General features: G+C 43.2%; 1 protein-coding gene and 1 long non-coding RNA gene across 2 annotated transcripts in view; both read left to right on the plus strand.

Annotated features, from left to right (window-relative positions):
* LOC116969289 overlaps positions 1–15,088 on the plus strand; it is a 25,996-nt gene extending 10,908 nt beyond the window's left edge. The window contains exons 4-9 of the mRNA XM_033016158.1: positions 750–1,010; positions 1,381–1,497; positions 4,071–4,175; positions 11,298–11,420; positions 11,511–11,594; positions 14,919–15,088. Of these exons, the coding sequence (XP_032872049.1) occupies positions 750–1,010; positions 1,381–1,497; positions 4,071–4,175; positions 11,298–11,420; positions 11,511–11,594; positions 14,919–15,088 (860 nt within the window). The remainder of the gene's footprint in view (positions 1–749; positions 1,011–1,380; positions 1,498–4,070; positions 4,176–11,297; positions 11,421–11,510; positions 11,595–14,918) is intronic.
* Positions 15,089–30,634: 15,546 nt separating this feature from the next.
* On the plus strand, positions 30,635–32,507 carry LOC116969292. The gene is made up of 3 exons (XR_004410716.1): positions 30,635–31,092; positions 32,035–32,038; positions 32,476–32,507. It is a non-coding gene; the product is annotated as an uncharacterized LOC116969292 (long non-coding RNA).
* Positions 32,508–63,347: the final 30,840 nt, after the last annotated feature.

Here is a 63,347-nt window from a genome sequence, read left to right on the forward strand (position 1 = left end):
CACTGGGGATCATTTACAATCTTTACCACAATGTGGTAGTATTGGTCTCACTTTCTATTTAAACCAGCATCTGCAGTTCCTTCATACACACTCCTACTAATCTAGTAGCTCATTCATCATAAGGTCATGTCATAAGGAATATGAGTTGAATTTGGCCATTCGGCCCATCAAGTCTACTCCGCCATTCAATCGCGGCTGACTTATCTCTCCCTCCTAACCCCATTCTCCTGCCTTCTCCCCATAACCCCCGACACCCATACTAATCAAAAATCGATCCATCTCTGCCTTAAAAATATCCACTGACTTGGCCTTCACAGCCTTCTGTGGCAAAGAATTCCACAGATTCACCACCTTCTGACTAAAGAAATTCCTCCTCATCTCCTTCCTAAAAGAATGTCCTTTAATTCTGAGGCTATGACCTCTGGTCCTAGACTCTCCCACTAGTGGAAACATCCTCTCCACATCCTCTCCATCCAAGCCTTTCACCATTCTGTACATTTCAACGAGGTCCCCCTCTCATTCTTCTAAACTCCAGTGAGTACAGGCCCAGTGCCGACAAACTGCTCATCATTGGTTAACCCACTCATTCCTGGGATCATTCTTGTAAACCTCCTCTGGACCCTCATCCTTCCTCAGATATGTTGCCCAAAACTGCTGACAATATTCCAAATGCGGCTTTACCAGCGCCTTATAGAGCCTCAGCATTACATCCCTGTTTTTGTATAAATGCCCATCTTTTCCCCCATCAGACAGGCTGAGCGAGGTGTCAATGTGGAGTAACTCCAGCTCTCTGGGTTCTGCCGTCCAGCTCAGCTGCGCTGTGGTTGGGAATCCTCACGAGTACCAGTGGCGGAAAGATGGAGGGGACATATCCCGACATCATCAACTCATGAACGGGAACATGAACCTCATCATCCCGAGGGCTTCCAGCATCGACTGTGGGACTTACACCTGCATCGCGAGCAACCCCGTCAGCTCCGCCCAGAAAAACCTCACCCTGACGATCTACGGTGAGTTTGATATCGTTTTCAGTTTGGAGATCCAGCGCGGAAACAGGCCCTTTCCGCCCACGTTTCGGATCGAGGCCCTTCATCAGACGGTCTGGACCCTGAAACATCGGCCATTCCTTCTCTCTAGAGATGCTGCCGGACCCGCTGAGTTACTCCGGCTTTTTGTGTCTATCTATGGTTTCAACCAACATCTGCAGTTCCTTCCTACACAGGTTTGTCGGCTAATTGGTTTGGTCAAAATTGTAAGTTGCCCCTAGTGTGTGTAGGGTAGTATTAGAATGCGGGGATCGCTGGTCGGTGCGGACTCAGTGGGCCGTGGGGCATGTTTCCACGCTGTGTCTCTAAACTAAACTAAACTTTTAAATTCCAGGTGTTCCCGCAGAGCAGATTGTGGTCATGATGGTTTGGGCATCGGGACTGTTGTATTCTGGTTTGTCTCTTATTGGCTCGACATTTCTGTGTGCCTATAAGTGTGCGCCGATAACAGGTAGGTGTTATGTTTAAATTACACTTAAAATGTAAGCACACAGGTTCCCCTTCAAACTTCATCTCATGTTCATACATTCGAGGAGCAGAATTGGACGATTCAGCCCATCAGGTCAACTCTGCCATTCAATCATGGCCGATCTATCTCTCCCTCCTAACCCCATTCTCCTGCCTTCTCCCCATAATCCCTGACACCCGCACTAATCAAGAATCTGCCAATCTCCGCTTGTTGAATATACACTGACTTGGCCTCCACAGCCGTCTGTGGCAATGAATTCTGCAGATTCGCCACCCTCTGGCTAATGAAATCCCTCCTCATCTCCATTCTCAAAGGTACGGCCTTTTTTCCCCAAAAACTAAAACTGATTTAGTGCAAAATTGCAAATTGTTAAGGAGGATTCGTGAATGGTATGGATGTCAATGGTTATGGGGAGAAGGCAGGAGAATGGGGTTGCAAGGGAAAGATAGATCAGCAATGATTGAACGAAGTTAGAGAAATCAATCTTCATTCTGCTGGGTTATTTTGCTTGGGCAGCTTACATCCCAGGGGTATGAATATTGATTTCTCTAACTTCAAGTAACCCCTGCATTCCTTCTCTCTCCATCCCTCCCCCACCCAAGTAGCACCAGCTTTTTGTTATCACCTAGCAAGCAGCTATCAATGGCCTGTTTCCTTTATCATTGTAACTTTTTTGCATATCTTTCATTCATTTGTTCTGTACATCTCCACGTCATTGTCTCTGCCTCTCCTTTCCCTTTGCTGCGACTTTCAGACTAAAGAAGGGTCTCGATCCGAAACATCACCCATTCCAACTCTCCAGAGATGCTGCTTGTCCCGTTGAGTTACTCCAGCTTTTTGTGTCTATCTTCGGTGTCAAGTAGCGTCTGCAGGTCCTTCCTACACATCAAAACATTACCTATTCATAGTCAGTCATACAGTGTGGAAACAGGCCCTTCAGCCCTACATGCCCGCACCGGCCAATATGTCCCAGCTACACTAGTCTGACCTGCCTGCGTTTGGTCCATATCCCTCCAAATCCTGTCCTATCCATGCACCTGTCTAACTGTTTCTTAAACGTTAATTAGTTCCAGCCTCAACTACTTCCTCTGGCAGTTCGTTCCATACACCCACCACCCTTTGTGTGAAAAAGTTACCCCTCAGATTCCTATTAAATCTTTTCCCCTTCACCTTGAACCTATGTCCTCTGATCCTCGATTCCATGATTACTGGGCGGGATATTCTGTGCATCTTTCTGATTTATTCCTCTCATGATCTTCTACACATTTTTTATATATATATATTCCTTCTCTCCAGAGATGCTGCCTGTCCCGCTGAGTTACTCCAGCATATTGTGTCTATACATTGTATCCGGTCAACTGTACCTCGCCTGTAACCTGTGCTGCTGTTAAGGTTCATTTTCATAAAACAGACAACTTACAATAAGTTGGGTAAAACCAATACAAGCTTTAATGATCATTTAGCTAGAGAGCTAGGAGATACAAAGTCAAGCATATAGCAGGTGCTTAACTCCTCCCGGGCCATCACTCTAATGAATGAAGACATACAGCATATTTTTATGTGTTCAAAAGGGAACTGCAGATGCTGGAATATCGAAGGTACACAAAATTGCTGGAGGAACTCAGCGGGTGCAGCAGCATCTATGGAGCGAAGGAAATAGGCGACGTTTCGGCCCGAAACGTCGGTCTGAAGAAGGTTTCGGCCCGAAACGTCAAAAGGGAACTGCAGATGCTGGAATATCGAAGGTACACAAAATTGCTGGAGGAACTCAGCGGGTGCAGCAGCATCTATGGAGCGAAGGAAATAGGCGACGTTTCGGGCCGAAACGTCGGTCTGAAGAAGGGTTTCGGCCCGAAACGTCGCCTATTTCCTTCGCTCCATAGATGCTGCTGCACCCGCTGAGTTCCTCCAGCAATTTTGTGTACCCCAGCATATTTTTATACTGTTTTGGAAACATAGTCACATGTTCATACAGAATGGCAGCAATGACGTCTAACATATCAATCACAGCTCTACCCATTCAAAGCATGCTTGTCATTAATACAATATAATCATGCTATGGTTATATCGATCTTAGTTTAGTTACGAAACCCCAAATAACAGGAAGTTAGTCAAAGGTCTATCATCTGCAGTACCTTCTTAAACAATGTAAGGATCCTTATCAGTTGCCCACAGAAGTTTCTGCTAGTCGAGGATACAAAATTCTCAGGAAGTTCCCAAGCTCCCAAGGCTTGTGTTTACAGAAGCAAGCCAGAACCTTCTCATCATTGTCAATATCTTTTGCTTGGACACAACAGGAAGCAGCTTGGATGGTTTGAATGCTGGCCTCCAATTTCCTGATTACCCAGCCCTTCTACAGAATCCAATTTCAAAGCTTTCATTTACTCAGAACCCAAAACCCAAATTAATCTTTAATAAAATACATAAGGTATTCCATTATTAACTAGGATATTATCACTGCTGTGGATCCACTGCCCCATCTCTTGTACATCAGTTATCCACAGGGTAAGGTGGATTCTCAGACAGTTTTAACTCTCTTGTTCATTTCTCTGTAGAATCTCGGAAGATATTATTTCACCTCCTGACATGGCTTTCCAGTTGGAATACACCATCTCTTGTCATCATCCACATTGCCCTCCTTCCCTGGATCGTTATTAAAGGTGGGCGCTCAAATACTCTTTTATTTACGACAAACTGATCGCCTCAGATGTGCAGCTTTTTGTCGACTAATTGCCGTCGGCAACATTGCAAATTAGTTTTGTTTAATTTAGAGAACAGGCCCTTCGATCCTCGATACCTGCACTCTGGGCAAGAGACTCTGTGTGCGTCTACCCAATCTATTCCTCTCATGATTTTATACTGGCATCAGCCGATCTTCCCTGTCCCGCCTGCAACTAGTCCAAAACGCCGCAGTGTGCGAGACTCCTGACGGGCACCCGAAAAAGGGACTACATCACCCCGATCCTGGCCTCTCTCCACTGGCTCCCTGAGCGGTTCCGTATAAACATCAAGACCCTCCTCCATGTCTACAAAGCCTTCAATGGGCTTGCCCCCACCTACATAAAAAGTCTTCTCACCCACCACTCCACCTCCAGGCCCCTCAGATCGGCCGACTTGGGGTTGCTGAATATCCCACGGTCTAGGCATAGGCTCAGGGGCGACCGTGCCTTTGCGGTTGCAGCCCCTAGACTGTGGAACAGCATCCCCCTTCCCATCAGAACTGCCTCCTCCATCGACTCTTTTAAGTCAAGACTAAAGACTTATCTATACTCCCAACCCTTTCCTGACGTCCACTGAGTGAGGGCTACATGTATATATGTATGTAGTTTGTTTTGTTGTGCTATTCTTATAACAAATGTAAAGCACTTTGGCCAACGAGAGTTGTTTTTTAAATGTGCTATATAAATAAATATGACTTGACTTGACTTGACTTATACACCTCTATAAGATCACCCCTCATCCTGATTCGCTCCCAAGTCCCAGCCTATGCAACCTCTCCCTTTAGCTCACGCCCTCGAGTCCTGGCCACATCTGAATTTATACATTCCATCATTTCACAACTTAGAGCAGGGGTGTCAAACCATCCGGCCCACCAAGTGGTCTGTTGCGGCTCGCGGGATGATTTCCCCGATGCCAGAGCGGGCTGCAGCTGTCCCCCGGTGCAGGATTAGACTGCATTTGTGCATGCACGGTGTGATCTGGCCACATGAAGTCGCATTTTGCCCCTGACCTTAAATGAGTTTGATTTGGAGAGTGGTAAACCTTTTATAAAGCCATAAGTTCACAAGTTATAGGAGCAGAATGAGGCTATTTGGCCCATCAGGTCTACTCTGCCACTCAATCGTGGCTGATTTATCTTTCCCTCTCAACCCCATTCTCCTGCCTTCTCCCCACAACCCCTGACACCAGCGATCCCCGCACATTAAAACTATCCGACACCCACAATGCATGTATTTTATTGGGATTTTATGTGATAGACCAACACAAAGTGGTGCATAATTGTGAAGTGGAAGGAAAATGATTCATGGTTTTCAAATTTTTTTACAAATTAAAAACTGAAAAGTGTGGCGTGCAAAAGTATTCAGCCCCCCTGAGTCAATACTTTGTAGAACCACCTTTCGCTGCAATTACAGCTGCGTCTTTTGGGGTATGTCTCTACCAGCTTTGCACATCTAGAGACTGAAATTTTTGCCCATTCTTCTTTGCAAAATAGCTCAAGCTCAGTCAGATTGGATGGAGAGCGTCTGTGAACAGCAATTTTCAAGTCTTGCCAGAGATTCTCAATTGGATTTAGGTCTGGACTTTGACTGGGCCATTCTAACACATGAATATGCTTTGATCTAAACCATTCCATTGTAGCTCTGGCTGTATGTTTAGGGTCGTTCTCCTGCTGGAAGGTGAACCTCCGCCCCAGTCTCAAGTCTTTTGCAGACTCTAACAGGTTTTCTTCCAAGATTGCCCTGTATTTGGCTCCATCCATCTTCCCATCAACTCTGACCAGCTTCCCTGTCCTTGCTGAAGAAAAGCATCCCCACAGCATGATGCTGCCACCACCATGTTTCACAGTGGGGATGGTGTGTTCAGGGTGATGTGCAGTGTTAGTTTTCCGCCACACATAGCGTTTTGCATTTAGGCCAAAAACTTCAATTTTGGTCTCATCTGACCAGAGCACCTTCCTCCACATGTTTGCTGTGTCCCCCACATGGCTTGTGGCAAACTGCAAACGGGACTTCTTATGGCTTTTTTTCAACAATGGCTTTCTTCTTGCCATCCCAGAGTATTATAAAGGACATTTCCCACCCCGGACACTCCCTGTTTGAACTGTTACCGTCAGGCAGACGGTACAGATCTACAAGGACAAGGACAAACAGACTTAAAAACAGTTTTTACCCCACTGCTATAAAGGCACTAAATGTAGCCGCCAAGGAACGCAGGGGCGATACATACATACATGAAATCGACAGGATGTAGGGCTGGGTGTTTATGCGTGCTATTTTTATGATATTTATTTTAGTTGTTTATCTTTTTAAATATTTTACTTTGTATGTATCGTTAGCTTTAGAAATGTTTGAATGGTGCACTGACTGGCTGACATTTTACAATTTCGTTGTACATGGTTCATGTTACAATGACAATAAAGAAACTATTCTATTCTATTCTCTTCCATAAAGGCCCAATTTGTGGAGTGCACGACTAATAGTTGTCCTGTGGACAGATTCTCCCACCTGAGCTGTGGATCTCTGCAGCTCCTCCAGAGTTACCAGCTTGGCTGCTTCTCTGATCAATGCTCTCCTTGCCCGGCCTGTCAGTTTAGGTGGACGGCCATGTCTTGGTAGGTTTGCAGTTGTGCCATACTCTTTCCATTTTCGGATGATGGATTATACAGTGCTCCGTGAGATGTTCAAAGCTTGGGATATTTTTTTATAACCTAACCCTGCTTTAAACTTCTCCACAACTTTATCCCTGACCTGTCCGGTGTGTTCCTTGGGCTTCATGATGCTGTTTGTTCACTAATGTTCTCTAACAAACCTCTGAGGCCTTCTTCTTCTTCTTCTTTGGAGTTTTACGGCAGCCGGCATCCACAATGTTGCATTGCTGCCACCTTCTGGCTTCACTCCACAGTCCTCATGTCTTTACATTATATCCTTTTTATAAGGCCAGAGGCCCTCAAGAAATTAAACAACACCTTTACTCCTTTTCCTTCCCCTCCATACTCTAGAATGTTCTTTTCTGATATGTCTGTCATTCCAATTTTCTTCATTTCATTGATCAAAACTCTTCTTTCTGTTTCATATCTTCTACATGCAACTAGAGCATGCTGAACTGTTTCCGGCTGATGGCATTCCTCACACAGCCCAGTAGGGTGTTTTCCCAACATTTTTAATGTGCTGTTCAGGTGAGTGTGTCCTATCCTCAATCTTGCTAATACTACCTGTTCTCTCCTGTTCCCCCCTCTTCTTGCTGTAATGCCCACTCTATTTTGTAGCGAATAGAGGTGTCTCCCCTTTGTCTCCTGATCCCAGTATTGTTGCCATTCCTGATTTATTTTCTTCCACACAATGTGTTTTCCTTCAGATTTGGATAATTGTAAGTTTACCTCTATGTTCTCTTTTTTAACGGCCTCTTTTGCTAATTTATCCACTTTTTCATTTCCTAGCACACCAATGTGTGCTGGGACCCACAACAAAGTCACGTCACTGCCCTTCCTTGTTACTTGGCTTAATAGTAGTAGAATTTCATACACTAGGTCAGGACCTCTGAGGCCTTCACAGAACAGCTGTATTTATACTGAGATTAGATTACACACAAGTGGACTCTATTTACTAATTAGGTGACTTCTGACGGCAATTGGTTGCACTGGATTTTATTTAGGGGTATCAGAGTAAAGGGGGCTGAATACTTTTGCACGCCACACTTTTCAGTTTTTTATTTGTAAAAAAATTTGAAAACCATGTATCATTTTCCTTCCACTTCACAATTATGCGCCACTTTGTGTTGGTCTATCACATAAAATCCCAATAAAATATATTTACGTTTGTGGTTGTAACGTGACAAAATGTGGAAAAGTTCAAGAGGTATGAATACTTGTGCAAGCCACTGTATATATAGTTGATACAGTGGGAGGTAACTTACAGTGGGCAGTCATTCTAGACCAATCACTACAGTATCACATGGTTATATAGGTGGGGACAATCTTTCCACCCAATTACAATCATACTCAGCATAATACATCTTAGCCAATCACAATGGCATCGAACATCACATGTTTTACAAAAATGATGATGTCACAGCAATAAAACTGAAACTTATCTTCAATCAGCCTCTGATCTTCAAAAACAGAATCCTAGAGCATCCCCAGTTCTGCATATTCTCATCTTTAGAATGTGGGAGGAAACCGAAGATCTCGGAGAAAACCCACGCAGGTCACGGGGAGAACGTACAAACTCCGTACAGACAGCACCCGTAGTCGGAATCAAACCCAGGTCTCTGGCGCTGCATTCCCTGTAAGGCAACAACTCTACCGCCGCGCCACCGTGACTGCCCTTGAGAGGGTGAGATAGATCAGCAATGATTGAATTGCGGACTAGACTTTATAGAAACATAGAAAGTAGGTGCAGGAGTAGGCCTTCGAGCCTGCACCGCCATTCAATATGATCATGGCTGATCATCCAACTCAGTATCCCATACCTGCCTTCTCTCCATACCCCCTGATCCCTTTAGCCACAAGGGACACATCTAACTCCCTCTTAAATATAGCCAATGAACTGGCCTCAACTACCTTCTGTGGCAGAGAATTCCACAGATTTACCACTCTGTGTAAAAAATGATCTTCTCATCTATGTCCTAAAAGACTTCCCTCTTATCCTTAAACTGTGACCCCTTGTTCTGGACTTCCCCAACATCGGGAATAATCTTCCTGCATCTAGCCTGTCCAACCCCTTAAGAATGTTGTAAGTTTCTATAAGATCCCCCCTCAATCTTCTAAATTCTAGCGTCTACAAGCCTAAGCGTGATAGCAATTCTAGCGTGGTGGGCCAAATGGCCTCATTCTGCTCCTATAACTTGTCAACTTGTGGCTCTATAAAGGATGTACCACTCTGTAAGCTGCGGAATGTATACATTCAGAAACTGCCTCATGGAACAAAGGCGTCATAGTTTCAAATGGGGTTATAATGTTTACAGAATGGAATAAACTAATGAGGCCTGTACCACTTACGTGATTTTTTCCGCTACTTGCCGGCACCCGTCATAGTCGCAGCATATCGCCGAAAAATTTCAATTGATTAGTCGCCCAAAGAGTCGTACCTTTTACTTGTTGCCGCTGGATTTTCAACATGTTGAAAGTTTTCGGTGACTTGCTGTGACTATGAGGGGTGCCGGCAATTTGCCAAAAAATCGCGTAAGTGGGACAGGCCCTTAACTATTTCATGGGAGAAAGGCAGTACATTTTATTCAGAATAATTTGCAACAAGCGTTGTCAAGCTGGAAAGGTTACAGAGAAGATTTACGAGGATGTTGCCAGGACTAGAGGGTGTGAGCTATAGGGAGAGGTTGAGTAGGCTGGGACTTTATTCCTTGGAGCGCAGGAGGATGAAGGGGTGATCTTATTGAGGTTTTAAAATCATGAGAGGAATAGATGCACAGAGTCTATTGCCCTGAGTAGGGGAATCTAGGACCAGAGGACATAGGTTTAAGGTGAAGGGGGAAAGATTTAATGGGAATCTGAGGGGTAACTTTTTCACACAAAGGGTGGTGGGTGTATGGAACGAGGTGCCAGAGGAGGTAGTTGAGGCTGGGACCATCCCAATGTTTAAGAAGCAGTTAGACAGATACATGGATAGGACAGGTTTGGAGGGATGTGGACCAAGCGCAGGTAAGTGGGACTAGTGTTGCTGGGACATGTTGGCTGGTGTGGGCAAGTTGGGCCAAAGGGCTGTTTCCATACTGTATCACTCTGTTGTTCTGCTGCAAGTAAGAATTTCATTGTCCTGTCTGGGTCATATGACAATAAAGCACTCATGACTCTTGACTCTATAACAGTGGGATATTTGCAGATCACTGCTGCCCTCTGCAGGCGGACGTGGAGACAGGGTGTCCTGTCGGAAATATACTTGTGCAATTCTTGCAGTAGGCAGCGTCTATGGAGAAAAAGGATTGGTGTCTTGCAGAGTCAGAGACCCGGCTTCAATCCTGACCTCAGGTGCTGTCTGTGTGGAGTTTGAATGTTCTCCCTGTGACCACGTGGGTTTTCTACGGTTTCCTCCCACATCTCAAAGACGTGCGGGTTTGTAGATTAAACGGCCCTCTATAAATTGCCTCGTGTGTAGGGAGTGGATGAGAAAGTGAGATAATGTAGAACTGGTGTGTGAACGGTTGATCGATGGTCGGTGTGGACTCAGTGGGCCGAAGGGCCTGTTTCCGTGCTGTATCTCTAAACTGATCTAAACATGGATAGGGTTGGGATCCTTCTTCAGACTGAGGGAAAAATATTCAGATTAAATAATCAGCTCAGGTTCAATATTCCCTTGTCTATCCATTCCCTCCTCAGATGTTGCCTGACCCACTGAGTTTAGTTTAGTTTAGAGATACAGCACGGAAACAGGCCGTTCGGCCCACCAAGTCCCCACCAACTAGCGATCCCTGCACACTGACACTATCCTACCCAAACTAGGGGCAATTTTACATTTACACCAAGCCAGTTCATAAGATCATAAGTGATACGAGCAGAATTAGGCCATTCGGCCCATCAAGCCTACTCTATCATGGTTGATCTATCTCTCCCTCCTAACCCCATCCTCCTGCCTTCTCCCCATAACCCCTGACACCCGTACTAATCAAGAATCTATCAATCTCTGCCTTAAATAGATCCACTGACTTTGCCTCCACAGCCGTCTGTGGCAAAGAATTCCACAGATTCCCACACCCCAATAAACCTCCCAACCCATAAAGAAATCAAGGGATATGGGGAAAAAGCAGGAACGGGGTACTGATTTTGGATGATCAGCCATGATCATATTTAATTGCGGTGCTTGCGCGAAGGGCCGAATGGCCTACCCCCGCACCTATTTTCTATGTTTCTACGTACGTCTTTGGAGTGTGGAAGGAAACCGGAGATCTCGGAGAAAACCCACGAGGGTCGCGGTGAGAAGGTACAAACTCCGTACAGATAAGCACCCGTGGTCGGGATCGAACCCGGGTCTCTGGCGCTGCGAGCGCTGTAAGGCAGCAGCTCTACCGCTGCGCCACCTGTACTTTTCACAGCTTTTGTCTCTTTGCTCCAGGTACATTCACTGTAATAACAGGATCTTTGTACATTGTATCTGCCCTGTTCTTGACCATGATCGCACTGATGACCATTCCGAAGTTGCAGCATCCCAGTGTTTTAAACGTTGTCGAGTTGACAGGTAAGGAACGGCTTATTTTAGTACATCAAATATTTGCGGTGAATAATGAAACAATATTCTCCAAATCATGCCTCCATTTCTATCTCGCAGGTTTCAAGATTTTACTGGAATTTAGTCAAACCATTGTGATCCCAACTTCAATCATTGAGTTGAAGGAAACATTTGGACAGATGAGTGAGTTAACTTTCTTTGTAATTCCTAACAGCATTATCCTCTGAGTTTTGAGCATATTTTAGTTTAGTTCAGAGATACAGCGCGGAAACAGGCCCTTCGACCCTCCGAGTCTGCACCAGATTGGCTTGGTGTATGTGTACCAGCACCAGAGACCCAGGTTCGATCCCGACTATGGGTGCTGTCTGTACGGAGTTTGTACGTTCTCTCCGTGACCCGCGTGGGTTTTCTCCAAGAACTCGGTTTCCTCCCACATTCCAAAGACGTGCAGGTTTGGAGGTTAATTGGCTGTGTACAAGTGTAAATTATCCCTAGTGTGTGTGTGTGTGTATAATAGTGTTAATGTGCGGGGATCACTGGTCGGTGCAGACCAGGTGGGCCGAAGGGCCTGTTTTCACGCTGTATCTCTAAACTAAACTAAACTAAAGTTCCTCACCACAAGATGGCGCCACAAGCTGCAGAGTTGCCGTGCCACTGTGTGTGTCCCAATATATATGTTGTATACGAAACTATCAAACAATAATAGTCCCTGTGTGGCTGTGCGGTGCAAGGATTCGCCATCGCCAATATCGCGAGCTGGGAGGAGTTTGTCCGGGCGACCGAGAAGACAATAGACAACAGGTGCAGGAGTAGGCCATTCGGCCCTTCAAGCCAGCACCGCCATTCAATGTGATCATGGTTGATCATCCCCAGTCAGTACCCCGTTCCTGCCTTCTCCCCATATCCATTGACTCCGCTATCTTTAAGAGCCCTATCTAGCTCTCTCTTGAAAGTATCCAGAGAACCAGCCTCCACCGCCCTCTGAGGTGGAGAATTCCACACTCACAATTCTCTTTGAGAAAAGTGTTTCCTCGTCTCTGTTCTAAATGGTTTACCCCTTATTCTTAAACTGTGGCCCCTGGTTCTAGACTCCCCCCAACATCGGGAACATTTCCTGCCTCTTGCGTGTCCAAACCCTTAAGAATCTTATATGTTGCAATAAGATCCACTCTCATCCTTCTAAACTCCAGAGTGTACAAGCCCAGCTGCTCCATTCTCTCAGCATATGACAGTCCCGCCATCCCAGGAATTAACCATGTAAACCTACGCTGCACTCCCTCAATAGCAAGAATGTCCTTCCTTAAATTAGGGGACCAAAACTGCACACAATACTCCAGGTGTGGTCTCACTAGGGCCCTGTACAACTGCCTAACTGTGAGGTGTTGTAGTTTGGGAAGTCTAACAAGGGCGGGACCTACACAGTGAATGGTAGGGCTCTGGGTAGTGGTTGTAGAGCAGAGGGATCTAGGAGTGCAGGTGCGTGGTTCCTTGAAGGTGGAGGCGCAGGTAGATAAGGTGGTCAAAAAGGCGTTTGGCACATTGGCCTTCATCAGTCAGAGTATTGAGTATAGAAGTTGGGAGGTCATGTTGCTGTTGTATAAGACTGCATATAGAGTATTGTGTTCAGTTCTGGGCACCGTGTTATAGGAAAGATGTTATCAAGCTGGAATGGGTACAGAGAAGATTTACAAGGATGTTGCCAGGTCTAGCGTGTCTGAGCTACAGGGAGAGGTTGAGCAGGGTGGGACTCCATTCCCTGGAGCACAGAAGGATGAGGGGTGATCTTACAGAGGTGTACCAAATCAGGAGAGGAATAGATCGGGTAGATGCACAGTGTCTCTTGCCCTGAGTCGTGAATTGAGGACCAGAGGACATAGGTTTAAGATGAAGGGGACAAGATTTAATAGGAATCTGAGGGGTAACTTTTTCACACAAAGGATGGTGGGTGTATGGAACAAGCTGCCAGAGGAGGTAGTTGAGGCTGGGATTATCCCAACGTTGAAGAAACAATTAGACGGGTACATGGATAGGACAGGTTTGGAGGGGTGTGGACCAAGCGCAGGCAGGTGGGACTAGTGTAGCTGGGACATGTTGGCCGGTGTGGGCAAGTTGGGCCTGTTTCCCCACTGTATCACTCTATGACTCTGTGATGATGGCCATGAAGATACGGGTTGTAATCAAGTACTGGTCTTCCGTTCATGAAAGTAACCGATATGGGGCCCAAAACTGCTCACAATACTCCTCCTGCGGTCTGACCAGTGCCTTATAACCAGTACCTCACGCTGCCTCGGCAAGGCCAGCAGCATAATCGAGGAACCAGTCTCACCCCAGCCACTCCCTCTTCTCCCCTCTCCCATTGGGCACGAGGTACAGAAGTGTGAAAATGCACCCTCCCAGATTCAGGGACAGTTTCTTCCCAGCTGTTATCAGGCAACTGAACCATCCTACCACAACCAGAGAGCAGTCCTGAACTACTATCTACCTCATTGGTGACCCTCGGACTATCCTTGATCAGACTTTGCTGGCTTTACCTTGCACTAAACGTTATTCCCTTTATCATGTATCTGTACATTGTGGACGGCTCGATTGTAATCATGTATTGTCTTTCCGCTGACTGGATAGCACGCAACAAAAGCTTTTCACTGTACCTCGGTACACGTGACAATAAACTAAACTGAACTAAATAGCTGATCTATCTCTCCCTCCTAACCCCATTCTCCTGCATTCTCCCCATAACCCCTGACACATGTACTAATCAAGAATCTATCTAAACTAAACTAAACTTATAAATCCACAACATTACATCCCTGGTTCTGTAGTGTCACCCTCTCGAAATAAATGCCAGCATTGCATTTGCCTTCCTTACTACCGACTCCACATGCAAAATAACTTTTGGGGAATAAAGGTGAAGTTAAACTCGAGGAGATAGAGGGCCGTAAAATGAGGGCAGAAGCAAAAGGCAGAAGGGAGAAAAGAAAAACAAAAAGCTGAAAGCTTTGTGCATTAATGCGAGGAGCATTTGTAATAAGGTGGATGAATTGAATGCACATTTAGTTGCTAACGGATATGATATACAGTAGGTGGGATTATGGAGACATGGCTCCAGGGTGACCAAGGTAGGGAGCTCAATATGTTGGGGGTGTCCAGAACCTGAGGTCATAGTTTAAGAATAAGGAGTGGGCCATTTAGGACTGAGATGAGGAAAAACCTTTTCACCCTGAGAGTTATGAATCTATGGAATTCTCTGCCATAGAAGGCAGTGGAGGCCAATTCACTGTATGTATTCAAGAGAGAGTTAGATTTAGCTCATCGGGCTAACGGAATCCAGGGATATGGGGAGAAAGCAGGAACGGGATACTGATTCTGGATGATCATATTGAATGGTGGTGCTGACTCGAAGGGCCGAATGGCCTACTCTTGCACCTATTTTCTGTTTCTAAAATGTTAATGGGAGTGGAAAAACTCGGTGTGAATACACTAGTGTGAGTTCACTCTTATACGTTTCAGATCAAGGTTGCCACAGCCGCTATCTAAGCTGGGGTACATTCCTGGCAGTAACCGCTGTAGGAGCGATGGTCTTCTCACTCTACATTGTGGCACGACATCGTAAGTATCCATCCCATCAAAGCATTCAGTGGTTCAAGAGGCAAGAACGTTTTATTGCCATATATCCCTAGCGGAACAATGACATTCTTACTTGCAACAGCACAGCACATGTGTAAACATAGAACACATGTGTAAACATAGAACACGTGTGTAAACATAGAACATGTGTGTAAACATAGAACACGTGTAAACATAGAACACTTGTGTAAACATAGAACATGTGTAAACATAGAACACTTGTGTAAACACACAACATGTGTAAACATAGAACATGTGTAAACATAGACGACGTGTAGACATAGAACATGTGTAGACATAGAACATGTGTAAACATAGAACACATGTATAAACATAGACACATGTTAACATAGAACACATGTGTAAACATAGAACATGTGTAAACATGGAACACATGTATAAACATAGAACACGTGTTAACATAGAACACATGTGTAAACTTAGAACACATGTGTAACCATAGAACACATGTGTAAACATAGAACACATGTGTAAACATAGAACACATGTGTTAACACGGAACACACGTGTAAACACAGAACATGTGTAAACATAGAACACACGTGTAAACATAGAACACACGTGTTAACATGGAGCACACATGTAAACATATAACATGTGTAAATGTAGAACACATGTGTAAACATAGAACACACGTGTAAATATAGAACACGCATGTAAACATAGAACACACGTGTAAACATAGAACACATCTGTAAACATACAACACGTGTGTAAACATAGAACACACGTGTAAACATAGACTACAGGTACTGTCTGTATGGACTTTGTATGTTCTTCCCGTTACCGCGTGGATTTTCTCCGAGATATTTGGTTTCCTCCCACACTCCAAAGACGTACAGGTTTGTGGGTGAATTGGCTTGGTGTATGTTTAAATTGTCCCTAATGTGTGTGTGGGATAGTGTTAGTGTGCAGGGATTGCTGGTCGGCGCGGACTCAGAGGGCCAACGGGCATGTTTCCGGAGTTTATCTAACCTAAAGTAAACTTTACAAAAAGCTGGAAAAAACTCAGGGGACAGGCAGCATCTCTGGAGGAAAGGAATCAGTGACATTTCAGGTCGAGACCCATCTTAAACGTCACCCATTCCTTCTCTCCAGGGATGCTGCCTGACCCGCTGAATTACTCCAGCACCTTGTGTCTATCTTTGGCGTAAACCAGCATCTGCAGTTCCTTGTAACACATGCAAACATAGTACTCTGTAAACACCATAATAATGTGGGAACAGGCCCTTCTGCCCACCGTGTCCGTGCCGACCAACGATTACCCGTACACTAGTCCTATCCCACACACTAGGGACAATTTACAGAAGCCAATTTAACTACAAACTTCCTTGGAATGCGGGAGAGAACCGGAGCACCCGGATAAAACCATGGGTACATGGAGAACATGCAAACTCCGTACAGACAGGATCCATGGTCAGAATCGAACCCGGGTACCTGGCGCTGTATGGCAGTAACTCTACTGCAGCGCCACCGTGTTTCACTACCTCCTCTGGCAGCTCGTTCCGCATACCCACCACCCTCTGAGTGGACAAGGTTGGCTCTCAGGACCTTCTTGCATCTTTCCCCTCTCACCTTAACCGATGTCGTCTGGTTCTTTATTCCCCACCCCTGGGTAAAGGACTCTGTGGATTCACACTTCAATTCCCATCATGATTTTATACACTGCTATAAGATCACCCCTCAGCCTCCTGCGCTCCAAAGAATAAAGTCCTAGCCTATCCAGCCTCTCCCTATAGCTCAGGCCCTCGAGTCCTGGCAACATCCTTGTGAATCTTCTCTGCACTATTTCCTTTCGATAACAGGATGTCCCAAATTGAATACAATACTCAAATTGCAGCCTCCACATCGACTTGTACAAATTTAACATAACGTCCCAACTTCAATACCTAGCAAACAGCTAACAATGACCTGTTTCCTTTATCTTCGACAAAACAAAGGAGATGATTGTCAACTTCAGGAGGTCGCAGCCAAAACACACACCCCTCAACATCAGTGGCACCACGGTGGAGAGAGTGGAGAGCATAAAGTTCCTCAGAATGCAAATTACAGACAGTCTCACCTGGTCCAGGAACAACACTGGGATTGTCAAACGGGCCCATCAGCGATTGCACTACCTGAGGAAACTCAAACAGGCCTCACTCCCCACCAACATCCTCAGGATTTTCTACTGGGGCACGGTGGAGTCTGTACTCACGTACTGCATGAACACGTGGTACTCCAACTGCAACTGCTCGGACAGGAAGGCTCTGCAGAGGGTAGTGAGGGGAGCAGATAGGATCATTGGCATCTCCCTACCCTCGGTACAAGAACTGTTCCAGAGCCGCTGTCTGAAAAAAACCTCTGAGAATTGCTAAGGACAGACTGCACCCCCTCCACACACATCTGGATCTCCTGCCATCAGGCAAGAGATACCGTAGCATCAAAGCCTTAACTAGCTTCTTGCCACAGACTGTGAGGCTACTAAACAGTCACTCCACCTGATTCTGCTGCTTTGCACTGACAATTTTTATTTTTTTTAAATAATATTTTTATTAGAAGTAGACATATTATAAAGTATAGTTACATATTATAGTAAAAAATCTTTTCATATACATCAGTCATACATTATTAAAATTTTCAATTGTCGATTACTTCTGCTTCTAGTGTTTTTTTTATATAGAAAAAGAGAGAAAGAGAGAAAAAAGAGTTACAAATATCAAAAAAAACTAAAAAGGTGGAATGGATTACTTATAATACGTCATTGGAGATAGGTTCGTAGATTATAAAGTATGACTTTTCATCTAATCCTGAGTTCAAGTTTCAGTTGGGTTTTCGTGCTGGGCCAATCTATCCCGTCAGATAATTAATGAATGGAGCCCATATTTTATCAAAAAGTTCTTGTTTGCCCATTAAGACAAGTCTAATTCTTTCTAGATATAGGGTCTCCGACATTTCCACAATCCACATTTTAATTGTGGGGGTCGTAGGGCCTTTCCAAAATTTTAATATTAATTTTTTCCCAGTTATTATACTGTAGTCGAGGAAATTTCTTTGGCTTGTTGTGAGTGTTAAACTTTGCTCTGATATTCCAAGTATTATTAATTTTGAGTTTGGATCCAGTTTTGTATTAATAACTTCTGAAATTATTTCAAAAATATCAGTCCAGAAATTTTTAATTTTTATACAATTTGCAAACGTATGTGTTAAATTAGCATCTAGATGTAGACATTTATCACAAATAGGAGAGATTTGTGGGAATATTCTATTTAGTTTAATTTTAGAGTAGTGTAATCTATGTAAGACTTTAAATTTTATTAAAGCATGTCTGGCATTTAACGAACATTGATGTATATGTTGTAAACTTTCGTCCCACAAATCTTTCGTTATAGGATGACCTAATTCATTTTCCCATGTGTGTCTATATGGTTCCGTCGGTGGTACCTCATTGTTTAGGAGGGTGTTATAAATATAAGCTATTAATTTTTCAGTGTTAGGATGCTTGTTCAAACATTCATCAAGGATTTCTGGTTCCCTAGTCCTGTAGACTTGTGTGTTAGATTTAACATAATCTCTAATTTGTAGATACCTGAAGAAATTATTTGATTGCAGTCCATGTTTCTGTTGTAACTCCTGAAATGAAAGATGTGCCTTTCCCATAAAGATGTCCAATCTTTTTAATTCCATAATGTTTCCATTGTGTGAAACCCTTATCCAAAAAGGATGGTTTGAATAAGGGATTATTTACAATGGGAAGGCATAGTGGTATATTATTCAATTTTAAAACTTTTTTAATTGTTTCCAAATTCGTATTCCACTATGTATTATGGGGTTTTCCTTATAGGTTTTTTGTGCAGTTTTGTGGTAGCAAATATGATCGGTCCAATTTCAAAAGGTAAACAGTCTTCCTTTTCCATCCTTAACCAATCTGGTTGTTCATCCATTTCTTCCAGCCAGAAATTCATCTTTTTAATATGGACTGCCCAAAAATAAAACAAGAAATTTGGCAAAGCCAAACCTCCATTTATCTTTGACTTACGTAAATGTTTTTTACTTATTCTATGATTCTTATAATCCCAGATAAAACTTGTAACAATGGAGTCGACTTTTTTGAAAAAAGTTTTTGGGATATATATCGGGATTAATTGAAATAGGTACAGTAGTTGCGGTAAGAAGATCATTTTTATAGCATTAATTCTACCAAGCATTGAAATGGGAAGTGTTTTCCAGTATTGAATATTCTTGTGTAGTTTATTCAGTAAGGGTGGGAAATTTAGTTTAAATAAAGAGGTATATGTCTTAGTTACATAGATTACTAAGTATTTAAATTTATCTTTAACTATTTTAAAAGGGGATTGTTGTAATGTATGCAGATTGAGTTTTGTTATTGGCATGATTTCACTTTTATTCCAATTAATTCTATATCTTGAGAACTGACCAAATTGAGTTATTAAATTTAATAGATTTGGAATACTAGTTTCTAACTTTGTAATATATATTAGTACATCATCTGCATATAAGGAAATTTTATTCCTTGTTTCTCTAGTGTTATATCCGTATATTCCTGTATGGGTTCTAACGCTTTCTGCTAAGGGTTCGAGTGCAAGTACAAATAATAGTGGGGATAGTGAACATCCTTGTCTACAACCTCTAGAGAGGTTAAATTTAGTTGATAACATTTGGTTTGTTAATATTCCAGCTGTTGGATTAGAGTATAACAATTTAACCCATGTACAGTACTTCTCTCCCAATTGAAATTTTTCCATCACCGAAAATAAATATGGCCATTCTACCTGGTCAAATGCTTTTTCAGCATCTAATGAAATAATTGCTAGATCTGCATTAGGAATTCTATTGGAGTATATAATATTGAATAGTCTTCTCAGATTATAAAATGAATAACGTTTTGGAATAAAACCTGTTTGGTCGGGGTGTATTAATTTGTTAATCACTAAGCTCAATCTATGAGATAGAATTTGAGTTAATATTTTCTGATCAGTATTTAAAAGGGCTATTGCTCTATATGAACCTGGGTCTTCAAGATCCTTATCCGTTTTTGGTATGAGTATGATTGTAGATTCATTTAGAGTTTCTGGGAGTTTCTGTTGAGTAAGCGTATTTGTACAGTGTCTGTAGGTGTGGAGAAACCAGATCATAATTTTTTTTATAAAATTCAGAACTTAGACCATCAGGACCTGCAGCCTTTCCGTTTTTTAAAGATTTAATTGACTCTTCGATGTCTTTTATCGTAATTTCAGCACCTAGTGATTCTCTCTCTTTCTGATCTAAACCCACAAGATTACATTTCTGTAGAAATGTTTCCATTCCTGCTGATTGTTCTGTCATTTTAGATGAGTACAATTTTTGATAGTATTGTAAAAATCTATAATTAATATCTTTAGGCAGTGTTAGTGTTTCTCCCTTGTCTGTTCTAATTTTGTAAATTGTTTTTTCCCCGTCCAGTTTACGAAGTTGTCGCGCTAATAGTTTTTGTGGTTTATCACCAAATTCAAAATTTAATTGTTTTGTATGTTGACTTCCGGTGGCGCTATGGAGTAGGAGAGACTCGCGCCAACTAGCTCCGGGAAAAAACCGCTAAAAACAGGGGAAAAAGACAGGTCCTACCTGCTGAAAACGGCACCGATTGTTTTGCAGTAAGTTTGTGGCGTCATCAGGCGCGCGACACCGGCAGTATGTCGATACAGCATACTCCCCCTCCCAAGGCGAGAAAAACCGGCAGGGCTAAAGAGGTAGGCCCAACTGAAGCCTCGGCCTCAGTTTTAACAGCATCCCAAGAAGATATCTCAAAGAAGAAAAAGACTGAAATAGAAGAATTAAAAACATTTCATGCACAGGAAATCTCTAAGTTAATGGAAGAACTAAAAAATCTTAAACAGAACTTCAAGGAAGAGCTGAAATCTTTTTAAAATGAAATTAAAGAACAAATTAAAGAAGAGGTTACAGATACTGTACATGAAGTTCTGGAAGACTGGAAATCAAATATAGAAGAAAATCTGACTCAAAATATTGAAGAAGTAAATGATAAACTGAATTCGATGGAATCTAGATTTGATTCTAAATTGGAACCCATCCTCCAGACATTAAATCAACACCAAGAGATTGTAAAGGAACTAGAGGAAATTGCTGAGACAAGCACCGAAACTACAAAAAAACTTATCGCCGAGAACAAACGCCTATCAAAGTTATTGCATCAAATAACCGAAAAATGTACTGACTTGGAGGGACGACAGAGGCGTCAGAATTTAAGAATCGTGGGCGTCCAGGAAGACAGAGAGGGGAGTCGTGACCCCCGTGAATTTGCTGCAGAGCTACTGGGAAAAGTCTGGAACCTGGATCAAGCACCATTACTTGCCCGAGCACACAGAGTATCGAGACGTCGCCCAAGGGAGGGCGCCCCTCCAAGACAACTGATAGTGAAGGTGCAATATGAACATGTTTTGGATGATATGATGAAGAAAATTGTCCAAAGCAGAAATCTCGTATTTGAAAGAGATAAGATTAGTATATTTAGAGATTATCCTGTGGAAGTTGCCAAGAAGAGAGCGCTGTTTACAGAAACAAGAAGAATACTGAAGAACATAAAAAATTTGAGATACGGACTGTTATACCCCGCTACATTAAGAGTTACCTACAAGAAGAAGGAACACTTCTTCATCAAGCACACAGAAGCACTTGAATTCGCCAAGAGTATCGAGGATAAGACCGAAGATTGAATAATATTCGACACTCAACACTTACCTGGATATTGTTATCCCGCAGAGAAGATATGGAACTCTAAACTCTAAACTATTATATTTAAGAGCTGCCGAAAATCTGCAACAAGAATTGGGCAAATATCTTGCTACTGATATATAATATTTACATTTTAGTACTAATTTCTAACAACTATTAATAATCATGAATACTAATTAATACTAATTATTGCTAACTGGATCAACTAAGAATTATCTAAAAGTATGAAATATAAGTAAAGTGCGATCCAGGTATTCTATAATTAAAAATGTATAGTGGTTCTCTCTCCGATATTTTTGATTTTGAGTATTCTTTGACAAATGTTTATGTTATACGAGACTAACATTTCAATTTGAGACTAATAATTATATCATTAATGGAATATAACCATTATTTCTTCCCCCCCATAAATAGCTTGCACTGAAGTTGAAATTTTTCTTTTAAGGAAAGTACAGAGCTAGTAACAATTTTTTTTTTACCAAAAGCTACGGAAGTCCTTAGATGCTTAGCCACATTAGGGTGGCTATCACTAACTGCACTAATTTTAGCTGTAGTTTTTTTCTTTTTCAACCTTTTACACATTACTAATACAATTTTTTACTACCTCTTCTACCTTATAATATATTATATTTTGTATTTGGAATGGAATTACATATTTTATTTAGGGAGATATGTTCAGATGGAAAACAGACAAGACTTAAAATTCATCTACCTGATGTTCGAGTATAAGGTAAGGTTGAGTGTGCTGAGCCATCTGCTCTAACCACTCTAATCACAAGATGCAAGATGTGAATAGGAAAATTGGGGGTGAAGGAATTAAATTCTGTAGTTGTAATGTTAAGGGAATTAATGAACCTATTAAGAGAGGCAAAGTGTTAGCTCATTTAAAATCATTGTAAACAGATATAATATTTCTCCAGGAGACACACCTGAAAAAGGAAGCACAACATAGATTGAAAGCAAAATGGATTGCTAAAGCGTACCACTCCTCATTCTCACATAAATCTAGAGGGGTTGCAATATTAATTCGTAAAGGTATACCCTTTAAACATATATCAACGATAGAAGATATTGAAGGCAGATATATTGTAATAATAGGGGAGTTATACTCAAAAAAGGTGACTCTCCTTAATGTGTATGGACCAAATTTTGATAGCCCCCTGTTTTTTAAGAGAATACTTAACAATATCCCGGAATGTACACAACAAAACTTAATAATCGGTGGAGACTTAAATTGTACATTGGATGCTTATTTGGATAGATCATCAACTCAAAGAGAACTAAAATCCCAATCAAGTGAATTTCTAAACTCATATATTAATACTACCGACATTAAGGATGTTTGGAGAATATTCGGGTCGAGAATATTCATTTTACTCACCAGTACATAAAACCTACTCAAGGATAGATTATTTTTTAGTAGACTCAAAACTTATCCCATTTACCTATAACTCGCAATATCATAATATCATAATCTCAGGCCATGCTCCACTAACATTTATGATTAAACTAAACGGAATGGTAGAGACACAGTCACAATGGAGACTTAATCCCCAAATCTTAAAAGAAAAGTTATGTAATGAATACCTCAAAAAACATATTAATCTGTTTTTTGAGGCTAATGATAGCCCTGAAATCTCTGCTTCCCTTCTTTGGGAAACATTTAAAGCATTTGTGCGAGGAGCATTAATCTCTTCTCAATCATTTCTTAACAAAGAGAATAGGGCCAAACAACAGAAATTGGAAATGGAAATAAGGCAATTAGACATAGAAAATGCAGCAGCACCATCCATGATAAAACACAATAAAATTGCAGTACTGAAATATAAATTGAGCAAGATATACTCAGACCAAGTTATAAAACGTTATCAACATGCACTGACAATTTAATAACTCTGGCACTGGCCACTTGAATCAGCTGCCCTGGACATTTTAATGACTGTTTTTACTGTATTTTAATGTTGCTGTTTTACCTGCTTTTAACTATTTATACTTTCATCAGGGACTGGATTGTTTTTACTGTTATTATGTGTGAAATGTTTAAGTTTTTTTATGTGCGATGCTCCGTTATTCCCTGGGAAACGTCTTCTCATTTTGCACTGTACAATTGTTGCTTTGCAAGATGACAATAAAGGTTGATTGATTGATTGATTGATTGATTGATTGATTGATCATCGTTACTTTTTTGCACATCTTTCATTCATTCATTCTCTATCTCTCTACATCACCATCGATATCTCTCGTTTCCCTGACTCTCAGTCTGCTGAAGGGTCTTGGCCCGAAACGTCACCCATTCCTTCTCTCCAGAGATGCTGCCTGAGTTACTCCAGCATTTTGTGTCCACCTTCAATACTCAGTACCCTGACTGATGAAGGCAAATCTATCAAAGTCCTTCTTTACTACCTTATGTACCTATGACACCATAATCAAGCAATTTGATGCCTGTATTCCTAGATCAGTATCTACACTTCACGCTGCCTCGGCAAGGCCAGCAGCATCATCAAGGACTAGTCTCAGCCCGGTCACTCCCTCTTCTCACCTCTCCCATCAGGCAAGAGGTACAGAAATGAGAAAACACACCTCCAGATTCAGGGACAGTTTCTTCCCAGCTGTTATCAGATAACTGAACCGTCCTCTCACCAACTAGAGAGCGGTCCTGACCTCCCATCTACCTCATTGGTGATCCGCGGACTATCTTTAATCGGACTTTTTTCTTATTTTATTTTTAAATAATAAAACAGGAATAAGGAAGAAAAGAGTAGAAAAGAGGAGATTGGCATAAGTGGTGTATGAGATGGAAAGATAGGCCGACAGAAGAAAGAGGAAGAAGTAGAAAGCGAAAGAGACGAAAAAGAGAAAAGAAAAAAAAAGAAAAAAAAAGGAGATTGAAAACTATATATACCTATTTTATGTTCCAGGCCACTCGTCACCTGATTCTGAAACATTTTATTTCTATGGTTGTGTTGCACCATATGCTTGTAAGAAGTCGATAAAAGGAGACCAAATCAATAAGAATTGGTCTGCTTTACCTGCTAGAAGGAGTCGCATTTCTTCCAGATATGCCGTTTCCGACATATTTGAAATCCACATTTTGAGCGTTGGTGTTGGCGCATTTTTCCAAAATTTAAGTATAAGTTTTTTTCCGTTATTAAACCATGATTAAGTAGAGATTTTTAAAACGTATTTAGCTTATTCCCATCTTCCATTGATCCAAAGACAATCATTTCTGTGTAAGGTTCAAGTCTTCTATCAAATAGTTTTGTAAAAATTTCAAAAATTACATTCCAAAATGTGTAAAGTTTTATACAGGAGACAAAAGAGTGTGTTATAGTGGTATTCTCAGATAAGCATTTATCACAGATGGGAGAGATATTTGGATAGATGTTATTCAATCTTGTTTTCGAGTAGTATAATCTATGTAAAGTTTTAAATTGCTTTTAAAGTATGTTTTGCAGTAATCGAACATTTATGTATATATCTATCAGGTGTTTTTCCCATGTTTCTTTCGAAATTTCTATCTGTAGTTCTCGTTCCAAATCTGCTCTGATTGCCCCTGTCGATGGTGATCCTATATTTAAAATTATATTATATACGTATGATATTAAATTGCATGAATCTGCCTTAATATTCATTGCTTCATCTAATAACTCTAGTTAGACTTTGATATCCTTGTATATGTTTTTTGAAATAGTCTCTAATTTGAAGGTATTTCAAGTATTGGTTATTTTTCAAGTTGTATTTTAATTGTAATTGTTGAAATTATAAAAAATATCCCATTTTATACAAGTCTCCAATCCTTTTAATTCCTAATCTTTCCCAATAGGTATACGTTTTGTCAGTGAAAGATGGTTTAAATGAGGGATTATTTACTATTGGAGATAAAAGCGATAAGTTTCGTAATTTCAAAGTTAGTTTTATTTGTTTCCAAATTCAAATTGTATTCTGGATAATTGGGTTCTTCTTGTATATTGTGCTGTTTAATTTTATCAGGGAGAAGAGGATCGCCCCTATATTAAAAGGAGAACAGTCCTCTTTCACCATTCTTATCCATTCTGCCTGTTGGGCAGAACTGTCCAACCAAAAATTATATTTTTAATATGTACTGCCAAGTAGTAGTATAAAAAGTTCAGAAGTGTCAGTCCCCCTAATTCTTTAGGTTTACACAGGTGTTTTCTTTGAATTCTGTGCAATTTGTAGTCCCATATGAAGTTTGTAATATTGGAGTAATTTTTTTAAGACATTTTTTGGTAAGTATATTGGTATTGATTGAAATACATATAATATTTGTGGTAGAAAAATCATTTTTATAGCATTTATTCTACCTATTAAAGACATCGGTAAGGTTTTCCAGAATTAATCGACGCATTTAATTTAGTCAGTAAAGGCATAAAATTTGCATTAAATAGTGATTTATATTTTCTAGTAATTTGGATACCCAAATACTTAAATTTTTCTGTTGCAATTTTAAATGGAAATTTTAACAGGTGTGTCGAATCTTGGGGTTTTAACGTCATAATTTCACTTTTATTCCAATTTATTCTGTATCCTGAAAAGGAGCCAAATTCCTCTATTAAATTTTGTATATTTGGTATACTGAGTTGCGAGTTTGTAATGTATAATAATACGTCGTCTGCGTATAGTGAAATTTTATTATTTGAGTCTTTGGTATTATATCCCCGAATATTCAGATGGTTTCTTATACTTTCTGCTAGAGGCTCTATCACCAGGGCAAATAGCAGGGGTTCCGCTCTGGACCACTTGGACAACAAAAACTCATATGTCATCGATTACAGCTTGGCATTTAATACAATCATCCCCTCCAAGCTGGTTACCAAACTCGCAGAACTGGGTCGCTGCGCATCCCTCTGCAATTGGATCCTCGACTTCCTCATTCACAGACCACAGTCTGTTCGTATTGGTGGTAATGTGTCAGCCTCGATAACAATCAGCACGGGAGCACCTCAAGGCTGCGTGCTCAGCCCCCTGCTGTACTCACTCTATACTCATGACTGCGTAGCCAGTCACAGTGTGAACTCCATCATCAAGTTCGCTGACGACACCACTGTTGTGGGGCGTATCACTGATGGGGATGAGTCAGAGTATAAAAGAGAGATCAAGCAACTGTCCATATGGTGCCAGCGCAATAACCTGGCCCTGAACACCAGCAAAACCAAGGAACTGATTGTGGACTTTGGAAGGAGTAGGAGGGGCACCCACAGCCCCATTTATATGTTTGAAAGGGTCAAGAGCTTCAAATTCCTGGGCGTGCACATCTCTGAAGATCTTTCCTGGTCCGAGAACACTAATGCAATTATCAAGAAAGCTCATCAGCGCCTCTACTTCCTGAGAAGATTACGGAGAGTCGGTTTGTCAAGGAAGACTCTCTCTAACTTCTACAGGTGCACAGTAGAGAGCATGCTGACCAGTCCATCATCGGCTCTGACCTTCCTTCCATCGAGGGGATTTATCGCAGTTGCTGCCTCAAAAAGGCTGGCAGTATCATCAAAGACCCACACCATCCTGGCCACACACTCATCTCCCTGCTACCTTCAGGTAGAAGGTACAGGAGCCTGAAGACTGCAACAACCAGGTTCAGGAATAGCTACTTCCCCACAGCCATCAGGCTATTAAACCTGGCTTGGACAAAATTTTGATTATTAATAACCCATTTTCTGTTATTTGCACTTTATCAGTTTATTTATTCATGTGTGTATATATTTATATTATGGCATATGGACACATTTATCTGTTTTGTAGTAAATGCCTACTATGTTCTGTGTGCTGAAGCAAAGCAATAATTTTATTGTCCTATACAAGGACACATGGCAATAAACTCACTTGAACTTGAACTTGATAATGCACACCCCTGTCTGTTGCCCCATTATAAATGAAATTTTAAAGATAACATATTGTTAGTCAGTATTCTGGATGTCGGCTTGTCATATAATAATTTTATCCATGAGATAAAATCCTCTCCCATGTTAAATTTTTGTAATACTTTGTACATATATTGCCATTCTACTTGATCAAATGTTTTTTCTGCGTCCAATGAAATAATTGATACATCTTCTTCTTCAGTTTTTTGTGAATACATTATATTAAACAAGCGTCTCAAATTATTGGCCGAGTATCTTTTAGGTTTGATCCGAATTTATTAATTTACTAATGTATTTACTCAAAACGTTTTTGCTAGTGTTTTCTGATCTGTGTTTAAGAGTGCTATCGCTCTATATGAACCTGGTTCTTCTAGATCTTTATCTTTTTTTGGTATAAGTGTGATCGTTGATTCAGCTAATGTTTCTGGTAGTGTATTTTCTTTAAAGGCATGAGTATATAGATTTTGTAGGCGCGGAGATATTATCTCGTAGAATTTTTTGTAGAATTCATTACTAAAACCATCTGGTCCTGGTGTTTTACCATTTTTCAGCGAGTTTATTGTTTCCTCTATTTCTTTAAGTGTAATCTGAGCTCCTAACTCCTCTTGTTCCAACAACGTAAGTTTTGGAAGGTTTCACTTATCTAAGAAATTTGTAATTTTAATGTTATCTGCTACGGTTTTAGATGTATATAAATTTTGATAAAATTGAGTAAATCTTTTATTAATTACTTTAGGTAATGTTAATAATTCACCCTTATCTGATTTAATTTTTGTAATTCTATTTTCCTTTTCTCGTGTTTTCAGCTGACGTGCTAAAAGTTTATGTGGTTTATCGCCAAATTCAAAGTTTTCCTGTTTTGTAATTTGAAATAATCTTATTACTCTTGCCGATAAGATTTAATTTAATTTAAATTTCAATAAAGTTATCTTATTGTGTTTGTCTATGATTGGGTCTTTGGCATTATCTAGGTCTAATTGTTTAATTTCTTGTTCTAACTGCAATTGTTCTATATTATTCTTTTTATTTTGGAAGGCTTGATATGAAATTATGACTCCTCTGATAAATGCCTTGAAAGTTTCCCATAATAACGAAAGTGAAACACCTGTTCTATCGTTAGTCTCGAAGAAAATTTTCATCTTTTGTTTCAAATATATACTACCTTGTGGCTTGTTTAGAATTTGGGGGTTAAATCTCCAAAATGCTTTTTTATCCATCATTCCTTCTACTTTTAATTTAAAAAAGTTAACAGGGAGTGATCAGAAATAATACTATTATGATATTTAGGGTTAATTGTTGTTTTTAATATTTTTATTATTTTATACCACTTTTTAACCAAATAGAACAAAACAAAAAAAGAGAAAGAAAATAAAGCAAAAAAACAAAAAACAAAAAAAAAAAAAAACAAAAAAAAACAGGAAAAGAAAAAAAAAAAAAAACCGCCAGACATAACAGTATTGGTACAATCCACATGGTGCTACACAGTCATGCATTGCAAGAGCAGAAGTAAAGGTCACAGGACTACATCACTGCAGATAATATGAAATTATGAAATTATTGGTCTTTGAGATGGTTGATAAATGGTCCCCAAACACTTAAAAAGTTGTTTGGTACCTTGAAGTTGTAGAAAAGTATCCTTTCCATCTGTATGATTATTATCATTTCATTGAGCCATTTTTCGAAGCAGGGGAGTGTGGATGATTTCCAGTCTGTTAGGATCATTTTCTTGGCTGCCACCATACCAAGCATCAGTGCTTGTTGTTCTTCAGACGTGAAGTACAAAGCAGTCTCTGAGCATCCAAAAAGTGCCAGTTCTGGATCAGGGAGAATATCTTTTCCATAGACCCCAGAAAACCACTTAAATATTTCAGACCAGTATCTTCCGGAAGTGGCGGCGCTGTGATACGGCTGCGGCTCGCCTGCAGTCTGTCTGTTTTTACTTTTTTGTGTTGTTTTTTTTGTCTAGTTTAGTAATTTTTTTGGTTATTAGGTGGTGTTATGTGTGTGGGGGGAGGGTGAAACAGGGCTTTCTGTCTCTTCCTTCGGGGGAATGCGACTTTTTTGTCGTATCCCCCTTCTCTTCCCCCGTCTGCGCTGAGGCCTAATGGCGGAGCTGGCGGCCTCCAACCTGCGACCGACCTCGAGGGTCCGGAGGTAGAACCAGCCAGGACTCACCAACGCGAGGCTGGCCGTCTTCGAGCTGCGGCGGCGTTCGGGCAGCGGCACGACTCGGCGCTCCTGTGAGGGCGGACGGCGCGGGGCTGAGACACTCCCGTGCGGGCGGCACAGCTACCGGTTGGAAGGCGCTCCCGTGGGGGCAGCCCGGTGCGGGGCTGAGACGCTGCCGTGTGGGTGGCCTGGCTACCGGCTGGAAGGCGCTCCCGATGGGGCGGACCGGCTCCCGGCTGGAAGGTGCTCCCGTGGGGGCAGCCTGGTGCGGGGCTGAGACGTTGCCGTTGCCGTGTGGGCGGCCCGGTGCGGGGCGGAGACGGTGCTCCGGTGGCTGAGGCGGCGTTCTGGCGGCGGCGACCTGGATCCGGGGCTCGGCCGCGGGCCAGTGGATGACAATGTCGGGAGCTCGCAGGTCACAGGTTGATGCCTGTTTTCCGGAGCACCCGTTGCAACAGCTGCGTCCGCTGGACTGGAGGGCGGCAGCTTCGACCACAGCTTCGGCCGCGGAGCTTGAACCGCGGGACTGACTTACCATCGCCCGGTGGGGTATCGCCTCGGCGCAGAGGGAGAAGAGGAGGGAAGAGACAGTAACTCTAAGTCTTTTGCCTCCATCACAATGAGGAGGTGTTTGGTGAACGCACTGTGGTGGATGTTAATTTGTGTTTATTGTGTGTTGTTATTATTACATGTATGGCTGCAGGCAACAACATTTCGTTCAGACCGAAAGGTCTGAATGACAAATAAAGGATTCAATTCAATCAATTCAATTCAATTCAATTCAATTCAATTCAATTTGTATATGAGGACAGAGCCAGAAAATATGTGTTAAAGAACCATCTGCACTTTTGCATCTGTCACATAATGGAGAAATAGCTGGGTAGATTCGATGTCATTTGGTCTTTGAGTAATGGAGTCTGTGGATGACTTTAAACTGGATCAGTTTATACCTGACATTGATCGAACAAGTTTGGATTCTGGTCAGACCTTCATTCCAAATGTCGTCAGACACCTCGAAATTCAGCTCAGTAGACCAGGCTTTTTTCAGATGGGTAGTGGATACAGAGGTGGTGAATAGACTCACAAAGCGAGATATTAGATGTTTGGAGTCTGGAGGAAGCTGCAGGAGCTCATAGAGTGGGCAACTGTCAGGCATGGTTTGAAAATTTGGAATTTGATCTTTAACGTAGTGCCTAATTTGGAGATAGCGAAAAAAATGAGAGTTGGAAAGGTTAAATTTTGATTTCAGCTGATTAAACGTCAGTTTGACGTCAGTGGTGGGCAAATTAATGGAAAGGATACTTAGAGATAATATATATAAGCATCTGGATAAACAGGGTCTGATTATGAACAGTCAACATGGATTTGTGCCTGGTTTGACTAATATTCTTGAATTTTTTGAAGAGGTTACTCGGGAAATTGATGAGGGTAAAGCAGTGGATGTTGTATATATGGACTTCAGTAAGGCCTTTGACAAGGTTCCTCATGGAAGGTTGGTTAAGAAGGTTCAATGGTTGGGTATTAATGGTGGAGTAGCAAGATGGATTCAACAGTGGCTGAATGGGGATGCCAGAGAGTAATGGTGGATGGTTGTTTGTCAGGTTGGAGGCCAGCGACTAGTGGGGTGCCACAGGGATCTGTGTTGGGTCCACTGTTGTTTGTCATGTACATCAATGATCTGGATGATGGTGTGGTAAATTGGATTAGTAAGTATGCAGATGATACTAAGATAGGTGGGGTTGTGGATAATGAAGTAGATTTTCAAAGTCTACAGAGAGATTTATGCCAGTTGGAAGAGTGGGCTGAAAGATGGCAGATGGAGTTTAATGCTGATAAGTGTGAGGTGCTACATCTTGGCAGGACAAATCAAAATAGGACGTACATGGTAAATGGTAGGGAATTGAAGAATGCAGGTGAACAGAGGGATCTGGGAATAACTGTGCACAGTTCCCTGAAAGTGGAATCTCATGTAGATAGGGTGGTAAAGAAAGCTTTTGGTGTGCTGGCCTTTATAAATCAGAGCATTGAGTATAGAAGTTGGGATGTAATGTTAAAATTGTACAAGGCATTGGTGAGGCCAATTTTGGAGTATGGTGTACAATTTTGGTCGCCTAATTATAGGAAGGATGTCAACAAAATAGAGAGAGTACAGAGGAGATTTACTAGAATGTTGCCTGGGTTTCAGCAACTAAGTTACAGAGAAAGGTTGAACAAGTTATGGCTTTATTCTTTGGAGCGCAGAAGGTTAAGGGGGGGACTTGATAGAGGTCTTTAAAATGATGAGAGGGATAGACAGAGTTGACGTGGATAAGCTTTTCTTACTGAGAGTAGGGAAGATTCAAACAAGGGGACATGACGAGAATTAAGGGACAGAAGTTTAGGGGTAACATGAGGGGGAACTTCTTTACTCAGAGAGTGGTGGCTGTGTGGAATGAGCTTCCAGTGAAGGTGGTGGAGGCAGGTTCGTTTTTATCATTTAAAAATAAATTGGATAGTTATATGGACGGGAAAGGAATGGAGGGTTATGGTCTGAACGCAGGTGTATGGGACTAGGGGAGAATACGTGTTCGGCATGGACTAGAAGGGTCGAGATGGCCTGTTTCCGTGCTGTAATTGTTATATGGTTATATGGTTAAGCGAAGCAAACTTTTTGTCAATATATAGATCTCTGAGGGTCACAAGGCCCTTGTCCCTCCAGACAGCAAACACCCCACCCGTCTGTGATGGCAAAAAGGAGTGGTTGTGAGATATGGGGGTGTAAATAGAGACATTTGACAATGTACTGAAACTTCTTATCTGATTTAAAATTCGAATAGAATTTCTTAAAATAAAGTTCTCATCAACCAACTTATGTGGGGATTCTGTTTTGGAAAAAAGCAAAGTACAGAGGGAGGAATTTCTCACTACTGTGTTTTCAATGTTTAGCCACAAAGGGGCATTATTATTATTAATCAAAGGTTCATCTGGGAATCCCCATTGCCAGTAAATCAGAGCTCTAGCATTGGCTGCCCAATAGTAGTGCCTAAATATAGGAAGGCCCATGCCTCCCTCATTTTTTGGCTTTTGAAGATGCGCCTTTGATATACGGTGGGCTTTATAGCCCCAAATGAATGGAAGGATAATGGAGTCCAGTTTTTTTTTTAAATGATGAAGTAAGAAAAATTGGTAGATTTTGGAATAAATATAAGAATCTAGGAAGAGACACCATCTTGATAGCGTTAATACGCCCCACTATAGACAAGGGTAAAATTCTCCATTTCTCTATGTTCAGTTTTAACTTTGTAATCATATCAGCGTAGTTAAGTTTGAATATGTTTGGGGTTTAGGGGTATTTTGAGTCCTAGATATGTAAAATGGTCATATACTATCTTAAATGGTAGAGCCTCAAGAAAATCTGAATCTATATTGTCTGATAAAGGCATAAACTTGCTCTTACTCCAGTTGACTGTGTATCCAGAAAGCTTGCCAAATGATTTAATAAAATCTAACAAGGGAAGAACAGAGGCTTCTGGATAGGAGAGATATAGTAATGTGTCATCGGTGTAGATGTGCCTTTAACATAGTGACCTCACCACTACTAACCACTCCCTATATCACAAGCATAAATGTAACCTCCCCACCCCTTGATCGCTCTCTAGCTCGTGTGACGGACCACGTACAGCTAGTGCAGTATTGTTTGTGTATTACTAATAAACGTAGTAAAGACAACAGTGCGTTATTGAAGCTCTTTACATGGTGTCACAATCGTGACTCTGCGCCTCCTGTTTTCCTGTTTTTATTTTTTTGACCCAGTTACCCATTCCTTTTCTATCTCCCGTGCCATGGCTACCTCGTGCCGCAAACCAGATCCTCTTGTCTTCGACTCGGACATTGCCCACCGTTGGTATGTCTTTAGACGCGACTTTCAGCACTACGTGACGATTGCCCATCCCGCAGCCACTGCCGAGATGCGGGCGTCTCTCCTCCTCAACATAGCCGGCCCAGCTGCCCTGGAACGATCCGAGTCGTTTGTCTATGCTGCAGGTGAAGATGCACGAGACCCGGTATGTCTTATGGCTAAGTTCACCGCGATGTGCGACATCCCCACTAACTGTATTCTAGAGCGGTTCAAATTGTTCAATCGGCGTCAGATCATTGATGAGTCCGTTGACAACTACATCGCCGCGTTGCGACACATGGCCAGACGTTGTCGCCTGGACGCTCTCACACCAGACCAAGTGACCAGGGATATTCTTGTGTATGGCCTTTTAGATTACAAGCTTAGGGCTGAACTTCTGCGGAAGCCCGACCTGTCCTTAGACGAGGCTCTACACGCCGCCCGCATGGCTGAGGCTGTCGCCTCGGCATCGTCGCCTGCCGGTCATGACATTAACTTTGCCAGTGCTGCTGCCCGCCGGCGGTACACTGGCCCGCCACGGCAACAGGTCTCCCCTGCCCCCGGCATCGGCAGCCCACGGCGTTGCCCCAACTGCAACTTTTCCTCCCACCAGTTTAATGTGTGCCCGGCTTTGGGAAAGACATGTAATTTTTGCAGGAAGTTAAACCATTTCTCTGCAGCTTGCCGCTCCAAGGGCAAGCCAGTACCCGCTCCACGGAGAATGTTAAACAACATTGCACAGGCTGATAGCGAGTTTGGTTCCCAGCACCAGCCTGACGAACTCCCTTTGTCTGATACCAGTTCCTCCCAGGGGGAGGCCAGCATTTTTGCGCTCTTAGATGCACATGCCCTGATAGCGGACCCTTCGGTCAGAGTTACTGTTAATGGTTCGACCTTCTCCGCGAAACTAGACATGGGGGCAGTTACAAATGTAATGTCAATAAGCCTTTTCAAAAAGATTAGAACCGATGAGAAAGTGACTATTGACAACTCCCGCCTACATGCCTACGGGGGAGGGGTTCTCGTTCCCGTGGGAAAGGCAACCCTGCACTGCAAGATCCTGCAGGCCTCTCGGCCCCTCACTTTCTACCTGCTAGACTCTGACAACGTTACCTTGCTGGGTGCCCAGGCATGTCAAGACCTCGGCCTGGTCACCTTCCACCGTGATATCCGCCAGGTGCGGACCCTCATGGACCCCCTGCGTGAATACCCCGACCATTTCGACGACAAGCTGGGCAAGCTGCCCAGCTGCTACAAGATTGTCGTCGACCCCGATGTCGAACCTGTGATCCGCCCGCCGCACCGCGTCTCCTTCGCCATGAAGGACAAGGTGGAATCAACGTTGCGTGACATGGTCACCTGGGGCATCCTCAAAGAGGTGAGCGATCCCACCCGGTGGGTCTCCACCATGGTCGTTGCCGCGAAAAAGGACAAAAGTGAAATTCGCATTTGTATCAACCCCAAGGACCTGAACCTGGCGATCAAACGCCCGCACTACCCTATGCGAACTGTAGAGGACGTCGCTGCACAGGTCGGTCCGGCCACTGTCTTTTCGGTCCTCGACGCCAAGAGCTCGTTCTGGCAGATACCGCTGGACGAGCGATCCTCCTACCTGACCACCTTCAGCACGCCTTTTGGACGGTTCCGCTTCCTCCGTATGCCATTCGGGATCAACTCCGCCAGCGAGGTGTTCCAGCGGACCATGGAGCAGCTGTTTGCCGGTCTGCCGTGTGCCATAATCGTGGACGACATACTGGTCTACGGGAAGGACGTGGCCGAGCATGACCTCCACCTTCGTCAAGTCCTGGACCGGGCTCGTGATATAAACCTCAAGCTCAACCCCAAGAAGTGCCGTTTCCGCGTCCCGGAGGTCACGTACGTGGGTCACGTTTTCACTGCCTCGGGTCTGAAGCCTGACCCGCAGAAAACGGCTGCCGTCTCCAGTATGTCCTCGCCCACCGACGTGCCCAGCCTGCAGCGTTTCCTGGGCATGGTCAACTACCTGGGGAAGTTCATCCCCGACCTCAGCGAACTGAGCGCGCCCTTGAGGGAACTGACCAAGAAGGACGCCGCCTGGGTTTGGTTCCCGCACCATCAGTCGGCTTTCGAAGCCCTGAAGTCCCAGTTGGTCCGCGCCCCCACTCTCAAATTTTTCGACCTGAAGCGCCCCATCGTCCTCACTTGCGATGCCTCGAAGTTCGGCCTCGGTGCCGCCTGCCTGCAGCTCTACGTCAAGCTGCAGCTACCTGTCTCCTACGCTTCCCGCACCATGACCTCTGCTGAGCAGCGTTATGCTCAGATCGGGAAGGAGCTCCTTGCCGTGGTGTTTGCCTGCTCGAAGTTCAAGGATTACATCCTAGGCAACAACTTCGTTATCGAGACTGACCACCAGCCGCTGGTCACCATCCTGAATAAGCCGATACACGCCGCCTCATCCCGCCTGCAGCGTTTAATGCTGCAGCTCCAACGCTTCACCTTTGAAATTGTGTACCGCAAAGGCAAGGACATGTTTGTGGCCGATACGCTGTCCCGTGCACCCCTGCTATCCACTGCCCAACACCCATACGAGTCGTCCGACCTGATGGTGCTTAACCTTAACATTGTGCCTTCTCAGCAGATGCAATCCCTGGTCCAGCACACTGCCCTGGATCCTGCCCTGCAGCAGCTTGCCGACGTCATCCGGCAGGGCTGGCCAGACCGTCGTTCATCCTTACCTGCCGGTGCTGAACCGTACTTCCTTATCCGCGACGAGCTTGTCCTGCACGACGGCGTGGTGGTGAAGGGACACAAGGTGGTCGTGCCCGCTGCGCTGCACGCTCACTATTTTGAGTCCGCCCACCACGGTCATCCTGGGGCCGAAGCCACTCTGTCACACGCCCAGAGTCAATTCTACTGGCCCGGCATGGCCCAAGACATCCGGGACAGGGTCTCCGCCTGCGCTACCTGCAATAGCCTCGCTCCCCGTCCGCAACGCCAGCCACTTCTGCAACAGCCTGCCCCTGAACTTCCCTGGATGGCCCTCGCCACCGACATTTTCGAGTGGCGTGGCAAGCACTTTCTGGTCCTCGTTGATTCCTATTCCAGCTGGTTCGAAGTTGATCAGCTGCACTCCCTCTCCTCTTCGGCCGTCATTGGCAAGCTGCGCCGCCACTTCGCAACCTTCGGCTCCCCGGCGACCCTCCAATCTGACAACGGCAGCCAGTTCACCAGTGCCGAGTTCCGGGGTTTCGCCGCCAGCTGGAACTTCCGACATTACACCAGCAGTCCAGAGTACCCGCAGAGTAACGGCCTGGCGGAGCGCGCTGTCCGCAGTGCCAAGGACTTGCTGGAACATTGCAGACTGTCCGAATCCGATTTTTACTTAGCCCTTCTCAATCTCCGTAACATCTCCCGCGACACTGCCCTGGGCTCGCCAGCCAAACGGCTGATGTCTCGCACTACGAGACCTCCGCTCCCTGTGACCCAGCGGTCCCTCGTGCTCTCTCCCCTCCAGCCTGCTGCTGTCCAGGAGCGCATTGCTCACAAGCACGAAGTGCAGAAGCGCTCCCACGACCAGTCCTGCCGCCCCCTTCCGCGTCTGTTCCCCGGCCAAGTCGTCCGGATGCAGTCCCCCTCAGGTCCCTCAAAGCTTGCCACCGTTGTCGGTGATGCGGGATCGCCACGCTCCTACCTGGTCAACCACGACGGCACCATTTACCGGCGGACCCGCCAACATCTTCGGCCTGTCAACGAGCCTCCTCCGCCGCCTGCCGTCCCTTTCTCCCCTCCCCTGAACGAAACACTGCCTGCCGCCCCGCGCTTGCCGCGGTCCCTGCCTTCCCAGCTCTTTCAGCCTCACTCGCCGCCTGCTTCCCCTGGCTCGCCTGCCCGTCCACCCGATGCCACCCCTATTTCCCCTCCACTGCCTCCGCCGGCTCCTTCTCCTCCGGGTTCCCCGGCTCCTTCCACCGCTCCGGCTCCTGCTCTTCCTGCAGAGGGAGGAGATGGCGAGCTGCGGACCCGGTCCGGCCGACTGGTTAAGCTGCCTGTCCGTTATGGTGAATTTGCTTAGCTGTATGCTCCTCTGCTTGTTTAACTGTTTGCCTACCTGCTCGTAGCGCATGAGACGTGGTCGCTATGTCACTACTGTATTGCTTGTTTCCAAGGGAAAGGATGTAGATGTGCCTTTAACATAGTGACCTCACCACTACTAACCACTCCCTATATCACAAGTATAAATGTAACCTCCCCACCCCTTGATCGCTCTCTAGCTCGTGTGATGGACCACGTACAGCTAGTGCAGTATTGTTTGTGTATTACTAATAAACGTAGTAAAGACAACAGTGCGTTATTGAAGCTCTTTACAATCGGCGTAAAGCCCCACACAACTTTCCACGTTCCCCACCTTTATACCCCTGATGTTTGGGTGACTCCTGACACCTATTGCGAGGGGCTCCAGAGCAATATCAAAGAGTAAGGGGGACAGAGGATCTCCCTGTCTGACCCCACGTTGTAAGTCAAAAGGTCCAGATTTATCATTATTAGTGAGGATGGATGATGTCGGACAAAGATACACCATTTTGACCCACGCAATAAAGGAATCCCCAAACCCAAATCTTTTAAGTGCCTCAAACATATAGGGGCCCTCTATCTGATCGAACGCTTTTTCGGCATCTAAGGATAAGATGGCCGCTCTGGAATCCCCCTCTTGGTGGAGCTATATAAATTATTCAGGAGTCGACGCACATTACAAAACGAAAATCTAGCTGGAATAAACCCTGTTTGATCAGGGTGTATAATTGATGAAATATGCTTCCCCAGTCTATTAGCTAGTATTTTTGTGATAGCCTTTTGATCAAAGTTGAGGAGAGCAATAGGCCTGTAGCTGCCAGGTTCCGTTTTATCCTTGTCTTTTTTAACAGGATACATATATTTGCCTCGTACAGGGACTTCGGAAACCTGTTATTCTTAATCGAATCATTGATCATCCTGATTAGGAGTGGGACAAGCGACTTATGAAATGCCTTATAGAATTCGCAACCAAATCCATCTGGTCCAGCCGCATTACCGGAGGGAAAAGATTTAATAGCCTCAACTAGCTCGCTTTCTAAGAAATTTGAATCCAGTTCTAGCCTGGCTGATTCATCTAGTTTTGGCAAACTGAGGGAGTCAAAGAAACCTGCAAAATCTGCATTAGTGGCCCGCGTTTTAGCAGTATATAATTCTGAATAAAATACTTTGAAGCGGTTGTTTATTTCTTTAGGATTGGTAAGCAAATCACCCGTTTTGGATTTGATTTTATGGATTGCACGACTCGCCTGTTCCCCTTTTAATTTAGGGTTAATTGTATACGGAATTAATTTCATGTCTACCAAAAAATAGTCAATTCGTGAATATGTTTTATGTACTGATGAGTAAAACGTGTATTCCCTTCCAACTGGATTAGCAATTCTCCATACGTCTGTTATATTTGTGTTTTTTATATATGTATTTAGGAGTTTGCTCGTATTAGATTTTATATTACTCCTTTTGTGTTTTGCCGATATATCAAAATATGGATCTAGGACACAGTTGAACCCCCCCCCCCCCCCCCCCCCCCCCCCCCCTATTATCACATTTTGATAATTAAACTCTGAAATCCTATCCAGAATTTTATTAAGGAATTGAGGGTTGTCAAAATTAGGCGCATAAATGGTTATCATAGTAAGTGGAGTGGAGTAAATTGCTCCCGTAACTATGAGATACCTCCCCTCTTTATCTGATATGATGTTCTTGGATTTAAATGGTATACCTTTACGAATAATAATAGCCATCCCTCTAGATTTAGAAATAAGGAATAATATGTTTGTCCGATCCAATTTTCCTTCAATCTTATCCGTGTTTGATGTTTCAGACTGGATAGACTCGGCTTGTACTCGCTAGAATTTAGAAGATTGAGGGGGGATCTTATAGAAACTTACAAAATTCTTAAGGGGTTGGACAGGCTAGATGCAGGAAGATTGTTCCCGATGTTGGGGAAGTCCAGAACAAGGGGTCACAGTTTAAGGATAAGGGGGAAATCTTTTAGCACCGAGATGAGGAAAAAAAAATTCACACAGAGAGTGGTGAATCTCTGGAATTCTCTGCCACTGAAGGTAGTTGAGGCCAGTTCATTGGCTATATTTAAGAGGGAGTTAAATGTGGCCCTTGTGGCAAAAGGGATCAGGAGGTATGGAGAGAAGGCAGGTACAGGATACTGAGTTGGATGATCAGCCATGATCATATTGAATGGCGGTGCAGGTTCGAAGGGCCGAATGGCCTACTCCTGCACCTATTTTCTATGTTTCAGATGTGTTTCCTGCAGAAAAATTATGTCAGAATTAAGTGATTTAATTGGGCGAATATCTTGCCCCTTTTAATTGGTTCATTAGCGCCCCTTATATTCCAACTACAAAACATGATTCCTCCTGTCTTCTTCTGTTTATCGTCTTACATTGTGAATCATTTTATTACCCTTAAGTCATATGGTGCAACCAAGTACCTCAGGACTCTAGGTGTTGGGCTGGTCATCCAGAACTGTTGAATTTATTTGACATCTCCTTTCCAAAGTAAACCTTAAAACCAACAAGAAAGAGTGAAGTGATGAAAAAATAATAATAATAATATTAATTTAAAAAAGTGGTGTTAAAGTAAGAAAAATGTATTTAAGACAATTTTAACATTTATTGTTTACTCTAATCACAAACACTCATCGTTACAATCTTTGCCAAATTTAATAAAGCTATTTAATAAAACTTGTTCGCCTTGTTGTACATGATTATTCTTCAATGAAAATAGACACAAAAACCTGGAGTAACTCAGCAGGTCAGGTAGCATCTATGGAGAAAATAAATAGGTGACGTTTCGGGTCGAGACCCTTCTCCAGACTGAGGAACTTACATTGGTGAGAACAAACGTAGACTGGGCGATCATTTCGCTGAACTCCTTCGCTCGGTCCCCCTGGGTCTACTTGATCTCCTGGTTGCTAAACACTTTAACTCCCCCTCCCATTCCCACTGATATTTCTGTCCTGGGCCTCCTCCACTGTCAGAGTGAGGCCAAATACAAATTGGAGGAATAGCACCTCATATTTCGCTTTGGGCAGCTTACACCCCAGCGGTATGAACATTGACTTCTCAAACTTCAAGTAACTCTTGATTTCCCTCTCTCTCCATCCCTCCCCTTCCCAGTTTTCCAACCAGTTTGACTCTCCTCCTGATTAAATTTTATCTTTGTATGCCTCGTTGCCTCCTTCCCCTAGCTAGCAATGATCTATACTATTTTCCTTGGCTTTCATCCAATTTGATCTTTCCTTTCCACACTTTACAATTTACAATTTATTTGTTGTTATTTCAACCTCATTGAGGTTCAAACAAAATTTGGTTTCTGCAGTCATACACACAAGAAAAAGAACCAAGACACAACACAATTTACACAAACATCCATCACAGTGAATCTCCTCCTCACTGTGATGGAAGGCAAAGTCTTATCTCTCCTCTGCACTCCTCATTCTCCACCCGATGTCAGAGTCAAAGCCCCCGGCGGGTGATGGTAAATAAGTCCCGCGGCCATTAAAGCCGCGCCGGGTGATGCAAGGCCGTGCTCCGGGTCTTGGTGTTGGAGCCCCCGGCGGGCGCTAGCAAGTTCCGCGGCCATTTAATGCCGCGCCGGGCGATGTAAGGCCCCGCTCCAGGTAATTTTAAACCCCGCAACTTGGGCGGGAGAAGTCGCCGTTGGGGAAGCCCCGAAAAGCGGTCTCCCACCAGGGATCCGCGGGCTCCCGGTGTCACCGTCCACCAGACCTGCGGTAAGCTTCCGAATCTCCGGGGTCAGGCCGCAGCATCGCGCCACCACCGCTCCTCCCACTCCGAACTCGGCCAGCTCCGCGATGGTGAGTAGGTCCACAGGCTCCGCGACCGGAGCCCCAGGTCGTTCCGGTTGGAGGCCGCTCCACGATGCTCGGCCCCAACGACAACGGAGACCAGACAGAGAAAAGGTCGGGTTCTCCGTACAGGGGAAAGATTTAAGTTCCCCCTCCACACACATACACAGTTAAAAAAAAAACTACATTCAAATGAGACAAAAAATAAAAAACGAGACGGACTGCAGAGGCCGCTGCGACAGGAGTCGCGCCGCCCACCACCTACCCTTCCTTATCTCTGAGTCTCCCCCTCCCTTGACTCTCAGTCTGAGGAAGGGTCTCGACCCTTTTTGCAGCAATACATAGAAGTACCTACTAGAGAAGGGGCGGTGCTGAACCTCCTGTTAGGAAATGAGACGGGTCAGGTGGCAGAGGTATGCGTTGGGGAACAGTTAGGGACCAGTGATCACAATACCATTAGTTTCAATATAATTATGGAGAGGGTCAGAACTGGACCTAGGGTTGAGATTTTTGATTGGAGAAAGGCTAACTTTGAGGAGATGCGAAAGGATTTTTTTTTTTTTTAATATATTTTTTTATTAAAGGTAATCAATTACAATGCTTCAAACAACTTTATATCAAATTAATTCAATTTGCATTAAGTAAAACACTAGTAATACTTATCTACTATTTTTTTAGAAATAATGATAGAAAAAGAATAGAACAGTTATAAATCATTAAGAGAGTGATTAAATAATAATTTGATTATATATAAGAAAGAAAATATAAACTAAAAAAAAAAAAAAAAAAAAAAAAAAATTGAAAAACCACAATATGTATTGTTAATAACACTACTACAAGTGATAGTATCAATAAAGACATATATGCTAATTCCAATATAAAAATGAATTATTCTCACCAAATCCCGCAGGGTGCACGCCGAGCTGTGTTGCCAAGAACAGCTACTTCTCTAAATACTGTATATATGGAGACCATATCTGTTCAAAAGAATTATACTTGTCCAATAGGACAAATCTAATTCTTTCCAGATGTAACGTCTCCATCGTCTCTGTTGCCCACATTTTGGTTGTGGGGGATAATGTTCCCTTCCAAAATTTCAATATGATTTTTTCCCAATTATCAAACAGTAATCAAAGAAATTTCTTTGATTTACTGTAAGTGATAGATGTAAATCCGGAATTCCAAATATTATTAGCTTTGGGTTAGGGTCCAATTTAACTTTAATGACTTCAGAAATAACTTTAAAATTTCTGTCCAGTATAATTCAATTTAGGACATGTAACGAAACTATGTATTAAATTTGCCTCTGCTTTCTTGCACTTATCACAAATAGCGGAGAGATTCGGAAAAATACTATTTAATTTAGTTTTCGAATAATGTAACCTATATAATACTTTAAATTGTATCAATATATGTCTGGCGTTTAATGAACACCGGTGTATTCGTTGTAGACTTTCTTCCCAGTTTTCTTTTGTTATAGCCAATCCCATTTCATTTTCCCATGCTTGACGATATATTTCCGTTATTGGATTCTCCTTATCCAAAATGATGTTATATATATAGGCTATTAATTTTTCTGTATTTGGATATAAATTAAACAGTTCGTCTAACAATCCTGCTTCTTTATTTTTATAATCTTGTGTATTGGATTTAATATAATCTCTAATTTGTAAATACCTAAACAAATGTTGTGGAGACAATCCATAAATATCTTGTAACTCCTGGAATAAAAGAAATTTTCCTTTTCTATAAAGGTGTTCTATCCTTGTAATTCCTAAATCATCCCATTGTTTAAACCCCCCATCTAATATAGCAGGTTTAAACGATGGGTTATTCATAATTGGTAATCTAAATGAGAGATTATCCAAATGTAGAGTCTTAACTATTTGTTTCCAAATACGTCTATTATTATATATTATTAGGTTGTCTTTATAATTTTTTTTTTGTACTTCCGTTGGTGCAAAAATTATCGAATTATTGAAAGGTAGACAGTCTTCCTTTTCTATATTTAACCATGTCGGTTCATGATCCATATTTACCCACCAGAAATTCATATTCTTAATCTGAACAGCCCAAAAATAATATAAAAAGTTTGGAAGTGCTAATCCTCCATTTATCTTAGCTTTGCATAGATGTTTTTTATTTATTCTGTGATTTTTATAATCCCAAATAAAACTATTAACAATATTATCAATTTTTAAAAAAAAAGTTTTCGGAAGAAAAAAAGGAATAGCCTGAAACAAATATAACAACTGTGGTAGAAATACCATCTTTATGGCACTTATTCTACCAATCATGGATATAGGAAGTGTTTTCCAATATAAAATATTTTTTCTAAGTTTATCTAATAGTTGAGGATAGTTGGATTTTATTAATGAGTTATGAGTTTTAGTTACGTTAATCCCTAAATATTTAAGTTTGTCTGTAACTACTTTTAATGGGTATTGTTGTAATGTATTTAGATTTATTCCTGTTATTGGCATAATCTCGCTTTTATCCCAATTAATCCTATACCCAGAAAATGCACCAAACTTAGTTATAATGTTTAGCAGGTTGGGAATACTAATTTCCGGTTTTGTAATATAAATCAAAACATCATCTGCATATAAAGAAATTTTATTAATTGTTGTATCAGTATTATAGCCATATATTTCAGGTTCAGATCTAATTTTTTCCGCCAATGGTTCTATCACCAATGCGAACAATAAGGGTGATAACGGACATCCCTGTCTGCATCCCCTAGAGAGTTTGAATTTGGCTGATAAAATTTGGTTAGTCAAAATTCTTGCAATAGGATTCGAGTATAAAATTCTTACCCATTTACAAAATCTATCCCCCAATTGAAACTTTTCCATTATATTAAATAAATACATCCATTCCACCTGATCAAACGCTTTTTCTGCATCTAATGATATAACCGCTAGTTCCGTATCTCGTATTCTTTTTGAATATATAATATTAAACAAGCGTCTGAGATTATGGGATGAATAACGTTTTGGGATAAAACCTGTTTGATCATAATGTATTAATTTAGAGATCACTAAACTTAATCTCCTAGATAAGACCTTAGTTAATATTTTTTGGTCTGTATTTAAAAGGGCAATCGCTCTATATGATCCAGGATCTTCCAATCCTTATCTACTTTAGGGATGAGTGTAATTGTGGATTCATTTAGAGATTCTGGTAATTTTCCTTGGTCATATGCATATCTATACATTATTTGTAATCTTGGAGAAATCAGATCTTGAAATTTTTTATAAAATTCTGCACTCAGGCCATCCGGGCCCGCTGCTTTTCCGTTCTTTAGCGAACTAATTGATTCTATAATGTCTTTTACTGTTATTTCAGCATTTAACAATTCTCTACCTTCCTGATCTAAGCTATTGATTTGACATTCTTGTAAAAATATTTCCATACTATCTGTTTGTCCTGTTTGATCTGAGTATGGAAATATATTGATTACTCCAAAAGATATTAATGATAGATTTTTACAATATTATAAAAATCTTTATTCGTCAAAACTAACAGGACAAGCGAAAGGATTTAAAAGGAGTAAATTGGGACATTTTGTTTTATGGGAAAGATGTGGAAGAGAAATGGAGTACATTTAAAGGTGAAATTTTAAGAGTACAGAATCTTTATGTCCCTGTTCGGTTGAAAGGAAATAGTAAAAATCGGAAAGAGCCATGGTTTTCAAGGGAAATGTGACACTTGGTTCGGAAAAAAGAGGGAGATCTACCATAATTATAGGCAGCATGGAGTAAATGAGGTGCTTGAGGAGTATAAAGAATGTAAAAAAAATCTTAAAAAAGAAATTAGAAAGCTAAAAGAAGATATGAGGTTGCTTTGGCAAGTAAGGTGAAAGTAAACCCAAAGGGTTTCTACAGCTATATTAATAGCAAAAGGATAACGAGGGATACAATTGGTCCATTAGAGAGTCAGAGTGGACAGTTATCTGCAGAGCCAAAGAGATGGGGGAGATATTGAACAATTTCTTTTCTTCGGTATTCACCAAGGAGAAGGCTATTTAATTATGTGAGGTAAGGGAAACAAGTAGAGTAGCTATGGAAACTACGCGATTCAAAGAAGAGGAAGTACTGACACTTTTGAGAAATATAAAAGTGGATAAGTCTCCAGGTCCGGACAGGATATTCCCTAGGACATTGAGGGAAGTTAGTGTAGAAATAGTAGGGGCTTGACAGAAATATTTCAAATGTCATTAGAAACGGGAATAGTGCCGGAGGATTGGCGTACTGCGCATGTTGTTCCATTGTTTAAAAAGGGGTCGAAGAGTAAACCTAGCAATTATAGACCTGTTACTTTGACGTCAGTGGTGGGCAAATTAATGGAAAGGATACTTAGAGATAATATATATAAGCATCTGGATAAACAGGGTCTGATTAGGAACAGTCAACATGGATTTGTGCCTGGAAGGTCATGTTTAACTAATCTTCTTGAATTGTTTGAAGAGGTTACTCGGGAAATTGATGAGGGTAAAGCAGTGGATGTTGTATATATGGACTTCAGTAAGGCCTTTGACAAGGTTCCTCATGGAAGGTTGGTTAAGAAGGTTCAATGGTTGGGTATTAATGGTGGAGTAGCAAGATGGATTCAACAGTGGCTGAATGGGAGATGCCAGAGAGTAATGGTGGATGTGTGTTTGTCAGGTTGGAGGCCAGTGACTAGTGGGGTGCCACAGGGATCTGTGGTGGGTCCACTGTTGTTTGTCATGTACATCAATGATCTGGATGATGGTGTGGTAAATTGGATTAGTAAGTATGCAGATGATACTAAGATAGGTGGGGTTGTGGATAATGAAGTAGATTTTCAAAGTCTACAGAGAGATTTATGCCAGTTGGAAGAGTGGGCTGAAAGATGGCAGATGGAGTTTAATGCTGATAAGTGTGAGGTGCTACATCTTTGCAGGACAAATCAAAATAGGACGTACATGGTAAATGGTAGGGAATTGAAGAATGCAGGGTGAACAGAGGGATCTGGGAATAACTGTGCACAGTTCCCTGAAAGTGGAATCTCATGTAGATAGGGTGGTAAAGAAAGCTTTTGGTGTGCTGGCCTTTATAAATCAGAGCATTGAGTATAGAAGTTGGGATGTAATGTTAAAATTGTACAAGGCATTGGTGAGGCCAATTCTGGAGCATGGGGTACAATTTTGGTCGCCTAATTATAGGAAGGATGTCAACAAAATAGAGGAGAGTACAGAGGAGATTTACTAGAATGTTGCATGGGTTTCAGCAACTAAGTTACAGAGAAAGGTTTGACAAGTTAGGGCTTTATTCTTTGGAGCGCAGAAGGTTAAGGCGGGGAGTTGATAGAGGTCTTTAAAATGATGAGAGGGATAGACAGAGTTGACGTGGATAAGCTTTTCCCACTGAGAGTAGGGAAGATTCAAACAAGGGGACATGACTTGAGAATTAAGGGACAGAAGTTTAGGGGTAACATGAGGGGGAACTTCTTTACTCAGAGAGTGGTGGCTGTGTGGAATGAGCTTCCAGTGAAGGTGGTGGAGGCAGGTTCGTTTTTATCATTTAAAAATAAATTGGATAGTTATATGGACGGGAAAGGAATGGAGGGTTATGGTCTGAACGCAGGTGTATGGGACTAGGGGAGAATACGTGTTCGGCACGGACTAGAAGGGTCGAGATGGCCTGTTTCCGTGCTGTAATTGTTATATGTTATATGGTTATAAACGCCACCCCATTCCTTCTTTCCCGAGGTGCTGCCTGTCCCGGTGAGTTACTCCAGCAATTTGTGTCTACCTTCCATTTTGTTTAATTAAATCAATATGCATTGTATTGTTTCTCTTCAGCATGTTAAGTGGATGGCAAACTATTTATTAGAAGTTTAAACCGTCATTCTGCTGAAAGTTTTTCACTCTAAATATAGGAGCAAGGTCCTACTGCAGTTGTACAGGGCCCTTGTGAGACCACAACTGGAGTATTGTGTGCAGTTTTCATCTCCTAATTTGAGGAAGGACATACTTGCGATTGAGGGAGGTCAGCGTAGGTTCATCAGATTAATTCCCGGGACGGCGAGACTGACATATGATGAAAGAATGGGTCGACTCGACATATTCACTGGAATTAAGAAGGTTGCGAAGGGATCTTATAGAAACATAAAATTCTTAAGCAATTGGACAGGCTAAATGCAGGAAAAATGTTTGCGATGTTGGGGGGTCCAGAACAGGGGGTCACAGTTGAAGTGGTAGGCCATTTCGGAGTGAGATGAGAAAAATCTTTTTACACCCAGAGAGTTGTGAATCTGTGGGATTCTCTGCCACAGAAGGCAGTGGAGGCAATTCACTGGATGTTTTCAAGAGAGGTAGATGTAACTCTTATGGCTAATGGAATAAAGGGATATGGGGAAAAAAGCAGGAACTGAATGTGGATGATCAGCAAATGATATTGAATGGCGGTGCTGGCTCGAAGGGCCGAATGGCCTACTACTGCACCTATTTTCCATGTTTCTGTTTCTCTAACTGTGGCACGGTGGCACAGCGGTAGAGTTGCTGCCTAACAGCGCATACAGCGTCGGAGACCCAGGTTCGATCCCGACTACGGGTGTTGTCTGTACGGAGTCTGTACGTCGCACCCATCACCTCTCACTAAGTGAAAATGTCCAGCCCAGCAAGTCTAAGCTGAAACGCATTCTGTGAAGTCTTATAAGTTTATAAGACATAGGAGCAGAATATGGCCATTTGGCCCATCGAGTATGCTCTGCTATTCAAACGTGGCTGATCTATTTTTCCCTCACAACCCTATTCTCCTGCCTTCTCCCCATAACCTTTGATGTAGTAACTAATTAAGAAACTATCAATCTCTGTTGTAAAATACCCAATTGACTTGGCCTCCACCGCTGTCTGTGGTAATGAATTCCACCCTCTGGCTATAGAAGATCCTCCTCATCTCCATTCTGCAGGTACGCCCTTTTATTCTGAGGCTGTGCCCTCTGGTCCTAGGCTTTCGCTCTAGTGGAAACATCCTCTCCACATTCACTCTATACCAGGCCTTTCAGTATATTTCCATGAGGTCCCTCCTCATCCTTCTACACTCGAGTAAAGGCCCAGTAGATGGGACATGTTGGCTGGTGGGAGTAACATGGGCCGAAGGGCCTGTTTCCATTTTCTATGACTCAATGACTCCAGAGATGCGCACCACCTGCTAAGTTCCCACTATTTTAATGTTCATAAGTACTAGGAGCAGAATTAGGCCATTCGGCCCATCGCCATTCATCATGGCTGATCTATTACCCTCCTACCCTATTCTCCTGTCTTCTCCCCATAACCTCTGACATGCATACTAACTGAGAAGTATGCGTGTCCTGTTTGGGAGAGATCATCCCATGCCAAGAAACTAGACCCAGCGTTGAATAACACCTGCCGCTCAATCGCTGGCTGCTTGAAGCCCACCAACATAAACAACCTGCACCTCCTCGCTGGCATTGCCCCTGCTGATGTGAGACGGGAAGTCGCCAGCCGAGTAGAGGTGACCAAGCCATCAGTGATGAACGCCACCTCCTCTACGGACGTGTACCCCCGGCCCAACGGCTGAAGTCCAGGAGAAGCTTTCTCAGCCATGTCCAGCCCCTAATAGCATCACGGGAAGAAATCAGACTCCAACTATGGACAAAAAGGCTTGAGGACGACCCCCCTCCTACTGACATGGGTATCCCTCCTTCTGAAGCCCTCCCTCCGGGCTCAGAAGCACCATGGGTCCAGTGGAAGACGCTCAACCGCCTGAGAACAGGAACAGGGCGATCAAAAGCTGCCATGGCCAGATGGGGCTATGAAACTGGCCAAACCACCTGTGAATGTGGAGAAGAGGACCATACAATGCAGCACTGCCTTGTCTGCCCCCTACTACCCAAACAGTGCAGCCCAAAGGATCGTGCAGTGTTCAATAAAAACGCAAAGGACTGTGTAAAGGAATGGGAAACTGTCATATAACCAACCAGCTTCAAAGACACGAAAAGAAGAAGACTGAGAATCTATCTATCTCTGCCTTAAAAATATCCATTGACGGCCTCCACGGTCCTCTGAGGAAACGAATTCCACAGATTCACCACCCTCTGACTAAAGAAATGCCTCCTCATCTTCTTAAAGGAACGCACTTTAGTCTCCCACTAGTGGCAACATCCTCTCCACATCCACTCTATTCAGGCCTTTCACTATTCGGTAAGTTTATGTCTATGTTTGGTGTAAACCGACATCTGCAGTTCCTTCCAGCGGTTTGTTTGTAGAGAATAGACTTCGAGCCAGCACCGCCATTCACTGTGATCATGGCTGATCATCCACAATCAGTATCCCGTTCCTGCCTTCTCCCCATATCCCTGGACTCTACTATCTTTAAGAGCTCTGTCTAACTCATCCATATCTATATTTTGTTCCAAAATCCACGGTCTATTTTTCACTGCAATTTCTGAACTCTGTGGCTTTATGTGAGCTCAAACCACTGTGCGGTAACTGCTAGTTTCCTTTTCTATGTTGAATTTTTTTTCAGTTTAGAGATACAGCGCGGAAACAGGCCCTTCAGCCAACCGAGTCCACACCGACCAGCAATCGACGCACACTAACACCACCCTACACACACTAGGGGCCATTTATATTTATGCCAAGCCAACCAACCCACAAACCTGAACGTATTTGGAGTGTGGGAGAAGACTAAAGATCTCAGTGAAAACCCATGCGGTCACGGGGAGAACGTACAAACTCCGTACAGACAGCACCTGTAGTCAGGATTGAACCCAGGTCTCTGGCGCTGTGAGACAGTAACTCTACCTCTGCACCACCGTGCTCCAAAAAAACTGATGAGGAAAGAAACTTGAGTCTCGAACGATTACTGTGGGCGTGGAGGGTGACTGAACCCACACAACTGGGTGGCACGGTGGTGCAGTGGTAGAGTTGCTGCCTCACAGTGCCAGAGACCCAGGTTCAATCCAGACTACGAGTGCTGTCTGTTCGGAGTTACTTGGTTCTTCCTGTGACCTGCGTGAGTTTTCTCCAGATGCTCAAGTTTCCTCCCATACGACAGACCTAACGATTTGTATGCAGATTGGCTTGGTATAATTGTAAATTGTCCCTCGTGTGTGTAGTATAGTGTTAGTGTACAGGGTGATCACTGGTCAGCGCAGACTAGGTGGGCCGAAGGGCCTGTTTCCGTCCTGTAATCCTAACTAAACTAGACTGCGGTTCGGCACAAAATGCTGGAAGAACTCAGCGGGATAGGAGGCATCTCTGAGAGAAGGAATGGGTGTGTTTCGGGTCGAGACCCTTCTTCAGAGTGATTTCGCCTTCCTGACTTGATCTGTAATTTTCACACCTTACCCTTCCTTATCTTTATGTCTCCCTCTCCCCTGACTCTGAGTCTGAAGAAGGGTCTCAACCTGAACATCACCATTCCTTCTCTCCAGAGAGATGCTGCCCTGTCCCGCTGAGTTACTCCAGCATTTTGTGTTTATCTCAGTGTTTACCAGCTTCTGAAGTTCCTTCCTACAAAATTAATCAAAAGGACATAGAACCCTAGAAATAGGTGCAGGAGTAGGCTATTCGGCCCTTCGAGGCAGCACTGCCATTCAATATGATCATGACTGATCATCCAAAATCAATACCCCGATTCTGCTGTCTCCCCATATCCCTTGATTCTGTTAGTCCTAAGAGATACATCTAACTCTCAGAAGATAGATACAGAAAGTAGGAGTAATTCAGCGGGACAGGCAGCATCTCTGGAGAGAAGGAATGGGTGACGTTTCGGGTCGAGACCCCTCTTCTAACTCTCTCTTGAAAACATCCAGTGAATTGACCTCCACTACCTTCTGTGGCAGAGAATTCCACCGATTCACAACCTCTGGGTGAACAGGTTTTTCCTCATCTCGGTGACTCACATGACACACTGTAAATAATTATGGAAATCAGGATAAGCTTGAGAGACATTTAGCTTACTTCAGAATTCCAAAAGTAAGGAGAAATTACAGTAGATAGAAGCGAGAGCTGAAGGGACAACAACAGCCAGAGTGCTTAGCGAACATTGGCCGTTTGCTCACTGCATTTCATCAACTAAGGCATTATTTGTGTTTTTTCTTGATTCCTTTGGCATCTAAAAAGTTTCAGAAGTGATAATTCTGGCTGTAAATGTTTTAAATCGCCCATGGTTCTCAAATTGGTTTTTACATACAATACACATAAACGCATCTGAAGAAGAATTTACAGCCAGATTTATCACTTCTGAGACTTTTTCTTTCTACGTCTGTTATTTAATGCAGAATAAGAACATGTTATTTGATATGTTCAAATAACTGCATGATATTTTCTGTAATTTCAGATATCGACAGTGTGTCCAGAATACCCGCCGACATGATCTCCTCCACCGAACTGCGGAGTATTTGTCAAATAACTGCCATCTTATGCACATTGTGTGAAATTGTGATTTGGTAGCTGCGCAAAACAATGCAAATGGTGATTTATTTATTATTGTCTCCACGTTGGACTTTGCTCTTTGGTGTAAGCAGGGATGGGGCTATCATTGTGTTACATACGTTGAATTGTACATCACTTTCACTGGCTAGCTGATATGCTGAACACTGCAACCCTGTATATCTCGGGCACAGAATAATGTGAATTATGTAAATCTTACTATGCATATCAGAAATAAAGTGTTAACCATGTTAATGGATTTCTATTATTAATTATTTTAAATTGAGTGGGTTGGTGCAATATTGGTGCCATATGCTGCTAATGTGTCGTTATCAGATATTCAGTGTTAAAAAGAGAAATAAATCACAATAAAAGCGAAAAGATGTTCCTTCCACAGTGTGCAGAGAGTCTGGCCCGGATCAGCACGGCCGAGACACCAAAGTGAAGTTGCGGGGAGGTTCACAATATTTTTTTATTTTATGTTGTCCCTTGTCTAGTCTGAAATAAAGTTCTTCATTTGATATAAAAATCGGAAGAAATGTAAATGTGTGTGTTTTATTATTATATACATCTATATCACATTCATAATGTGTGTTCTTTCCAGCACAATCTAATCAGTTGTATGCTCGCAGAATAAAACCATCCTTAAGATATACATCATTTGTAAATCTTGCTTAAACAAATTTAATTTTGGGAAATACTTAATTTAGATAACCCCACCATTACAGACAGATCTCATTCCACTCCTGGCTATTGGGAAGACCAGGCCCATTTTATTGTTGAGAAACGACCATAGACACAAAAACATTAAGTAGCATTCCAGGGCTAGAGCAATGGAATCTTCATATTGCTATTATTTTCCCAAATACTGCAGTTGTGAACAAGTGCGATTAGATGAATGAATTACAGAATTACAAAATCAACTCACAGCATATGAGTCATTTAAACAGAAATGATTTAAAAAAAACATTAAAAAGAAAATTACCGGTCAAAATTTATAAACATTTTATTATTTAACAAGAATTAACAGAATTACCCCCGCAACGTTGATTACACTGCGAGTCGGGTCGGGTAGGTTCCGGTTACTACAAAATCAACTCAAACACAGTTTAGAGCCATTAAAAAGAAATGAATTAAAAATAATTTAAAAAGAAAATTACCAGTCAAATTTTATTCTTTAACAAGAATTATGAATCTAACCCTATATCGCACACACAAACTATTTCCCCGCAACGTTGATTACACTTCGAGTCGGGTCGGGTAGGTTCCGGTTACTGAAATGGACGAAAAAAATGCCCACGTTCCGCTCCGTAGCGTACTACACGCCAACCCATTGCATTTAGTAGGAGTGGCCTGTCTTGCTCCGATATCGGATCTTTGCTCAGGATAGTGGCATTAGTCAGTGAACTGGGGAAGGGGGTGGAGGGGTGGAGAGAGGCCAATTAAGGTTACTTAAAGTTGAAGAAACCTAAATTTACAAGCCAGCTTGCTGCATCTGGTGTGCACCGCGTTTGTGGCCACGTACTTTGCGCGGAAATCATTTCAATCTCGGGAGTGGAGAATTTCTCTGCAGATATCGCCTCTGGCGTGGGAGTCGATACTTGTGTTTGCTGAAAGGAGTCTCGGTACATCTCAGCTCCTAGCGCCGGGGTTGTGTCGGCCCAGTGAGGTTCTCTGCCTGCACTCAGCACTGATTGTGCCGGGGGGAGCTCCAAGCAAGACCATTCGTCCCATCGCCAACGCTGCAATCCCCTTACAGAGGCAGACGGCCGCTTCGATGATCGGTGAGTGATGCAGGTTCGTGTCCCAGGAATGGACAAGAAACAAAACATGCGGGAATATTCAGCAAAAGGGTCTCGACCGGAAACGTCACCCATTCCTTCTCTCTAGAGATGTTGCCTGTCCCGCTGAGTTACTCCAGCTTTTTATGTATAAAACGCTGGAGGAACTTAGATAACTTCAAGAATCTCTTGCTCACCATCCCTCCCTCCTTCACAGTTCTCCGACCAGTCTGTCAGTCCCTGTTTACATTTTATCTCTGCCTTGGTGACACTAGCTAACAACGATCTATTCCACATGTTCCATGATCTCCATCCCCTTTGTCTCGTTGTCACACCTTAACTTCCTTAGCTCTGTGTCCCCTCTCCCCTGGCTCTCAGTCTGAAGAAGGGCCACGTCCCGAAACGTCTCCCATTCCTTCCATCCACAGATGCTGCCTGTCCCGCTGATTTACTCCAGCGTTTTGTGTCGATCTTCAGTTTAAACCAACATCGGCAGTTCCTTCCTACACCTTTACAGGTTTATATGGGTTCAAGTTCAAGTGAGTTTATTGTCAGGGTACACAAAATTGCTGGGGAAACTCAGCAGGTGCAGCAGCATCTATGGAGCGAAGGAAATAGGCGACGTTTCGGGCCGAAACCCTTCTTCAGACTGATGGGGGGTGGGGGAAAGAAAGAAGGAAAAGGGGTGGAGGAGGAGCCCGAGGGCTGGCGGATGGGAGGGTGTCCCTGTATATGACAATGAAATTCTTGCTTTGCTTAGGCACACATAACATAGTAGGCATTTACTACAAAACAGATAAGTGTGTCCATATACCATAATATAAATATATACACACATGATAAATACTGATGAAGTGCAAATAACAGAAAATGGGTTAATAATAATCAGAGTTTTGTCCGAGCCAGGTTTAATAGCCTGATGGCTGTGGGGAAGTAGCTATTCCTGAACCTGGTTGTTGCAGTCTTCAGGCTCCTGTACCTTCTACCTGAAGGTAGCAGGGAGATGAGTGTGTGGTCAGGATGCTGTGGCTCTTTGAAGATACTGCCAGCCTTTTTGAGGCAGCGACTGCGATAAATCCCCTCGATGGAAGGAAGGTCAGAGCCGATGATGGACTGGGCAGTGTTTACTACTTTTTGTAGTCTTTTCCTCCCCAGGGCGCTCAAGTTGCCGAACCAAGCCACGATGCAACCGGTCAGCATGCTCTCTACTGTGCACCTGTAGAGGTTGGAGAGAGTCTTCCTTGACAAACCAACTCTCCGTAATCTTCTCAGGATGTAGAGGCGCTGATGAGCTTTCTTGATAATTACATTAGTGTTCTCGGACTAGGAAAGATCTTCAGAGATGTGCACGCCCAGGAATTTGAAGCTCTTGACCCTTTCAACCATTGGTATAAATGGGGCTGTGGATTCCCCTCCTACTCCTTCCAAAGTCCACAATCAGTTCCTTGGTTTTGCTGGTGTTGAGGGCCAGATTATTGCGCTGGCACCATATGGACAGTTGTCCGATCTCTCTTCTATACTCTGACTCATCCCCATCAGTGATACGTCCCACAGTCATGAGTCCCGCAGTCATGAGTATAGAGTGAGTACAGCAGGGGGCTGAGCTCGCACCCTTGAGGTTGCTCCCGTGCTGATTGTTATCGAGGCTGACACATTTCCACCAATACGAACAGACTGTGGTCTGTGAATGAGGAAGTCGAGGATCCAATTGCAGAGGGATGCGCAGACCCAGTTCTGCGAGTTTGGTAACCAGCTTGGAGGGGATGATTGTTTTAAATGCCGAGCACGGGTGTCAGGGGTTATGGGGAAAAGGCAGGAGAATGGGGTTAGGGGGAGAGATAGATCAGCCGTCATTGAGTGGCGAAGTAGACTGGATGGTCCGAATTGCCTAATTTGCTCCTATCACAGTCTTTATAGACATTATAGATTTAAAGTGGGGGGGGGGTGATTTAATGGGAACCTGAGGGGTGACATTTTCACACAAAGGGTGGTGGGTGTATGGAACAAGCTGCCGGAGGAGGTAGTTGAGGCAAGGACTATCCAGTGTTTAAGCAACATTTAGACGGGTACATGGATAGGACAGGTTTGGAGGGATACTGACCAAACGCGGGCAGGTGGAACTAGTGTAGATGGGACATTTTAGCCGGTGAGGGCAAGTTGGGCCTGTTTCCACGCTGTAAAATTCTATTACTCTATGACCCGAAATGTCGTCTGTCCATTTCCAGATACTCCCCGTTCCTCCAGCACTTTGTGTTCTGCTCATGTATCAGGGTATCTGTACAGTGGGGGTGTGCATCCATCTGTGTGTGTGTTTTGTTTTAGTGCTAAAGGCAGTGGTTCATCCTGACCACAGCACTAACAATGGACCTTTGCCTCAGTGTACAGTAATTCCACAGGGTGTACAGCAAGTATTGAAAGCATGTTGCATTTTATAGCAGCAGGGCTTTGAGCGGTGAGGGTACATGTTATGCGTAGGCAGGAACTGCAGATGCTGGTTTACACCAAAAGACAAACACAGGGTGCTGGAGTAACTCAGTGGGACGGACGGCATCTCTGGAGAATGCGTAGGAAGGATCCGCAGATGCTGGTTTAGATATAAAAAGCTGGGGGAATTCAGTGGGTCAGATACCATCTCTGGAGAGAAGGAATGGGTGGTGTTTCGTGTCGAGACCCTTCTTCAGTACTTTGTTTCAATAGATTTCACTTGTTTTCGAAATGCAAAAAAACCCGCTCCAGTTAGAACACAGCCCTGCATCAGTCTCTGCGTTTGTCACTTCAGATGCACCTTTATGTTTTTAGTAACAGATCTCCGGATGTGTGGGGGGAGATATTGATTTATAATGTTGATATCTCGGTCACGCAATTAAAGGACGTTCTTTTAGGAAGGAGATGAGGAGGAATTTCTTTCGTCAGAGGGTGGTGAATCTGTGGAATTCTTTGCCACCAAAGGCTCTGGAGGCAACGTCAGTGGATATATTTAAGGTAGAGATAGATTCTTGATTAGTACGGGTATCAAAGGTTAAAGGGAGAAGGCAGGAGAATGGGGTTACTAGGGAGAGATAGAATGGCGGAGACGACTTTACGGGCCAAATGGCCTAATACTACACCTATCAGTCATGATCTTCACCTTGTTTCCCTTCACTTGTTTGAGGGGTATCTACACCGGACTCTGCCCCCAAATGTCCAGCAGCAGAAGGACCCTAGACAATGGTCCTCCCCCATGGAGCCTTGGCGTTGGCTGCACCAAGCTACAGTACTTCCCTCAGCACATACTCCTGCAGTGTAGAGCGGGCCAGTCAGCAACATTCCGCGACTGATGTCTGGCTGAAATTTCCTTCCTGCAAGGAAGGAATTTTCAAGGTGGGAATGTGGGACCAGATGGATTGTTCTTACCCAGAGCTAGAAGGGACTCAATGGGCAGAATGGCCTTCATCCACACGAAAAACATACTGTGATTCTCAGTGCAATAGTTAACATCCCTCAACATGAACACGGGATTCGATACCGACCACGGGCGCTGTCTGTACGGAGTTTGTACGTTCTTCCCGTGACCTGCGTGGGTTTTCTCCGAGATCTTCAGTTTCCTCCCACACTCCTAAGATTTACAGGTTTATAGGTGAATTGTCTTGATATAAATGTAAATTGACCATGGCGCGTGTAGGATAGTGTTTCTCATTATCCCCGCACACTAAAACCCACTGTACGAGGTAATTCAAGAGTTCTTCCGAGTTTCCCCTGATTCGAACTCGGAGAATTACGGTAATAGCCGCTCGTGGGAACTCAGGTCTCTCGTCAACATTTTTCAACAAGTTGAAAAATCTACACGAGCTTACCGCGTTTCCCGAGCACCTGCCGTTAGTGTTACCAGCCGCTAAGAGACGTCCCGAGCTCCGACGTACCGCTACGTACATTCTACGTACTTACTTACGTAGAAACGTATTCTATTCTATTCTTCTATTACGAGTTTGATTTTTTTTAAACTCGGGCGAGCTCTTGAATTACCTCGTACAGTGGGACAGGCCCATAGTGTGCGGGAAACGTGGCCGGCACGGACTCGGTGAGCCGAAGGGCCTGTTTCTGCACTGTATCTCTAAACTAAACCTTTTTGGTCACATCTTAAAAAGCCGTACGTCGAGTGGATTCATCTTCATATTTTATTTCTCGTTCTATTTCAGATCACTGGATTTTGTTGACTGTCCACGTCCGGTTTAGTGATGAGTGAGTGCTTGCAACTGGCCACTCTGGGCCGGCCTTTCCAGTTGGGAATGCTGTACGACTGCCGATCAGATGCTTTGATCCCAGGTACTGGAATGTCTTCACACAAATCATGAAGTCGCATGAGCCCAGAGTAGGTGAATCGAAAGACGTGATAAGGGAATAACATATAGTGCAAGGTAAAGCCAGCAAAGTCTGATTAAGGGTGGTCCAAGGGTCACCAATGAGGTAGATAGTGGTTCAGGACTACTCTCTGGTTGTGGTGGGATTCAGATATACCTTCTACTCAATGAATTTATACTTCTGAGGGATTTTTTCAAATGCCCACTGATATGGGTTGATATGAGGGAAGATCTTATACAGGTGTATAAAATCATGAGAGGATTAGATCGGGTAGATGCGTAGAGTCTCTTGCTCAGAGTAGGGGAATCAAGGACAAGAGGACATAGGTTTAAAGTGAAGGGGAAAAGATAGGAATCTGAGAGGTTACTTTTTTACACAACAGGTGGTGGATGTATGGAACAAGTTACCAGAGGAGGTAGTTGAGGCAGGGACCATCCCAATGGTTAAGAAACAGTTAAACGGGTACATGGATAGGACAGGTTTGGAGGGGTATGGGCCAAACGCAGTCTGGTGGGACTAGTGTAGCTGGGACATGTTTGTCAATGTGGACAAGTCAGGTCTCTTTACATGCTGTATCACTCTATGATACAGTGGTGTCAATGCAGGGCCATAAGTTCAGTTAACCAATCTCACAATGGTGACCACAACTTTGTCAGTAATAGTCCAGTTTATACAGTGGATTGAATATTGGGCGGCAGGGTGGCGCAGCAGTAGAGTTGCTGCCTTACAGCACCAGAGACCCAGGTTCGATCCTGACTACGGGCGCTGTCTGTACAGAGTTTGTACGTTCTCCCTGTGACCTGCGTGAATTTTCTCCGAGATCTCCGGTTTACCTCCTACACTCCAAGGACATGCAGTTTTGTAAGTTAATTGGCTTAGTAAAATTGTAAATTGTTCCTAGTGTGTGCAGGATAGTGTTGGTATGTGGGGATCGCTGGATGGCATTGGCCCTGTGGGCCGAAGGGCCTGTTTCCGTGCTGTATCTCTAAACTAAACTAAACATGGATATTTGAAGAATATTTGAACACGATCCAAATCACCGCCTATCCATGTTCTCCAGAATTGCCTCCTGACCCGCTGAGTTACTGTAGCACTCAATGTATTTTTAGTTTAGTTTTAGAGATACAGCTCAGAAACAGGCAGTTCGGCCCACCGAGTCCACAACATTAAAGGGCCTGTCACACTTTCACGACTTAATTTACGACCTTTTTTACTTGTGGACATTTTTCATCAGGCTAGAAAAACGGCCTGACCTACTTGATGCCACGAGTACCTACAACTAGCATCAAGGCCTGCCATGACCTACCTACAACCTCCTACGGCTTTGTGACGACCTTACTGCGAGTATGAATCAAGGGCAAACTCAGCAGAGGTCGTGAATTAGGTCAAGAAAGTGGGACAGGCCCTTAACACTACCCTGCACACACTTGGAACAATGTTACATTTATAACAAGCCTACAAACCTGTACATCTTTGGAGTGCGGGAGGAACCATAAGATCTCGGAGCACACCCACGGGGTCACGGGGAGAGCACACAAACTGCACAGACAGCACCCGTAGTCAGGATTGAACCCGGGTCTCTGGCGGTATAAGCGCTGTAAGGCAGCTACTCTACCGCTATGCCACCAAGCCGCACCTATTACTCATGTGAACAGTCCAGTGAGTGTAGAGTGTTGTACTTTCAGCCCAAGCACAGCCTGTACAGAGATTGAATCTACTGAAGGAATAATATTCAACTTTGAGTAATTTTCACATTATTAAGTTTTGATCGCTGATTTATCCTGTAGGCATCACCCTGTGGGACTTGCAGACACTGCAGAGCAACCTTGACTGTCGTGACCAGCCCAGCACTGAGTTTCACATCATTGCATCAGACTCCATGGAGAAGAAAGCCAATGCCCTCAATGTGTCAGCATCACTGAAAGTTAGTTTCCTGTGTGGGTTAGTGGAGGTGAAAGGGTCGGCAAAATATCTCAGAGACACGAAGGAATCAAAGCAACAAGCACGAGTTACCCTTCACTACAAAGCAACAACCAGGTTTGAACAACTGACAATGAGTCACTTAGGGACTCATTGTAAAAAGGGAACTGCTGTAATCATGGGGGACTTCAATTTTCATATTAATTGGGCAAACCAAACTGGGCAGGGTAGACTAGAGGAAGAGTTTATAGAATGTATTAGAGACGGGTTCCTAGAACAGTATGTCACAGAACCGACAAGGGGGGAGGCAATCTTGGATCTGGTCCTGTGTAATGAAGCAGGATTAATTAAAAATGTCATAGTTAGGGACTCGTTGGGAACAAGTGACCACAATATGGTCGAATTCCATATTCAAATAGAAGGGGAGCAGGTTGAAACTCAGGCTAGGGTGCTTAGTCTAAATAAGGGGGATTATGAAGTATGAGGACTGAGCTGATCAAAGTTGACTGGGATAGCAGACTCAAGAATAAACGGTACATGAGCAGTGGGTGTACGTTTAAGGGTCTACTGTATAACCTTCAAGAAAAATTATTCCTATAAGAAAAAAAGGGTAAGGGTAAGAACAGTCAGCCATGGCTCAGTAAAACTATAAAGGATAGTATTCGGCTGAAGCAAGGGCATATAAGGTAGCCAGAGATAGTGTGGAGGGTAGAGGATTGGGAAGCATTTAAAGGTCAGCAAAAATAACTAAGAGATTAATTAGACGGGGAAAATAGACTATGAAAGGAATTTAGCGAACAACATAAAAACTAATAGTAAGAGTTTTTATAGCTATATAAAAGAAAAAGGGTGGCTAAGGTGAACGTTGGTCCCATTGGAGGGTGAGACTGGAGAGTTGTTGGTGGGGAACATGGAATGGCAAGGCATTAAACGAGTATTTTGTATCAGTCTTCACCATAGAAGACACAAAAAATATTCCAACGCTGGATAAACAGGGGGCGGTAGGAATGGAGGAGCTAAATACTATTAAGATCACCAAGGAGGTGGTATTAGGGAAATTAATGAGACTGAAGGAGGATAAATCCCCTGGGCCTGATGGATTACATCCAAGGGTCTTGAGGGAGATAGCGGTGGGGATTGTGGATGCATTGGTGATAATTTTCCAAAACTCCCTGGAGGCAGGAACGGTCCCAGTGGATTGGAAAATGGCCAATGTAACACCTATATTTAAAAAGGAAGTAAACAGAAGGCGGGTAACTATAGACCGGTTAGTCTAACATCGGTGGTGGGTAAAATGTTAGAGACAATTATTAAAGAAACACTAACGGGGCACTTGGATAAACATGACTTCATCGGACAGAACCAGCATGGTTTTGTGAAGGGGAAGTCCTGTTTAACGAATCTGCTCGAATTCTTTGAGGAAGTAACAACCCGGGTGGATAAAGGGGAACCGGTGGATGTGGTATACTTGGACTTCCAAAAGGCTTTTGACAAGGTGCCACATAAGAGACTATTGCTAAAAATAAAAAATTATGGATTGGGGGTAATATATTAGCATGGGTAGAGGATTGGCTAACAAATAGGAAGCAGAGAGTGGGGATAAATGGTTCATACTCGGGATGGCAACCGGTAACTAGCGGGGTTCCGCAAGGGTCGGTGCTGGGACCCCAGTTGTTCACAATTTATATAAATGATTTGGAGGAGGGAACCAAGTGTAATATATCAAAATTTGCGGACGATACAAAAATGGGAGGAAAAGTAGGGGATGAGGAGGATAGGAAGAGTCTGCAAAAGGATATAGATAAGCTAGGTGAGTGGGCAACAACTTGGCAGATGAAGTTTAATACTAATAAATGTGAAGTCATTCACTTTGGGAAAAAAATGATAGGGCAAGTTATTTTCTAAATGAGGAGGAGCTGCGTTGTAATGCAACGCAAAGGGATCTAGGGGTATTAGTACATGAATCACTAAAAGTTAGTATGCAGGTGCAGCAAGCAATCAGGAAGGCCAATGGAGTTTTGGCCTTTATTGCTAGGGGGATTGAGTATAAAAACACGGAGGTCTTGCTGCAGCTGTACACAGTATTAGTGAGACCACATTTGGAATACTGTGTACAGTTCTGGGGTCCATACTTAAGAAAGGATGTACTAGCCCTGGAGGCAGTGCAGCGAAGGTTTACAAGATTAATTCCTGCAATGAGGGGATTGACATATGAGGAAAGGTTAAGTAGGCTGGAACTCTACTCTTTGGAGTTTAGAAGAATGAGAGGCGATCTCATTGAAACATATAAGATCGTGAGGGGCCTTGATCGGGTGGATGCACCGAGGATGTTCCCAATGATCGGGGAAACTAGAACTAGGGGACATAGTTGCAGAATAAGGGGGGGCTCTTTTAAAACTGAGATGAGGAAGAACTTCTTCACCCAGAGGGTGGTTAATTTATGGAATTCACTGCCCCAGGGAGCAGTGGAAGCAGAAACTTTAAATATATTTAAGACTAAAATAGATGGTTTTTTAGCTGCCAAGGGGATAAGGGGCTACGGGGAGAGGGCAGGGATATGGACCTAGGTATGGTTAGTATAGTAAGACCTGAGTGATCTCCTGGACAAGTGTCGATCGCCTAGATTGGGGTCGGAGAGGAATTTCCCGGATTTTTTTCCCGAATTGGACCTGGGTTTTTATCCGGTTTTTTGCCTCCCCCAGGAGATCACGAGGTTTTTGGGGTGGAGAGGGGTGATAGCGGTATAAAGGGGAGGGTAGTGTCTTGTGTTCTGTGTCTTGTGTCTACTGTTTGTGGGTAAGTGTGTCTGTTTAGTGTTCAGCCATGAGCGAATGATGGTGCGGGCTCGACGGACCTGGTGGTCTACTCTCGCACCTACTTTCTATGTTTCTATGTTTCTATGAGACAGAATATTACCTACCCGAGTGTGTTTGATGAGGGCTCAGCCACCCATGTCATTACAGCAGTGCTGTATGGGGCCCAGGCCTTCTTTGTGTTTGATCGAATGACTTCTTCAGCAGAGAACATACAAGATATTCAGGGTAACATGGAGTTGATGATTAAACGTCTCCCTATGATTGCGATCGGGGGAGAGGTCTCCCTAAATATGACAGAAAAACAGAGCTCTCAACCGAGAAGTTTTTAGGCACCTTTTACGGGGACTTCTCACTGAAGAACAATCCCACCACCTACAGAGATGCCATCAATATCTACGCAACACTCCCACACCGCTGGGTCCCAGGTGGAGAAACATTCAGTGGCCCGTCGCAGTCTGGCTCCATCCTCTCAATAAA

This window comes from Amblyraja radiata, unplaced genomic scaffold (genome assembly GCF_010909765.2).
Source record: "Amblyraja radiata isolate CabotCenter1 unplaced genomic scaffold, sAmbRad1.1.pri S148, whole genome shotgun sequence".
In the NCBI taxonomy this organism is placed as follows: Eukaryota; Metazoa; Chordata; class Chondrichthyes; order Rajiformes; family Rajidae; genus Amblyraja; species Amblyraja radiata.